Source organism: Malus domestica, chromosome 17 (assembly GCF_042453785.1).
Source record: "Malus domestica chromosome 17, GDT2T_hap1".
In the NCBI taxonomy this organism is placed as follows: domain Eukaryota; kingdom Viridiplantae; phylum Streptophyta; class Magnoliopsida; order Rosales; family Rosaceae; genus Malus; species Malus domestica.
The window spans coordinates 21,094,102-21,166,190 of record NC_091677.1 but is presented as its reverse complement, the minus strand read 5'-3'; the positions used below and the strand labels follow the sequence as shown (position 1 = coordinate 21,166,190).

The following is a 72,089-nucleotide window of genomic DNA, read 5'->3' as shown; positions in this document are numbered from 1 at the left end:
TTCTTCACTGGCGTAACCCAGTGTCGTACAGATTCACTTTCGGGAGATGGATATGCCTTTGGGCAACTATGATACCCCTAGTTAAGTACACTATTTTATGATTTACGAAGGTTTTATGAATTTGCCTTCAGGCGACTATGTTACCATTACTGAGCATTGTTTTATATATACATGTTTTACGAAGGTTTTATGGCATGCTAGGGTTTTCAGAAAACCTATTACATATTATTCTATATGTGTTTTCAAAATAAGGGTTAGTATGTTGAAAAGAAAATTGGTTTTACTTGGTATTATTATTATAAACTTTGGTCCACTCAAGCTTTGTTTGCGCCCCCTTCAGGACTTATAATCGAGGTGTATGATCACGACGTTGAGGCATTTCTATATTAGTAGATTCGAGCCCCCTCTCGGTGTATGACCCACTTTCTTTGTAATCTCATTATTTTATAATATTCCTTTCACACTATTCTTAATTAGTTGTATGCTCTGAACACGTTCTCGCATTTGCATATTACATTATATTTAAATTTACATATTTTATTTACGTTCGTTCTTTCTTCATAACTTGCATGCTTGTTAAAATGGCTTCGTCATGCTCAGTTGTCGGCCAGTATGTTCCCATCCTGGCGTTTGAAGGATATAGGGATCGAGGCATGTCATGAGGTGTTAAAGCTTAAAACGATTATTAGTGCTTATGAGAAAGCCTCTAGTCCAAAGGTTAATTTTGATATGTTGGCGATTTGCTTTAGTCCGTCGACACCTCATGATACACATGTGATGTTACAAGATATGATTGGTATTTCGGTGGTACCTTGTCATGAACGTTATCTCGGTTTACCTATGGTGGTGGGGAAAGATAAAAAAGAAATTATTTAGATCCTTGGAAGACCGGTTGTGGTCTAGGTGAATGGATAGGAAGGGAAAATGTTCTCGAAGGCGGGAAGGGAAGCTTTACTTAAAGTGGTATGCTAAGTTATCCCGTTGTATACTATAAGTGTGTTTCAACTCCCGTCTGGTTTGTACAAGGAATTGGAAGGAATTATAGTGAGATTTTGGTGGGCTAGAAAGGAAGGGAGTGGCATCCATTGGAAGTCTTGGAAATTGTTGTGTAAGCATAAATTTGATGGTCGTTTGGGATTTTAGGAACTTATTAGTTTTAATCAAGCGCTTGTGGGCCAACAGGGTTGGAGATTGTTGGAATTTTTGAATTCTTTGATTGCTCAGATGTTGAAGGCGAGATATTATGAGAATTCCAACTTTATGGAGGCTATAATAGGGTTGGCCCCTTCCTTCACATGGCGTTTTATTTTATAGGGTCAAGAAATTCTGAAGTTGGGCGTATGTTGGCGTATTGGTGATGGTAGGCTGGTGAGAATTTATAGAGATCCTTGGGTCCCTTGTGATCAGAATTTGTTAGTTCAATCTTCGTCATCTCTTTTGCTACATCTAAAAGTTCAAGACCTTTTGTCAGCATCAGGAGCATGGAGTGTTGAGCGAATTTATGATGCATTTGATTTTGAGGAAGCAGAGACAATCTTATCTATTTCGTTACTTGGGGATTACTTGGATCGTCGAATATGGAATTTTATGTCTAATGGTAAATATGCGGTGAAAAGTGGATATTAGGTTGCCTTGAAGTCACGTGAGGGTACTCTTGGATGTGCTATTGTTGATCCTCTAGTGTTACCATCCCATAAATTCTGGAAACACTTATGGAAACTAAAAGTATTGCCTAAAGTTTTACATTTCTTGTGGCGATTTGCACACGATATTTTGCCTTTTCATGTGGCGCTACAATATCAACGAGTTGTGGATAATGCTGTTTGCTTCCGATGTAATTCTGTTGTTGAAATGGGATTGCATGCGGTGAGGAATTGTGTGGTTAGTAGCCAATTATTTGAGTTGATGGGTATCCCAAGTTTCCTACCTGCAAAGGTGGAGATGGTATCCATGGAGTGGTTAATCCAGGTGTGAGACCTTATATCAATCTCAGATCAACAAGTAGCAGTGATGTGTATGCGGTTATTATGGAATGCATGAAACAAGACCTTGTTTAAAAATGCGGTTCCAAAAGTTGAGGCACTGAAGCATTCGGCAAGGAGCTATGTAGCTGAGTTTAATCAAGTTTGTAATGATGCTCATAGGAGTTTCTCCTTACCGATGGTTGTACATCGGAATTGGGTTCCCACCGTGGTAGGAGTTTATAAAATGAATGTGGATGATGGAGTTGGTGTGGAGGATGGAGTTCGCGATATTGGTGGAATTATTTGAAACAACACCTGTGCTTTCCAAGGTGCTCTTGCCATGCCTGCACCATCTCTGATTTCTTTGCATTTACTTAGTTAATTTCCATTTATTTTGGTAATATATGTTATTTTTCGTATTATTGTAGGTCCAATTGGTAAAGATGACAATAAATGGAAAAAATGGAACAATTTGGAGCAATTTTGGACTTGGATTGGACAGTAGACTTGGATAACATATGGGTTGACGTTTTTGGTGTTTAAATGGTGCCATATATGTGCTAAAATCTGGTGAAATTAAAGTTGAGGCTTGGAAGGCAAGGAATTACACAAGAAAGAGGAATCCTAATTGGAGAGAAACATTATCTTATCCTATCTTATCCAACATTATCTTATCTTTTCTCCAGCTGCAAGGAGGAATCCTAATCACATTCCAACATTTTCTACCTGATTTTTAGAGTCCTAAAATAACTCAAAAATGCCAAAACTCTTTCCTCCTTGGATCAGCCTTTTCCCCCTAATATATATGAAATTCCTGTAGAGATTTAGAGAAGTGTGCCGTAACCTGCAATCATTCATTGAAGTCACTGGAGTTTTCTAGGTTCTTTCTATCTTTATTTTAAGTTTCAATGTTTATTTTAGATTGTTTTTTTAGTTATGATGAACATGTGTAACTAAGTTTCCTTTTAACTAGAGGTGAATTCAAAGCCATGACCATAGGCTTTATATAAATTGATTGCATCCAATTATTGTTTCATAAAACATGAATGCGATTTACTTATCTGCTTTATAGAGAACTTATTCTTGTATATTTATAAAGGTGCACACTTAGTTTGCATGCAGGGATTTGATGCTAGAATATAAGGGAATTTCAGCTAATCATTATGAACTTATATTTGCAAGTAGTAAAAGTCATTAGTCATGATTGAGTTAAGTTAATTCCTGGCAGGAGTATCATGCTTTTCATAGTTACGGATGCTTTGTCAATGCTTATGATTTTCACAGAACTTAATGATCTTTGAGATGTATCTCTATCATGCTTTTCATAGTTAGGGAACTTGAGAAGAATAATTTGGTTGCGTCGCTGAGTCCAATTCAATGAACTTAGGAAAACTGAGAGTTAATTAGTGCTATTCATAGTTAATTTGAGGCATTGTCATTCATGGTTTATAGGAAGAATAACTGGAAATCGATTTGTATGCATATGATTCATGAGTGGAGAAGAATCATCTAGCTATCCTCTCACCCATATTTCATTCACAACTTAATTTACTTGTTGACATTTACTTTTGTTTTAATTAAATTCGTCCAAAATCTTCCCCTCATTGTTTTAATGTTAGTTTAATTTAGTTTTCAGTTTTATAAGTTTAATTGTGTTGATTAGCATCCCTTCTAATCCCTGGAATAGAACGATCCCTACTTACTCGTACTACGATTGCATAATTTATAGGGTTTAATTTGTGTGTTAGTTTCTACCACATCAGAATTTTCTTTGGACCTTGGTTGTTTGCTGGTAGTGGTTGAATCAGATTCTCTTCAGGTTGTCCATCTACTCATTCCTGGTAGTGTTTCTTCTGAATCTTGGAGCCATTGAATCAAGATTGCGACTTGTCCCCAGTGAAGTCGCCAATTTATGTTGGGGATTCTTTTAGGTGGGGGTGGACTTGGGCTTTGAAAACATCATCTTAGCCCCCTTGGTTTGGATTCATACCAAGTCCTGGAATATCTCGAAAGAGTTAGCTTTTCTTAGGAAATACCTTGGTAACATCAACGACTCAAAGATAGCATGATTGATCAAGATAATGACTTACTAAAGTGAAACGTGGTGTGGAAGCTAGAAGATTATCGATTTACATGAGAGAGAAAGGATTTGCATAGCTGCATGGCATTATTTACTGGATAATTTGGGCTTTTCTAGGGTGATAGTGGGACTTCTAATGGCTGGAATGCTTAATGGAAGGTTGTCCAAATTACTAGGATTGCATGGATGATGATGCTAGAGGCTTAAAGTATGTTTCTCGACTAAATAAGACTCTCTGGACTTATTTTCTAGGTGGTTCTCTCTTCCTACATTTTTTTACCTTTTTCTATGTGTTCTCTCCTCATGTGTCCCCTTCAATCTCTCTGCTAACTCATGTGTGTTCCCCCTCTAATGGTTTCTCCCTCCTTATGTAAGTGAAGGGTTCTTCTCTAGGCTATAAGGGAATCTCCCTTTGTGGCTTGGTCTTCCCCTTCCTTTCTCTTTAGCCCTCATATTATTCCCTTTTTGGTGGAAGATAGCTGCACTGTTGAGACTTGTAATCGGCTTCTTCCCGAGGTACGACTTTCCCAGGTTGACTTTCTGTAAGCGCTACTTCTGGTAGCACATTTCAAGCGTTGGCTGTCTGTGCAAGCTGGGAAGGGAAAGTTAGCATTAAATGCCAACTTGCTGGGTTTAGCATGCATTTAATTCAGGAATCTAGTTTAGTCCTAACTAAGGGGGTTGACTTGCTAGGAAAAGGGGTAAACTAGGCTAGTTCTCTCTCAATGTTGTCTACATGAAATGCAAAGGGTAGGGGCTTGGATCTTTAGACCCCTCAAGCAGCCCAAAGTCATCTATAACCCTGATTCAACGTAGGCCCAATAACCTTATGTAACCATCCACACCACAATCTACTTAACAAGCCCTAAATATATGATTTGGGCTTAGCATGCATAATGACTAGCATGAGTGATATGATATAAAATAGCACACAAAATTAAACCTTTTTTTTTATAGTTGTATGTGTAAGTAGGGATCGTTCTAGGCCGGGGATTAGGAGGGATGCTAATGTACACAAATTTAACTCAAAAACACAAAACTAGACTCTAGTGACTCAAAACAGACCAGATTGACTCCAAACATCACAAAACAAACAAATTGACTCAAAACAGGAACTAAAGGGTATTTGGACGAATTCTAAACTAAACTTGACTCAAAATACTAGCGGGGGGGGGGGGTGTTTTGACGAATTTAAGACTAAAACTAAGTAACTTGCAGAAAACAAACTAATTGATACGAAATTGGGTGAATGAAGGGGGTGAAAGGCTAGCTAGAGGGTCCTTCTCGACACACGACACATATATGCATACAAATCGATTTCCAGTTATTCTTCCTATAAACCATGAATGACAATGCCCCAAGTTAATCGTGAACTGCACAAATTAACCATCAGATTTTCCTAAATTCATTGAATTAGACTCAACGACGCAACCAAATTATTCTTATCAAGTTCCCTACATGAACTGCATACATATCTGAGATCATTAAGTTCTGTGAAAATCATAAGCATTGACATGGTATTCGTAACTATGAACTGCATGATACTTCTGCCAGGAATTTACTTAACGCGATTGTGACTAGCAACCTCCACTACTTGTAAACAAAAGTTCATAACTATTAGGTGAAAGTCCCTTATATTCTAGCATCAAATCCCTACATGTAAACTAAGTAGGCCTCTTTAATAAACATACAAGAATAAGTTATCATCAAACAGATAAGCAAATTGCATTCACGATTTATGAAACAATAACTGGATGTAATCAATTCATATCACACATATGTTCATGGCTTTGAATTCACCTCTGGCTAAAACAAATTGAGTTCCACATGTTTGCAATTAAACAAAGACAATTAAAGTTAAACATTGAAAACAAAAGATAGAATACACCTAGAAACGCTCTAACAATCCAAAAGTCTTAAATGGCAAGCACAACTCCAAGCTTTTTCTTCTCCTTCCTTGCAAAGCTACGACACAAGTGTGTTTTTCTGATTATAGGCTCTTGTGTGTGTGGTACCCTGAATGGTGCGGCAAAAGTGTATATATAGGGCTAGGGCACGACACCATGGTTGTAGAGGAAAATGATTAGTTGTTAGCATTGTTTTAGGACTCCTAGAAATCAGATAAGAGGTGGTTTAATATGAAAAGGAGTCCCTCTTGCAGCTGGAAATAAGGTTGGATAAGATTAGGATAGGATAAGATAAGATTAGGTTAGTTTGGATAATGTTGGATAAGATAAGGTTGGTTAAGATAATGTTCCTTCCTTTTAGCTGATTCCTTATCTTCTAAGTTTTGATTTAATTCTTCCAAATTTGTAGCACATTTTTAGCCTCTTTAAACTTCAGAAATGTCCATCCATTATGCTCCATACGCATGCTATCGATTCCAAGTCCAAAACTGCTCCAAAATGCTCGAAATTTCTCTTTCTTGCCACTTTTGCCATTTGAACCTACAAACACACGAAAATGGCTTAAAACACTCTAAAAAGTAGAAACTAACTACATACATCCAAGGAAACAATCTAACTAAGTCGCATAAATATGCTCCCATCAAATTCCCCCACACTTAGCTTTTGCTAGTCCTCGAGCAAAACAAAACAAACAAAACATAACCTAAACCTTCCAACGTTTGCCTTAGGGATTTCCAATCAAACATGACATGTTAAAAGTCACTACTCCCACAGATTTTAGCTATCCTTACCCTCAAGCTCATACTTAATCGCATTCACCACTCACTAGCTCACATTTAATCAATTAAAATAGTGTTTTGAATGTAGTAACATGCCTTAGAGAATTCACTCAATTTCTCACCATATATACTCTCTATTTTCACACAAATTTTCTGAATACACTCCCTATACTAGGTATATGTGAGAAGATTGATGTAAACATGTAGACTAGCACTCACATATGTTATAATCAAAGAAGGCACTTTCTGGAATTATTAATGCAAGTATATATGATCTCATGAACGGAATCCCACTACTTAGAAGCAAGAACCAGGGATTCCATATGCTCGTACCAATTTCAAACTCCACATATTGAACAAATAACACTCAAGATAGAAGTTGAAGGGTTGTAACAGGGCTAAGGTATTGGCTAACAAAGAATGGTCAAGGATAAACAAAGGTTCTTAAAGTGATAGTAAGCAAAGTAATGAAATCAACACTTAGAATTCAACTTTTGAGGGCAGCAACTAACTTTAAACACAAGGGAAAGATTCTTACAACACTTAGGGCCGAATTCACATTTTTGGACCCTTCTTCAACAACCAACACTTGTGAGCTCATTCTCACTTCTTTCTTAGCTCTTTTCCTTTCTTTTTCTCAACTCTTTCTTTTTTTTTCTTTTTCACATTTTTTTTTCTTTCCCCCGTACCTTTTTCTTTCTTTGGCACACTAAACGTACAACCTTATAGATTTCCAACGAAGAACCTTCCCCCACACTTGTTTTTTTGCATAATGTTGATCAAAAGGAATTCCCTCTAAGTCATGCTCCACTATTCTTTAAGAACAAGGGTATGGATAGTCCTATTCTAGGCTAGGTAAGGATAATGCAGGCTAACAAAGAAAATAGGCTAAATAAGGCTCAAGGGGGTTAAACCTACAATACATATGCAAGGGATAAGGCTTTTTGGCTCTGGTGGTAACTAAACACTTCATCTTGTTATTTGTTATGCAATCAATTTTAAGCTTTGAATGAAACGGGCATGAGTTCTAGTATTTAGAACTAAAATGATGAAAAAGCATTCTAAGTAGCAACCAAGCAAAGAAATAATGAGATCACGCAACGACTTTAGAAAACAAAAACATCACAGATTAATAACACTCCAAATAAAGTAAAGGCTCAAGTCTCTCAGGGTTATAGCGTTAGTTTGAGTTTCTTCCTTCACGCATGTTACAAAAATTGATTTTTTTCCTCTGTCATTACATGTGAATTCGGTAATGACAACTACAACCAAGTATTAACCAAAGAGCATATGAAACTTCCACCCATGTTTGTGATTTTCTTTAATAGTCATGCAATTAAAAACCAAATCCTCATCATTGTGTTGGAAGGTACCCCAAGACACAAACACACACAAACGACTCTAAAAACGACTCTTTTTGGGTTTTTCAAAACTTTTTCTAATTTTTTTTCAAACTTTCTTATTTTTCTTTCAAAACACATTAAAACACTTCAAAACACAATAAAAACACTTCAAAACAGTGAGTAACAACTCTAGAAGTGCTAGGTGGTGTAATCCAACAAACATTCGTGAAAAACACTTTGTTTAACCCCCCCCCCCACTTAAACCAAACATTGTCCTCAATGTTTCAAACATAGACTCACACGCAAGCAATCAAACAACATAACTAACAAACATGACAATTATGGCAAAGTAAAAGGAATAAAGAGTAGGGTTAAAGAACGCAAATCTGGTTTTGGAGCCAGAGATTACTAGGTCTTCTTTATTTGAACGCATGGGTTGCCTTCCAAGAAGCGCTTGCTTTAATGTCTTCCAGCCGGACGATACCTCCATTTAAGCTTCACTAGGGCCAACGGCATGGAGGGATACATCTTCCATGACATGCTCCTTACAACTTCCATGTATTGGATCTATGAACGGAAGGGGATAGTGATCCTTCCTGATTGTGGCGTTGAGCTTCCTAAAGTCAATGTAAACTTTCCCACCAGCTTGGATTCGATTGGGCACCTGAACCAGAGAAGGTAACAACCTATTAGTTGAAATGGGAATTTAAATTAGGATTTAAGGCTTACCAATGTACTGCGATGAAGACTCAAAAGTAGCAGCACTGTCAACAATTTCAGAGGTGGTTCTCTCGACTTGATTAGGTATTTTGAGGGCAGTGGCGTGTCCTTTGTGATCCACTTCAATTCCCTCTTCGATGGTGGTTCGAAATACATCCTTCTTGCTAGATGCTGAACGTTCCTGCCTTATATTTTTATTCACATCAATGGCACAACAAGAACGAACATTATTAGAATTCTTAACAGATTCAGAAACATTAAATTTAATCACATCGAAATCAAACTCCATAGTTAACGCTCCCTTGGCCACATCAATCTTGGTTTGGGATGTTTTCATGAACAGTCATCCAAGTAAGATTGGCAATGGTGGAGAGTGAGCTGAATCCTTCATCTCAAGCACATAAAAATCTGCCGGAAAAATCAAATGGTCTACCTGCACCAAAACATCTTCCAAAACTCCTTTCGGATATGCATTAGATTTATCAGCCAATTGAATAACGATACCATCATTTTTAAGCTCTCCTAGATTCATAGATGCATAAACAGAATATGGCATGACATTAATGGAAGCACCTAAATCTAGCATAGCATGTTCAAACCTTGTATTACCAATAACACAAGGGATAGTGAAACTACCTGGATCTTTGGATTTAGGTGGCAGCTTTCATTGCAAAACTGCAGAGACGTTTTCACTTACATGTACCACCTCTCTATCTGGAATCCACATCTTTGTTGTGCAAAGCTTCTTCAAAAACTTTGCGTACTTTGGAACTTGCTTTATAGCATTAAGAAACGGGATATTGACTTGCACCTTCCTGAAAGTCTCTAGTATGTCTTTTTCATTCTCTTCTTTCCTAGATTGCATAAACCTGCCAGGGAAAGGCACATTTGGTGGAATAGAGTTAGAAAGAATAGAATTCGACCCAAACTTACCTGAATTGGATGGCTTGGGGGTCTTAGGGGGCTACGGCAAGGGTTGTTCTACTTTTGTCGTGGCCTTGTCTTCTTCCTCCTCAAGCAGCAGCTTCTCGTCCTCCTTGTGGCTTGATTTGGATGTTTTTGGGTTGGTTCCAACCTCCTTGCCACTTCTTAACGTGATTGCCTTGGCGGTTTCAAATCCTTAGATTAACAATGATTGAACTAGGCAGTTTACCTTGTTCTCTAAACTGTCCCATGAATTCTGTAACTTGCCCTATTTGATTCTTCAATTCACCCACATCTTTGGCTTGATTTTTTAATCCCTGCGTCAACGAAGTTAGTATTTGAAGAATTTTATCATTATCCATTGACGAACCTGGGTTTGCTTGGGAAGATTGTGGTGAAGGCTGCATAGGTCTTGAATAGAACTCCTCAGGTTGCTGCCAATATCCTTCTTGTTGAACTTGTTGAGGTTCCATCCTCAAAAAATTTAAATGATCTCTCTCATCTGGGTTGTAAGTGTTGGAAAACAAGTCGTTCCTTGATTGATTATGGCCTTGATAACCCCAAGCAATGACACCATCCCAACCTCTATTCTCAATTAATTGAGGATGTTGATTAGTTTGATATCCTTGCCTAGAGGACACACCAAATGTAGCCACCCTTTGCATTGCAGTCCTTTCGATATACTGTGACAAAAGAGAAGTAAGATTCGTCATTTGAGCTTGAAGATTAGCAATTGCCATGTCTTGCTTCTCTAGTCCCTAAAATCAAAGAAATAAAACTAAATCAAATATCAAAATAAAAATAAACAAAAAACAGAGGGATTAGCAATTTTACTAATCCCTGACAACGGAGCCAAAATTTGATGTGATATAAAATAACACACAAACTTAAACCCTCTTTTTGATAGTTGTAGTATGTGTAAGTAGGGATCGTTCTAGGCCAGGGATTATGAGGGATGCTAATCTACACAAATTTAACTCAAAAACACAAAACTGGACTCTAGTGACTCAAAACAGACCATATTGACTCCAAACAGCATAAAACAAACAAATTGACTCAAAACAGGAACTAAAGGGTGATTTGGACGAATTCTAAACTAATTGATATGAAATTGGGTGAATGAAGGGGTGAAAGGCTAGCTAAAGGGTCTTTCTCCACACATGATACATATGCATACAAATCGATTTCCAGTTATTCTTCCTATAAACCATGAATGACAATGCCCCACGTTAACCGTGAACTGCACAAATTAACCATAAGATTTTCCTAAATTCATTGAATTGGACTCAGCGACGCAACCAAATTATTCTTATCAAATTCCCTACATGAACTGCATACATATCAAAGATCATTAAGTTCTGTGAAAATCATAAACATTGATATGGCATTCGTAACTATGAACTGCATGATACTCCTGCCAGGAATTTACTTAACGCGATCGTGACTAGCAACCTCCACTACTTGTAAACAAAAGTTCATAAATATTAGGTGAAATTCCCTTATATTCTAGCATCAAATCCCTGCATGCAAACTAAGTAGGCCTCCTTAATAAACATACAAGAATAAGTTATCAATCAAACAGATAAGCATATTGCATTCACGATTTATGAAACAATAACTGGATGTAATCAATTCATATCACACATATGTTCATGGCTTTGAATTCACCTCTAGCTAAAACGAATTTAGTTCCACATGTTTGCAATTAAACAAAGACAATTAAAGTTAAACATTGAAAACAAAAGATAGAATACACCTAGAAACGCTCCAACAATCCAAAGGTCTTGAATGGCAAGTATGGCTCCAAGCTTCTTCTTCTCCTTCCTTGCAAAGTTGCGGCATAAGTATGGTTTTTCTCATTTTAGGCTCTTGTGTGTGTGTGGTACCCTGAATGGTGCGGCAAATGTGTATATATAAGACTACGGCACGGCACCAAGATATTATTGTGCATAATTATTATGAATGCTTTAAAGTACGAAGGTGAACGCAGGATGCATAGATAAGTTCAGGTGAGTATATGTTGTGAAATGTGGGATGCATAATTATGATTACATTTTATTTGGAACAATTGAGTTATGGCATGACTATATTATGTTTTAAGCAACTCTGACTTATCAGCTAGCATTGATTGATGAGATATAGATAAGTCGTATAGGTCATTATAGGTGACTCCGACTTATGAGCTAGCATTGATTGATGAGATATGGATAAGTTGTACAGGTCGCTACATGTGACTTTGACTTATGTGTTAGCATTGATTGATGAGATGTGGTTGTAGTCGTACAGGTTACCATAGGTGACTCCGACTGGCATGCTAGTATGGTTTATTAAGCACTTGATTATTTATATTGCTAATGAGATGATGTGTCGTGATATACTTCTGGATTTAATGTTAGTATACTTTTGATTTCATACTTATCCGTAGTATGATTTTTTGGAAGCTAAACAGGTGTTACGGTGAGGGATGATATCGTTTAGAAGGTCTCTAGTTAATGCTTTAGTTTCTGGCCCACTCACTCTTGTTTTTATCCCTCCAGGTTTAGTAGCAGAGCTTTCGTATCGACGAGGATTCGGCTAGTATGATTTTCAATCCACTCTACTGTACTTTACTTATGCTCTGAAATCACATGTGAAATGGGTTCATTTCCGTTCATGGCGCACTCTTATATTTAGGCACTTTTAGGTTTAAATTTATTCACCTTTTCCACATCATCACACTTTATGGCTTCGTCACCTTCCAGATGTCGGCCAACATAGCTCGATTCGGAGTCTTAGTGGACATTCTTTGTCACGGTGTGTCAACCACCACCACCACCACCATACTCCTCTTTTTTTTCTGTTGTTGTCAGCTACATTAAGAGATTTATTTTTATTTTTTATTTGCTTAGAATAAGAAAAAAAACTTCAATTGAATTACATTCCCCAGATTTTTGTGGTGTTGTTCCCCAGTTTATTCTTATGTTAAAAAATTAATAACATAAAAAATAAAATTTCCAGGCACTTGCATAATAACACGTAGTGGACCACTTGTGTTATGGGCAAAAGGAAAATTTTCTCCAAGATGACATAAGTTCAAGAAATTGGATGGAGAGCTACATTTATTGAAAACTGTGGGAAATTTAATTTGGTAATTGAAAACTGTTGTAGAACAGTGGATGTTTACTCAAAGAATTAAATAATGGGTCCTTCCTTTGTTTGCTGAAGCTTGCTTCATACGATTCCTATTTTCTATATAAATACAAACCCCACACAAATCCAAAGTAGTAAGAAGTTCACGGAAGAGGAAGAGAGAAAAGAGAGGAAGAGGAGAGGAGATAATAGAGAGAGTTATTTTTGTACTCCTATTATTCTAAAATTATAATGAAAGCACCACTGCTGCCCCAATGACATACTTCAATCATACTAACTGTAGAGGAACCTTGTAAATTTTGTGTCTTGTTTCATTTATTCCACTACACACACCGTCGATTTTACAACACATTATCAACACGAGCTGTTCTCATGCCAGTGGAAAGAAACGAGAAATAATGGCTTTACCTTAGATCTGTGGAGTTGACAGAAGGCCCACTGCCGATCTCATCTCCCTCCCGATGCCCACCAGTAACACCATTTCCGGCCACACCTCCGTCGCTGGGTTCATCCTCGCTCTCAGCCACCACTACATTCTCATAAAAAGGGACCGCGATTTCATCTACATGAGTAAGCTCGACATCGAGCTCCTGCGATCCAATGAGGCACTGATGGACTGGAACTGCTACCTATTGCAATCCAGTGTTAGGGGTGATGGGTTGCGACTTCTCCTTCTGCTAAGAGCAAGGATGATGGTATAAAACTTCTCTTCGATCTTTCTTGGCTTTAGTTTTTGTTTCTCTATGTTTTGCAGAAGTTGCAGATCCATGAAGATGAGATCATAGAGCTGTTATGGCAGAACAGCCAAGTCGTGAGGCAAAGCCAAAACCAGAGGTCTTCAGTTAATACTAAAAGATGAGTGTTTTGAATAAGGTTGAGGCAAAAGTATGATGCTAACATGCACTAAAAGTTGATGGAATATGCATGGCACCATAAGGACAATAATAATAAAATAAAATAAAGAGGAGATGGTGCATCATCAGGTGATAAGGAAAGAGAACTGATGAGCTTGAAAAAAAAAAAGTAAAAAGCAAAGGAATTGTGCAGCATGTGAGAAAAGGTTTTGAAGCTTGGTGCCGATAGAAAAAAAATATAATTAATTAATTAGCAGATAAAGGGGACAAAAGGAAGTGGCAAAATAAAAGGTTATGATACTTTTTATTTATGTGGATGGTGTTGACTTAAAATACTTTCACAAGTTCTATTTACTTTAAAGCAATTCATTTATCATGGACAGTTTTACCGCCTATTGCTTTAAGTTTTGATTTACGTGAATGATGCTAAATTAAAACCCTTGTCACATGCTTTATTTACTTAAATGCAATTTATTCACTATGGCTGGAATTACCGCCTATTACTTTAATTTATTTATTGTACTTCTCTTTTGTTACAATGAGTATATAACAAGGACCCGAAGTTCCTTGAATAGATCAGAACCTGCAGTTTCTTGATCCTCATCAAATAAAAATGATTGGACCTGAAGTTCCATCATACAAAAAGATCGGGCATGAAGTCCCTTGATCCTCAAGATCAGGACATGAAATTCCTTGATGAGTACTGTAAGTTTGAAGTGCCGCAATGCCTCAACTTAATTGTAATAAAAGTCATAAGAGTCTTAGTCTACAGACTATTAAATCAGGACCAGAAGTTCCTTATGTCCATATTTAAAATGGTTTAGCAGAAGCATTTATTAAGGGGGTGAAATTGATTATCAACGCTCTGCTTATGAAAACGAAATTGCTAGTTTTTACATGGGTACATGCTATTTTGCATGATGCATTATTAATTCGGTTGAGATATGTTACCAACCATCAATACTTCTCAGTACAACTCATGTTTGGAAACTAGCCAAACATTATACATTTACGAGTTTTTGGTTATGTTATCTATATGCGTATTGCACTGCCACAACGTATTGAATGAGGCATCATCGTGGATTGGGCATTGTTGTTCAACACCATCTATCATTCAATATTTAGAACCCTTGACTGGGGATATGTTTACCATGGGATTTGCAGATTGTCATTTTGATAAGACAATTTTCCCGCCGTTAGGGGGAGAAAATAACATCGTTCCAAAATAACGATGAGAAAATATCATTCCAGAAGAATGATGAGAAAAGACTGTTCCAGAAAAATGAAGAGAATTTGTCTTATTTTGATTCACGAAGCAATCAATATGAAAATGAAGTAAGAATAATTGAATGATGAAATGATGTGTCAATCAAATGCCAGATGCATTTAATAATGCAACGAAAGTGATAAAATCACATGTACTTGCTGCAAATGTGCCTACAAGAATTGATTTCCCAGTTGGACAAAATAATGTGGCAGTAAAAAATGATTTATCTGTTGCACGCCTAAAGACTGGCAGACCTTCAGACTCAAAAGGTTTAGTCATTCGAAAGAAGAAGAATATGGCACTATTGAACTATTGCATTCCCGAAGCATAACTGTTGCATGCCAGAAGCATGACAGTCGCCGCATGGATACACGTCCCAGAAAGGACAATCTGCGGACATGGGAATGTTGATGTCTCATGCATGAAGCATGATAGACGTATAGGTTCTAAATGACTCAACTCCCGGAAGTGGAGATTAAAATCCAAGCTCTATAACGCTCAAGAAGAGGTTATGATCCGCATTCTCTAAACTATGACTGTCTTGGAAGAGACAATGTAATTCCTTTGAAGAGGTAATGGATATCCAAAGAAATGAAAAGCTTTTATGCATGCGCATGGACATGAGAATATGGGAACACAGATTGATGATAACCAATGGTAATTTTGGTTTTACGAGTAGCTACTAAATTCATCAATGAGCTCTGTTGATATTGAGTCCCGTTCTTTTTTGTCAACCAAATTATTGGCCAAAATGGAGAAAGGCAATTCCATTACAATTTTGTAAGAACGTGGAAAAATGGACCTATATACTTAAATTCAATACAAATAGCCAAAATATGTTGAACCAATGAGGTTACATATAGGCATTTCTAATACAGTGAAATACACTCACATGATATGACACAAGGTATTGAAACCTGAAATTATACTCCTATAAACGAGTTCATATGAATGGAGAATTATATAAGAAGGGTTGTGAGTCACCCACATCATATCTCCATAAGTAAATCTTTTAATTATACATGGGAGCAAGTTGCTCTGTATAAATTCCAAAGGAAAATGTGTCATGAATTGTAGAAAATCCCTAAAGGATTCAAATTGCTTGAAGCCATGGAAGGGTAAAACATAAATTATGTACTCAACAATGGATGGTATAAAATGCCTTAGTGAGTACTATCATTATGATATTGTTGCAACATACTAAAATCTCTTGATATTATTAAATTAGAACTCCTGAAGAGTTGATGATATTAAATTGGGACTCCTGAAGAGTCAAGAAAGATTATAAAGTGTTGAGAAGAATATTGTCTCGAGCTACAGATCGAACAATATGCCAACATGAATCTTATCCATGATGTTTATGATATTAAAGAACCATATGGATTGAAGATTATGAGTGAATACTCAAATGATGTCGACACTAAGAATAATCATTTATCTTCGTGAAGGTAAAGATAAATTGATATTTGGTCCAGAAGTACCACATCTTAGTGAAGTATATACTTTATTGTATTTGGGACAATACATTGAATGAAATAAAGCTTATCTATTAATATCTTCGAGAAATTACAGATATGTGCATACACATGAGTTAAAACAAACAAACAGGATAGAGCCTTCACAAAGGTTGCTCATGTGAAGCCTCAGTGCTCGGCAGTACCCCAGAAGGAGGAGGCACTGGAGATTGATCATGTGACGCCCCAATACTTGGCAAAACACCAGAAAGGAAAAGCATCAGTTGCCTTCAGAATCTAGCAACGAACCTCTGGTGATTACTTTGAATCCGAGTTTCGGATTCCTGCAGCTGGTCGAGCTTTTTTTCATGCTCATCGAGTAATTATTTGCAAGCACGTGTAACACTCTATTCTCGTGATTGAGCCCTCTGATCTCTTGTTTAATACTTGCCACCTCAACCATCAATGATTCAACTTAGCAAGTTTAAGCAAGTAGGCATTAGCCTATATTGGAAACAAAGTCTGCACACTGAACACTAAGAGCCAAGGAGTCTTGAACCAGTTCATCAGACCGTTTTGAAAGGATTTTGTTATCCTTTGCAATGAGAAATTCCTAGCTACTACTGTAGTGGTTATGTTATTCTTCATCATAGAGTCCCCAATAGTAAGAAAACCCTTAGAAGATAAGAAGGACAGGCGATGTATCACTCCTAAGACTCAAATCTAAACAAAGGTTAGATGGGTAAGCCATTTTCAGGAATGATGAAGGAAAAAAAGGGTCAAATAAAATCTCAGAAGTGTAAGAAGGGGAAAATTTCTACAAGTAGCAACTTTTTGAGCATACTCTTGAACATAATTGATGTCTCTATAAAAGAAGAGGCAACATAGCCACTTGTTCAGAGATCGAAGAGGCACCACTTTCTAAATTTCAAAAGTCAGATTTGCTTGAATAAAGTTTGTTGGCATTTTTTAGACGCAATCTCAGTTTTTTCGAATATTGTGTGCAACTTTGTCAAAGTTCTCTGACAAAGTTGAAAACACTTAAATCTTACTATTCTAATTATACCACAGTTGCTGACAAGAGTAAAGGCACAACGCCATTACTTGCTATTGAAAAATCTCTATATATGTCGACCTCCATCCTCTATGGCAAGGCAGACCTATAAGAATGTCTAACTTTTCCTCATCTCCAAGAATGCATATTCAACAAACCATCTCGAAATACTTATTTTTCTTCCTCTATGAGAATACCTCTTCAAAACAAGTCACACCAGAGCAAGAGTATCTCATATCATCAAGGTCGAAAGAAAGGGTATCTCATATCATGCTTTTTCCCTGTCCTTTTCTTTATCCTTGTTCTCACCTGCAGGGCAAGGAGAAAGAAAGCAATCAGCCGGCACTTGGAATCAACCTTCCGATCTGGAACTAATTGAACGGAATCTTTTCCTGGTTGCTTACCTTGCATTACTCTTGAGTACTCATTTTCAACTGTTGATAAGATGTTGGTTATTTACACAGAAGCTGCCAAGCATGAGGAGTCGCTGAGAAGTGAAGTTTTGAAGGACTATTCAAATGCAAGGTTTGCATTCCACTCTTGCATCAGTGAACAAATACTACAAGAGAAAATGTCACACATGCATGGGGGAAAACCAGGGAAAATACCACTTATGCAAGGGGAACAGATAAGGTAAGCGAAAATGATACATTGAAGCATGTAGAAACAAATGCAACAAACATGTGCTGATTTATCCCCAACAAAGCCAAATATCACTTGCCACGTGAAGCTCCTCATGGTCTAATTTCATTCAAGATCAAGCTTCGACGGCCCTTGAAGAAATCACAAGTCCGATTCAAGATCAAGTGTCCACCACCCTTTAATCAAATTCAGCTTCAGATAAAATAAGTAAATTCAGACCTTTGGAGGAAGTCTAGTAGAAGGCTCTCTAGCCCAGTTCAAGAACAAGCCTGTGGAAAGTCAACAAGCACAACAAATGTGGTACTACTCATCAGGGGGAGCATCAAAAAACAAATCAAGATTTTAACAAGTCAATCGAAAACTTGTGGCCATCCAAGGGGGAGTGTTGTAGAACAGTGGATGTCCACTAAAAGAATTAAATAATGGGTCATTCCATTGTCTGCTGAAGCTTGCTTCATACGACTCCTATTTTCTATATAAATACAAACCCCACACAAATCCAAAGTAGTAAGAAGTTCACAGAAGAGGAAGAGAGAAAAGAGAGGAAGATGAGAGGAGACAATAGACAGAGTTATTTTTGTACTCCTATTATTCTAAAATTATAATGAAAGCACCATTGCTGCCCCGATGACGTACTCCAGTCATACTGACTGTAGAGGAACCTCGTAAATTTTTTGTCTTGTTTCATTTATTCCACTGCACACACTGTCGATTTTACAACAAAAACAACTTTTTAAAAATAATTACTGAGAACATAATCTTCTCAAGATTTTGATCTAAATGATCACTTATGGGTTCAACGTTTTCGGTGCAATTAGTGCTTTTACAGGACCAAAAAGGGTCTAAGTTTCAAACCTTATGAAACTAAACAAAGAATTAGGCACTATTTATGAAATTGGACTAATAAGTAGACACTCTTTATGAAACTGGACCAATAAGTAGACACTATTTATGAAACTTGACCAATAAGTAGACACGATTTATGAAACAAAACCAAGAATTATGCACTATTTTTAAAACTAAATCAATAGGTGGAAACTGTTTATGAAACTGGGCTATACACTATTTATGAAATTTGACCAAGAACTAGACACTATTTATGAAACTTGACCAAGAACTAGACATTATTTATGAAACATGACCAAGAAGTAGGTACTATTTATGAAAGTGGATCAATAACTAGACACTATTTATGAAGCTGGACCAAGAAGGAGACACAATTTATGAAATTGTACCAATTACTATGCACTATTTATGAAACTGGACCCAATAACTAGGCACTATTTATGAAACATGATCAAGAACTAGGCACTATTTATAAAACTGGACCAATGAATAGTGTAATACTGTTCAGTTTTATAAATAGTGTTCAGTTTCCATAAATAATGTTTAGTTTCATAAACAGTGTTGTGATGGACGCACAGGTCCCACAGGTCAGGTCTTGTTTTCTATATATATATATATATATATATATATATATATATATATTAAAATTGTGTCATTTTCATTAAAATTTAAGTTCTTTTGTCATTTTTATTAAAATTTAAGGTTTTTTCATTAATATTTAATTTTTGTCATTAAATAAAGTTATTGCATACTTTTTAATTAAAATAAACTTAGTACAAACACTTTTCATGAAAGTTTCCTAAATTTGATTATTTAATTATCAATAATTATCTCTTCTGTGATGACCCATCCCTAGTTCTCACTGCAATTTCTTTTTCGTTGATGTAATTTGACGATTTTACCCTTTTTGGACAAAAGTGGAATCTGTCATGGACGTAGTTTTCGGCTTTCAGTTTCTTTTTCCTGGTTTCGTACTTACAAAGTACTCGTCATTACGAATGCATGAGCGCGTGTTAGACTCAAATCGAATCTGTAACGAAAAAGTTAATCTCCGTTAAAGTACGTTAACCACATGTATTTTTATACATACGCGTACAAATTTACAGTGTTAAAAACACTGTCAAAGAAGCAGATATTGTACATTAAAAATTGTACAAAATCCATCCCTTCACTAATTGGTGGATCTGGTCCCCCTATCTTCAACAACCAATAAAATTATTCGATTTGATTTTTCCACCAATCCCTTACCACCATTCCTTTTTCCCTAATTTTCTTCTTCACCAATCAATTGCTTTCCCTCTCTCACTCATGCCTAATCAGAAAACAAGTTCCATTTCTGTTCCACCAATCAGAAACTGAGCAAACCTCTCTCTCTCTCTCTCTCTTATCCCTCTTTCCTCGAAGACCCTCTTTCACACTCTCACTCTGCAACTCTCTCAAACAGACACCAAAACACACAAATATGGCTTGAAAACCACACCTTCGAACTCGTCTCATCTCCACGAACACAGCCGTACCCCCCAGATCACGATTTGGACGAGTTTTGACTTACCAACTCGGAAGGTCTGACTCAGCTCAGTTTTTCCCCAACGAGTTACGGGCAAGTTACAAGTTTTTAGGAAGTCTAAAGGCCTCAACTCAACTCCTCAAGGTCTTTGGTGAAGGTTTGAAGAAGAGACAACCTCGAAACACAAGGTTTTAAGAAGTTGGACTTTAACCTGAGCCTTTCGAGCCATTTTCAGGCCACCTTTGTCCACTTTTTGGCCTTCCAAAAATGTACAATCGTGTTCTACTCTTCATAAGCTTCATTTCCATTTAAATTTTGTGAAAAATGGTTGAGAAAGGAGCAAGTTATGAAGCTTTGAAAGTTTACCCAGAAATCGACGAAATATCCAAATTCCGACAAGTGCAGAAGGCGGCGGACGACGGTGACCAGCAAGAACCATCGAAGAAGACGACGGAATATCCTAACGGTGTCAGGTAACACTGTTACCATTTAATAGAAAATTTTTAACAGCCATTAAGGCCTCCGTCAGTCTTTGCTTGCGCATGGTGGAGCGTAGGGCCGTGCCTTAGGCAGCGTGTTTGGCCTCCAATTAGCTTTCTATCAATTTATGTATGTCCGTGACGTTGAGTAGATCGATTTCATATATTTAAACCCTATGTTTGAGAAAACTATGAGGGTTCTATTTAAGTTCCGTATATGTGTTATTAAACTAATTGAATTAGTAATTTCACGTATAGGGGAAATGTATCCCGAGGACTTATCAAGTCAAACAAGGCTCGGAGGCTTTGTTCCTACTATGTATCTGTGAGTGGGCACTTTGTTTATATATATATATATACACACACCTTCTAGTCTCCACAAATGCCTTTAAATCGATTTATGCATTTTATGCCATGATTTATTTAATTTCGAAAATGCTGTTATGTGGTTGAGATTTACATATTGCCATGGCATATTCAAATGCATTTTACTTGCTCATAAATGATGTTGCACTATTATGAGATGCTAAAACAATCCTACAGGATACGTAGGTAAGTTATTATATTGTTGCAATGATAGAATCATTATGGCATGCATATATTCATGTAGTGCTCATCATTGCTGCACTCGGTGTTAGTGCTCCCGCCCTGGGCCAGGGCCAGTCATTCACTTGATGTTCACCTCCACACCGCACGCTCGCCTTGGATCCAAGTAGGTGCTAGCCCTGTCGTACAGGTCGCATTAGGCGACTCGAACTCGTAGGTGATCGCGCATAGCACTAGCCTTCACGTGATCGTAGCACTAGAGCGTATATTATTACACCTAGCCCTGTCATATAGGTCACATTAGGTGACTCTGACTCATGTGTTAGCATAGATTGATGAGCAATAGGTGCAATCGTACAGGTCACATTAGGTGACTCCGACTGGCATACTCACTTAGATTGTGGAGCACATGCCTATATTTATATTGCCGTTGAGATATTCTGATGTTGCATATTTCTGGTTTTACTGTTGGCATGCATTTGATTTCATACTTATACGTAGTATGATTTTCTGGAAACTATACATGTTTTACCGCCAAGGGTTAGTTTGTTCCGAAAATAAATGGATTTTGAAAACCTTTGTTTTTGTGCCCACTCACCCTTCTGTTTTTCACCCCTCCATGTTTTCGTAGCTGAGCTTACGTATCGCAAGGACCTATGGCAAATCTCGGTATAAGTGGTTATCTTCAATGGTATAACCCTCACCCTATTTACTGTACTATTCTTATTCTCTGACGTCGCATGTGAAATGGGTTCAATCCCGCACACTAGCGCACTCTTTTTATTAGGCACTTTTAGGTTTAATTTTATTCACATTTTTCACATCACTACACTTTATGGCTTCGTCACTTTCCAGGTATCGGCCAGCACAGCTCGATTCGGAGTCCTAGTGGACATTCCGGGTCAAGGTGTGTCATCTTCAATGATAAGATTTATTATAAAAATAAAATTTCTTCTTAATTATCTCTTTAATTATTACTCTTTGTTAGTTCTTGTTCTTCCTCTTGCTTTGAACCTCATTTATAGATTTTATTTTTAATTTTTATAATCAATCTATATCACAGGTTAATTGAAAATCTACCTACATGACATATTTTTTTTTATAATCAATCTGTCATAGATTAATATGTCTTGCTTGTAGGTTTATTATGTTTTTTTCTTCAGGTATCATATCTCGCTTATAGGTATAATATACATCCATATATTTGTTAGTTTAGAGTGTAATGTTTTGCAGATAGATTTGTATGTTAGCTTTTGTTTATAAGATATTAATTAGATTTTTGGAGTTGGAAAATACTAGAAGATTTTAAGTGATTTTTAATACTTTTAGAAAATATAAATGAGTATAAAAGCAATATAAACATGTAATTTGATAACTCTACTCACTCTTAAAAATAATCTATATTTTTGGAAAAGCCTCTAGTTTCTATTAGTTTATTATTATATTTTTTATATATATACATTATCCATATCTGCATCTATCTATATATATAAAGGAAAAATAATAAAAAGAGCTTGAAAACTTTGAGTTTTAACGATAAGGACAAAATAAAGGGTAAAGTGAATAGTATCAGGATTGACTTTTTAGTGTAAAAATGTGATTTTTAGTTAAAATGAACAGTACGGGAAGCTTTTCGTTAAAGTTCCCTCTAGGAGTCTATATATAAAGCCCGGAGGAAAAAAGGTGACTCATTTATAAGTTCGAAGATATCCCTCTTTAATTAAGATTTAAATTAAAACAATATTTAAAAAAAAAAATCTAAACTAACAGAATAAAACTAGGGTTTTTTATTAGCATCCCACTAATTGTTGAATACACCACCACTTAATATTTATTGTTAAATGGTTTATATAAAATGACTATTTAAACCTTAAAAAGTAAAGAAAAACAATTATTTTCTTCCTACGCCTCAAATCATTTAAAAAATCCTAACCACCGGTAAATTATATATAATTTTATATACACCTCCACTCACAATGTCTTGTGATTATGTTTATATATATGTGTCGACCCTAAAAACTACCAATCCTACGTGGCGCGCAGGCCGAGTAATTTATAAGCTAACTACGTCCTTCGGTGAATGTGGGGCGTGCCAACTCGTCGGCCGAGCTCGGCTGAGGAGTAAATTTGTTGATGTTGCGTTGGGTGCACAGCTGACTTCTGCGTCTTGCGATTGCGGCCGAGAAAGGAACACGTCTCGGCCTCTTGGGCTCTCGAACCTGAAGACAAGGTTACTATTCTTACGAAGTTCACGAATCGTCGTCGTCGGATTCGGTCACAGTGATGTTATTTGTCATAGTAAACTCTCGCCGAATCGACACCAAAGTGTAAGGGCACAAATACTCAAAGCGAATATAAGTCTTAATAGTGAACGTGGTTCGGCCGTCTGAATGTAGAACTCTAAATCCCACTTGGGAGTATCCAATCATAAAATAACTCGGCGTGCAATGCGCCGAGCTCAATAAACTATAACACCTCATTTCGCCAAGAAGACTAATGAGATGACCTTAATCAATAAGGATTCGGAAATCCTTCTCGACCAAGACTTGGATAGGTAACCAACCGTCCTCGCCGCAGTGCTGTTGATGCCAACAGAAGATACTGCGAGACCGGCTGATTCTACGATGACAGAGCTATTTATGCCAACTTAAGATATCACCAGTTGCTTTCACAGTGCTGTTGATGCCAACGGAAGATGTATTAGCGAAAAGAGAAAATAAAAATCTCAGTTGTTGAAAGAGTTTGCGCAAGGCAGTTGTGTGTTGAATTGGAGGTCTTCTTAATGATGCAAGACCCCTGTATTTATAATAGCAGAACACTAGGATTGTCGTCGTAAATAACGGGAATATTCTCTCGAGTATGCATGATCCCTTAACCTTAGAAACCAACCGAGACTTAAACTTCTCGAATTATCCCAAATGGATCCCGTGGCCTTGGTGATTTCCTAGAAACCAACCGAGACTAAACCTCTCGAATTATCCCAAATATTCATCAAGCTTTGGTCGAATCCTACAATACCAATATTTCTGAACTTAGTAAAAAATGCAACCAGGTTCAATCCACGTGCAGCCCCGTGCTTAAGCAAGATAAGCACTCATTTTATATTGATCAGAACGTAGACATTTAACCAAATGTCCTTCATCCATATTATTTCACTTCCAAACAAATGCAAACCATGCACTATCAGAAAGTCAAACTGATCACATCTCCTATTTCTGCATGTTGTCTTATCCTTAGATTTCGATAAGTAGCATTTTCCGTGTTGATCAGCAACGCAAGCCAACCAAGCTATACAGTCCTTGTATAATGCAACTTCTCTTATTTATTTGACTTTCAAGCTGCAACTATAAGATAATTACCATTTTAATAAATTCCTAACCAAATGATAATATCAAATAGGGCTTCTTCCATCGAATGACTCAAAGTATACGGGCCGAGTTCGTGCAAAATCACAACCTCTTAATATTCAGAATCATCCGTCGATCTCGAATTCTGCACATTCAATGGTCTCGATTACTCGGGCTGATGACATAAAATCGGGTACAAACAATATGTTAAAGATTCTGCAGCATAAGAGATGAAGTACTCTAAAATATTCATATCTTCTTTGAGATAGTGTGGTATTGTTTTTTTTTCTTTTGCTAAAAATTTTCAGGTATGTATGCTGTCTATTTTTTAGGATGGTTTGTGGTGCAATTTTGCAGAATAGAGAATCTACACGGACACAGCAATAGCACAATCAACTAGTCCTTTCATGATTTTTTATTTCAGAAAAGCTAGCAAAGTAGCCATTTCTGAGTTTAAAATCAAATTCACATCTAAAGCCTAATTCCCCTAAATTGACAAAAACCTTGAAGCAGTAGAACCATGCGCACTGTTTGTGTGCTAAAGGCAAAGGTTTTAAATTTATTTTTTTGGACAAGATGAAGACTTGTAGATTTTGGTGTGGGGTGTATGAAATGTGTGGGGTGTGAGGGTAGTTTTGGTTAGTAAGTGGGGTGTAATAGGATATTTTTAAGTTTAAAAAGTAAGTGTGGGGTGTTTTAGGTATGTGGGGGTGTATTCAACAATACATGGGGTGCTAATAAAACAACCCTAAAACTACCATCTAGTTGGCAATTTTTTTCTTTCAATGATACTGAGACCGATGAAGAAACTACTCACAAAACTACTTGTTTATTTACTGTAATTCTCCCATGTGGGGAATTTGATAAAGGTTAAATATGTGAAAAGATTGCATCTTTATGTGTATGCAGGGGTTTTGGAATGATCTTCTGCAGAAGAATCTGAGTAGGTAATGGCTGGGGTGGAGGGACTCCGTTACGCTGTTTTCGAATAGGGTGATCCTGGTTACCAGAAATTCAATGTATATTGTTTTGTGCCATTTCTTTATTTGTGTAGTCTGTTGTATGATTGATGAGTATAAAGTGCTGCTTTTCGACCTGTTAATATAAACGGAATTTATATGCTTGCGACGTTCGAGTTGTGGTTTGCAGTTTTTTAGGGTTTGTGGAAAAGAAGCTTGACAGGAGACTTTTGGACCTTGGGCAATCCCCATTGTCCAAAGAGGTTTGGGAGATGATCAGCACCCGTCAGGGTACGGTTATGATTCCTTTATTTCTAAATTAGTTAATGAAATCTTGCTATATGTTAAAAAAAAATAAAAAATTCAAAATCCAACAACTACATGAATTGTCATGTGATTGTTGGTTGCAGCAAATTGGGCCCTCAAAACGGGCTGGCTGGATTTACCCCAGCCCAATGGCCATTAGGGTTCTTTTTAGCTCGGTGGGCCCGTTTCTTTTTTGGCTCAGCCTTCCATTGGAGATGGTTTTTTTTTCTCATTTCGGATTATAACATAGGTCATAGCCCTATGCCCTGATCCATTAGAGATGGCCTAACCTTCTGCTTGTGGACTCTGAAGCAAATAAGCTTAAACCGTTTACGATCGCAATGTGACTCTCGATTTTTTTTCTTTTCCATCATTTTCTGTTGCTTGCAAATTATTTGATGACTATTTGTGAGTAGTTCTTCTGGTGTTCTTTTGAGACTATCATTTATCCATTCATCTGTTTTCTCTCCTTAGATATTGCAATATCCTCAGCATTATTCAGCAGATTGAAATATTTTAGAAGCTCCTTTGGTCCGTTAATAGTTCAGAGGATCTTGCATCAAAAAGCCTGAGCTATGGAGAACTCCGAAGAGACAGCTGTGAGGTTGGTTTATATATAATTCTTTGTTTCCTTATATAAAATTTATGTCGAACAATAGGACTTGGAAGCTATTGGTCTAAATGGCATTTCTCTTCCCAATGTTATACGAAGTTCGAATCTTCGAATCCACCATCTTAGTCTGGTGGAACCTCTACCAACTTGGAAAATCCACTATGCGGTATATTGAAAGAGGTTCCAAGTTTGAATCCCCGACCCCCTCGCTCAAGAGATAACAAAAACATTATTTACACAAAGACGGATGTACAACTCTTTGCTTCTACTCAAAGAAAAATTGTAAAAATTTAAGCACGTAATTTGCCGAAAATTACTTATGGGCATCATATTCCAACAGCAATTCATGGGCATGGAAGCTAAGTTCCCGCTCACAGCCCAAGTAGCAAGGGGCACCAAGCAAGTAAGAAGTGTAGAACAATTAACTCAAAAGACAATGTAAGAAAATCAGCTAATCAAAAGCAATACCAACACAAAAAGCTTTCCTCGTTCAATCTATCCCGACAGATCATTTTCCTTGCAACTCACTGTTTCTTATGAAGGAGAACAATTTATGCAAAGCACTTTGAAGAAGGAACTGGGTCTAAACGTACAGATCTCTGAATAAGAACAAACTATTTTTGCTCCTTCGGTCAAGTAGAGGCCACTTCTTTGTCTTCAGTTGAAAAAGGAATTGGTTTCGTTGGGGCTGGCAAGCGGCCAATGCTATCAACTTTATCCTTCTGTTTTGGGGGAGGTCTAGCTGCTTTCGGCAATAACCTGCCTTTCTTTTCAAACCACTCAGGTTTAAGCAATGCTCGAAAGCCCAACTTGTTGTAATACACTCTTCTAACAGACCCACCTGCAGCTTCAACAGCTTCCTTTGCCCTTACGGTGACACGTGATACCTGCAAACCTCTCTCGTAAGTCCATTTTTGAGTTGCATGCAACAAAAAGAGGAATGAAACCCAAAGTCTGACCCATATGCATTTACTCCATATCCATGTGAATAATAAATAATTAGCGTACAAAAGTATCTGCCACCACTAAATAGTAATGGACTGATAGTTCATTTGTAAACTAATTTCAAAATTCTATGCCAAATTAATTATTGCCCAATTAATTATTGTAATTTCACAATTCTATACCCTGAGAACATTTCAAGCCATCACAAAATTTCCACTAATGAACATGATCACCATTTTCCAGTCAGATCATGGTTCTGCCTTATCAGAATCAAATTTGAACAGTTTTTTTATTGATAAAATTTGACCGAGATCAAAGGTTATGTTACTAAACACTACAAAGAACAACACAAATTACAACGACATCAGCAAACCATTGAACTAGCAGTAATCTATATATCATATTTAACTGACATCGCCACTTCTTGGTTCAAAAAACAAAATTGAAGTGGTGAGAGACTCTCATGCCAGTGATGATAGCATCATATCATCCAGCTACGAAGAGCAAATACACTTTTGAGGTAAAAGCAGAAATTTTAAATCTAGAAACAGTGAAGAGGAAGCAAGAAGTACAGGAGTACCCGCATAATACACAAGTCCATGTCAGGTGTAATGCCCAGATGAATACATACCTCTAGATGAATTGGCCATTGGATCTGTTCAGCACCACGTCCCATCAATCGCACTCCATCTTTAATCTGCTTCCCTATTGCCCCTGTATCCTATTGTAATAATAATTACCCGACTGAACAAAAGTTGATGCAGGAAATAGTGCAATTGACTGTACCTTGAGCGTTTTCATTGTAATCAACTCAGACGAATCAATCTTTCCTGCGTTTATAAGTGTAGCAATTTTTCCTAATCCTACAGGCTGCCACAACGACATGTACGCAGATCAGAAAATGAATGGAAATAAAGTTAATGTTTAACAGCCCTCAGAAATATAAACAAAGCTTAAATAGATTAAAAGTCAAAAGGAATGATAAAATCAGTTTGCTATGTAACCAAAAATATAGACCGAAAAAAAATAATCTAAAACAAAAACATCCGGAGCATAATGGTTTTCAAGCATTGAGGAATCCGTATGCATGTATGTATGTACGTATAAAAGTAACTACTACTCAAGCATTGAGGCAAGACATACAATTACACCAAAGGGTACTAACAACAAGTACTTTTCTATAGCAAATATCAAACTTAGAGCATAAGCACTGGAAATTATCAAATGAGCGTGCGAGTCATTCGTTGTACCAACAGAGAAACAAGTAGCAACATAATGACAATTAATATTGACTTCAGTACCAGCTAACCATGAGCCCCTATGGAAGTTACTTCCTTACTATCTGTATCAGGAGGGATATAAGCTTCTCGCAGAGTTAAAATAAGACCCCCCCGGTGATCTGCATAATTCACGGGGTTGCATAAATTTAGTATTTCAGTATTTATTATAGACTTATTGGCTTTTACAAATTGATGTTGTCTGTGTCAGCACACATGCGCACGCATTGTATAGACAGAGTACATGACTAATAAGCAACATATTCCTGTAAACTAAATCAATCTCAATTGAGCGGTTATGTTTATGCATCTGCTACTGCTTCTGAATATAACAAGTAGAAGAAACAAAGTATTCAAATTTTCCAATAACTTCGGCGCAACTCGACCAATAGAAATGCACAATACAAACATAGAAGAAATTAAAGAGGATAGGGTACCTGAAAAGTGAGACTAAATGGGTTGTTAAAGCCACGCTTGGGCAAACGACGACGCAGCGGAGTCTGACCACCTTCGAAGCCCAGCTTCCCAGAGCCTCGAGCCTTCTGACCCTTGTGGCCTCGACCGGCAGTCTTGCCTTTACCAGAGCCAATCCCACGGCCTTTCCTCGTCTTCTGCTTCCTGGGCACCTTGCCTCTCAGATCGTTCAAGCTCAGCAGACTGTAGGCTCTCACTCCCTGAAATCCAAACCCTTTGCCATTGCTAAAGCTAGGGTTAGGGTTTAGGCATGGGAGGAAATGTAGGGATTGAGATGGGATGGGTGAGGGTGTGGGGAGGGTGAAAGGGGGCTTGGTGCGAATTGAGGAGGTGAAAATGGTGGTGGAGAGAAGGGATGGGAGTCGTCTTCTCAGCATAATTTCGATTTGCAGTTGTAGTATTACTGAATCATTACCAGAGGGATGAGGATTAGTCAAGTGGAGGCAGCGGCGGCGGAGGCCTTGGTTTGTCAAGAAACTGCGAAAAGCTTTAACCGCTTGAAACGTTGTCGTTGCAAATTGCAATGGTTTTGTCGAAAGCTTTAATGAAAAGGGCTTGAAAACTTTGAGTTTTAATGATAAGGACAAAATAAAGGGTAAAGTGAATAGTACCAGGATTAACTTTTTAGTGTAAAAATGTGGTTTTTCGTTAAAGTGAACAGTATCGGGTGCTTTTCGTTAAAGTTCCCTTAATAAATTTCTATCTTTTCGACAAAACCATTTCAATTTAACCAAAATAAAAGTCATATCATGTTATATTGGGCATCTATCCAATCCAACGGCGGAGAATGGCCGGATTAGGAAATTCTGGATCAGAATACCAACAACAAATAAATGAAAACATAAAAGGCATTTCTTTTTCTTTCACTTTCTTTGTTGTTGGTGTTCCCTTTTTCTTTTTTTTTTGTTGGTCAAACAATGGATTTTGTTAAATTAAATGTTAGATTAGCCACCGACGGAATTTGAACTTACGCCGTCATGCAAAAACTCAACTCATTTTTACCATTATGGTAAAGAGCCACTTGCTCGTTGACAGTGTTCAATTGTTGTAGTTTTCTAGTGGCAAATTAGAATACAAGCAACAAAGCTTTCGACTTTTTTATTAAATCAGAGCGCATATTAGAATTTGACGAGGTCTCAAATCTCAATAGTGATTCCTTTAGTATTGGTAAAATGAAAAATCACTTTATCTCTACTTAAGTGTACCTTAAACTATATGAGTTATCCATTCATTCCGATCATAACACCAAATAAAGCATTAAGATCAAATTAGATCAAATAACTCATTAAATCTACGTGATATGTTTACTTACTTGAATTGTAACAAGCAATGATTCAAAAAAGGCAACAAGAATTGTGTATTGGATCAACTTTCAAGTTTTATCCATGTACAAGTGGAACATGTAAACTTATCATTTTCTTCTTCTTGTGAGATTGCCTTCCGGAGGTGCAGAACCCCCCGTACACCCACGGGTAACTTAAGCAAATTATCCAACTCATATGTAACTGTAGACATCGAAATTTCGGTAAAATAAATGTTGATCAATAATTAAAATTTCAATGTTTTTGTGTCACATAAATTTTACACATAGCATGTGAATAAACGAAAAATCAAAATAAATCGAAAAAGTCATCAAACAGGACACGTGTCAACACCTGGCAGAAATGATTTATTTCATCTAATTATTTAAATCCAAAAAATCAAGTTTTGGAATTCTATAAATAGGAGGCCAAGGCATTCATTTTGGGACACCAATTGATAACCAATTCACCTCATACCACAACCTTGAAGCTTTGAAACTCAAAAGCTCCCAAGCAAATCCCGAAAGATCAAGAGAGCTCTCTTCGTTCTTCGTCAAATCCTCATTCAACATCAAGCCCCAACGGCCTTTGAAGAACTTCCACTGATTCAAGACCAAGCCTCGACGGCCCTTGAAGAAAGTGTCCATCGTTCATCATTCGTTCATCCATAGATCAAGCCCCGACGGCCCTTTGGATCCACGATGTCAACAAATCTGCACAACTGTTTATCCCAAGATCAAGCCCCGACGGCCCTTTGGACCAACAACATCAAATCCACCCATTGCAAAGATAGAATCAGAGGCTAAATTTGTAGAAGAGATTGTAACCCCTAAATCATCAATACAAATATTATTTTGTACACGTGTTTCTTGTCTCGTTCATCGCAGGAAATTCCGTGTTTACAAATTTGGCACGCCCAGTGGGACCATCTCTACCTCTCATCTCTATCTTTGAATCAGCAAAAAGCACAAATGGCATCAAAGAAGGCTCAAGTTGTTCTCGCAGCCAATGCAAGGAACAAGAACGTTATCACCGTAGGCGGTGTTACTTCGGGCGTCATAACTCGAAGCAAGGCAAGAGCTCTTTCTGCCGCATCTTCCACCCCTGCATCAACTCCGCCGAAGGAACAAGAGCACCTTAGGCATGAACCTTTGATCACCCTGGCTTCGCTAAAGGCGCCAAAGAAGGAAAGCCCAAGGAAGTACTCTGGTTTCATGCTTTCCGATGCCGACACAAGTGGCAACTCAGCCATGCAAGTCATGACTACTGGAGCGACTTCAATCGATGAGCAGTTGGCTCATATGAATGAAGCAATTGCAAGGCTAACACGGATTGTGGAAGAAAAAGACCAGCAAATCGCCGCACTCGTCAACCAACTAGATGTAAAGCCCAACGTGAAAATCGAGCAAGGGGATGGTTCAGTAAAGAAGGAAAACGACGAGGATGAAGAGCCTTCGGTGGAGAAAATCGATGTGAAGCCGGAGCCAGGCCAAGCAGAGGCACTCGTGGGACCTCTCTCTATCCAACAACTGCAAGAGATGATCGCCAGCACCATCAAGGCACAGTACGAAGGAAGTTCACATGACTCCGTACTATACTCAAAACCCTACTCCAAGAAAATTGACACTTTGAAGATGCCAAGGGGTTATCAGCCACCAAAGTTTATGCAGTTCGATGGAAAGGGAAACCCGAAGCAACACGTCGCCCATTTCATTGAGACTTGCAACAACGTGGGGACAGAAGGGGATTACCTCGCTAAGCAGTTTGTACGCTCGCTAAAAGGAAATGCCTTTGAGTGGTACACGGACCTAGAGCCTGAGTCCATCAACAGTTGGGAGCAATTAGAAAAGGAATTCCTCAACCGCTTCTACAGCACTCGCCGCACTGTGAGCATGCTAGAGCTGACAAACACAAAGCAATTGAGGGATGAGCCAGTCGTGGACTACATCAACCGATGGCGCAATCTAAGCCTCGACTGCAAGGACAGGCTCTCAGAGATCTCTTCAATCGAGATGTGCGTCCAAGGCATGCAATGGGGGTTACACTATATCCTTCAAGGCATCAAACCACGGACATTTGAAGAGTTAGCCACCCGTGCCCACGACATGGAGCTAAGTATTGCCCATCACGGGAAGAAAGAACCGATCACCGACTTTAAGAAGGATAAGGTGTTCTCCTCAAATGTAGACAAGACTGGGAAGAAACCCCCCAATGAAGCGTTCACCGTCAGCACTGCTGCCGTCAAGACCGCCTCCGCGCCTATCAAGATCTCCTCCAAAACCAAAGCAAAGGAGATAAAGAAAAGTGAGCCTCCTCGCACCCAAGAAAGGTACAAAAGTACCTTGAGGGAATTGGAGCAGAAGGTATACCCTTTTCCTGACTCAGACATGGATGCAATGTTAGACGACTTGCTAGAAAAGAAGGTAATCGAGCTACCCGAATGCAAGCGGCCTGAAGAAATGAATCGCATAAACGATCCTAAATACTGCAAGTACCATAAAAATCGTGAGCCATCCTGTGGGTAAATGCTTTGTCCTCAAAGAGCTCATCATGAAGCTAGTACAACAAGGGCGAATCGAGCTCGACCTCGAAGACACAGCCGCGACACATACTACTACAATTGCATTTGGATCTTTCGATCCCGTGCCTCTCCAAGCAGTACCTGACCATTCCTATCAATGCTCAAGTTGCACGATACCTTTTGCGCAACCATCGCTGAGGGCAAACGAACAAGATGCACATACCGATGATGATGAAGGATGGACATTGGTGACCTACAAAAAAACAAGGAAACCAAAACCACAAGCCACAAGACAAAAGGTGGAACAAGTGAGAAAGTACCATCGCCGCAACAGTAGGAAGCCCAAAAGAAACGTAAAAGTTGATAAGCCAATGTATGCTGGGGACCCTATGGAGCAAGAGCCACGCATTCCTATCTCATTGCACGAGTACTTCCCGAATGACTTCTTCCAACAGTGCACTATCGCTGCATGCCACATGGTCGAAGTAGAAATAGAAGAACCTTCAAAAGGCAAAGATATCACCACTGAGCGAGAAAAAACTCTCACTCTCGAAGAAGGTCTGCCAACACACTTTAGCATTGAGGAAGCGCTACGATTACCAAAGAAGATGCGAATAGCATTAGCAGCGGTCTTGGAAAGTCCCAATGACCACGAAGTGCAAGAAAGCAAGAACGAAGGCTTGAAGCTTCGACCACATGAATGTGCCACATGCTGTGCCATTGAGGACGCAATCCATTTCACCGACGAAGACTTGCTACTAGGATCCAAGCCTCACAACCGTCCTCTCTTCGTCTCTGGGTACGTAAGGGAGCACAAAGTCAACTGCATGCTTGTGGATGGTGGATCAGCCATAAACATCATGCCAAAGTCAACAATGACTACAATCGGCATCAAGGCGGATGAATTGTCCCTAAGTCGTCTATTAATCCAAGGTTTTAATCAAGGAGGACAAAGAGCGATGGGCATGATCCGAGTAGAGATGACTATTGGTGAACTCAAGTCAAGCACGATATTCCACGTGATTGATGCAAGAACTTCCTACGGCTTGCTCTTAGGAGGGCCTTGGATCCATGCAAATGGAGTAGTACCGTCCACCCTTCACCAATGCTTAAAATTCTACCGAGAAGGAGCGAAGGTGATCTATGGCGACACCAAACCATTCACCGAAGCTGAATCACATTTCGCAAACGCCAAGTTCTACATGGATGAAGACATGGTGCTCGAAGCTCTTCCAAAAGAGATCAAATCCACGGGTAAAGCAACACCTAAAAAGCAGGAGTGGCAAGCCATGCCCAAGAAGCAAGAAGAAGAAGCCATGTCGTCTTCAAGCAAGAACGATGATGAGCTTGCTAAACCTGCAACAACCAAAGGGAGTAGGACGCCCTCAAATGTACTAAACACACCCGTTTTTCGATACATCCCGATGTCAAGAAGAAAGAATGGTTAATCCCCATTCGAAACTGAAGCAAGTAAAGCCGATGCACAACGGTACGTGGATAATGTAAAGTTGCTCAAGATGAATGCAGTTCTACCTCTGACACAGCTAAGCAACGCTAAGGTTGCAAGATTACCACAAGGCTTCGTAAAAGCTCTACCAAAGAGAGCGGAACCAAGTTTTCTCCCAACCAAGAGGACTGAAGAAGGTTTTGATCCGAACGCCTACAAACTCATGTCAAAAGCTGGGTACGACTTCGCTTCTTCTTCGAATCCTGGAAGAAAGGTTTCAAACACCGTCAACAATAAAGAACGTGACCTCACCGAGACTCAAAAGAAGTTGAAGAAGCATGGTTACGGAGTTAACAACAACAAAGCTGGACTTGGCTTCACACCAAATGCACCCGTGAAGATTTCAAGCCAAGCGAAAAATGCTAGCACTCAACATATTAGTGTGAGCATTGAACAAGATCAAGAGGAGCCTAAATCCACCCCTCGAACGCCAGTCTTCGATAGGATGAATCGTTCAAGACCCAGAACGTCAGCCCTTGATCACATTGGTGGTCAAAACCGAACCTCCGTCTTCAAGAGGCTTAACAGGCCAACCTCCCGAAGCTCTATTTTTGAAAGGTTGTCAAAACCTAATAAACAAAGCAACATGGCTAGCTCTCCTCCTCGTCAATCAGCTTTGGAAAGACTTGAAGACAACATGAAGTTTTCTGGAAATAGGGAAACAACGTCAAATGAAGAAAAGCTCGACAGGCTAGTAGAAAAAGGCGATATTCGAAGCTCAATTCCTTCAAGGATGAAGCGTCAAGCAATCTTGGAGGTTGACGCAAATGGACCACTGATAGTAAGAAGGCGCACCATCATCCATACTGGACAATCTGCATACCAACAAACCCAAGAGGACGACACTAAAGAGGAAGTCCAAGATGTCTTCCACATCACGATCCAAGAAGGCAAAGAAGACGAGACCCCTGAAGAAGATGTCACTGCTGCACCACCACAACTTGAGGATGGGGGGCAAGCCACGGTTGACGATCTTAGGGAGCTTAACTTGGGCACAAAAGAGGAGCAAAAACCTATCTTTGTAAGTGCACTGCTAAGAACAGACGAGATAGATGAGTACTACCAACTGCTATCAGAGTACAAAGACGTCTTTGCCTGGACTTACAAAGAAATGCCCGGCCTTGACCCTGTCATCGCTGTGCATCATCTTGCAGTCAAGCCTGGAACACGACCAATAAAGCAAACTCAAAGGCGATATCGATCCGAGCTCATTCCACAAATCGAGGCAGAGATTGACAAGCTAATCGAAGCAGGATTCATTCGAGAGGTGCAATACCCCAAGTGGATCTCCAACATCGTCATCGTCCTTAAGAAATCTGGACAAATACGTGTTTGCGTAGACTTTTGGGACCTCAACGACGCTTGTCCAAAGGACGACTTCCCCTTGCCAATCATCGAAATCATGGTGGACGCAACCACTGGCCACGAGGCATTGTCATTCATGGACGGCTCTTCTGGATACAATCAAATTCGTATGGCTCTCGAATACGAGGAACTAACAGCATTCCGTACTCCAAAAGGTATCTACTGTTACAAGGTGATGCCCTTTGGTCTAAAGAACGCTGGAGCTACATATCAACGCGCAATGCAGAAAATCTTCAATGACATGCTACACAAGAATGTAGAATGTTATGTGGACGATGTGGTGGTCAAAACAAAGAAAAGATCAGATCACTTGAAGGATTTACGAGTAGTGTTTGAAAGGCTGCGAAAATACAACCTCAAGATGAACCCCTTAAAATGTGCGTTTGGCGTCACCTCCGGAAAGTTCCTCGGCTTCATTGTCAAGCACCGTGGTATTGAAGTGGACCAATAAAAAATCAAGGCCATTCAAAGCATGCCTGAGCCAAGAAACCTGCACGAGCTGAAAAGTCTACAAGGACGGCTAGCCTTCATCAGACGCTTCATCTCTAACCTTGCAGGGCGTTGTCAACCGTTCAACCGACTCATGAAGAAGGATGTTCCGTTTGTATGGGACGAAGCATGCCACAATGCTTTTGAAAGCATAAAAAAGTATTTGTCAAGTCCACCTGTCTTGGGGGAGCCTGTGCCCGGGAAACCACTCATATTGTACATCGCCGCTCAGGAAAGTTCAGTTGGAGCACTCTTGGCGCAAGAGAATGAATCCCAGAAAGAATGAGCGCTTTACTACCTCAGCCGAACCCTCACCGGCGCCGAGTTGAACTACTCCCCAATAGAAAAGATGTGCCTTGCCTTGGTGTTCGCCATCCAGAAACTCAGGCATTACATGCATGCTTACACCATCCACTTGGTTGCAAAAGCTGACCCGGTCAAATACGTCATGTCCAAACCCGTCTTGACAGGGCGACTCGCTAAATGGGCGCTGCTTCTTAACCAATATGAGATCATCTACGTCCCAGCTAAAGCCGTAAAGGGACAAGCGCTGGCAGACTTTCTTGCCGATCACCCAATCCCAGCTGATTGGAAAATCTCAGACGACTTGCCTGGCGAGGAAGTGTTCTACATCGACATCTTCCCGACATGGACGATGTTCTTCAACGGATCTGCACGAGCATACGAAGCAGGGGCAGGAGTAGTATTCATGTCGCCGCAAAGGCATATATTACCTTATTCCTTTCAACTAAGCGAATTATGCTCCAATAATGTCGCTGAGTACCAAGCACTGATCATCGGACTCCAAATGGCGATCAATATGGGAATCACAGCCCTTGAGATATTTGGCGACTCCAAGCTCATAATCAATAAACTCTTAACTGAATATGAGGTGAAGAAAGATGATCTCATCCCATACTTCCGGCTGGCAACTCAACTACTACAAGAGTTTGAGACTGTGACACTAAAGCATGTGCCAAGAAAAGAAAATCAAATGGCAGACGCTTTTGCCAACCTAGCCTCAAGCATGACATTAGGAGAAGACGAAGTGGCAGACGTGCCAGTCTGCCAAAGATGGGTGATCCCCCTCGTCACTGAAATGCTACTAGATGATACAAATGTCATCTCAGTACTTCCAGTCGATGTTGAAAAGTGGAGACAACCGCTGATCGATTACTTAAAGCATGGAAAACTTCCAAATGATCCTAAACACCGCTCTGAAATACGTCGACGAGCACCTTGCTTCCTCTATTACAAAGAAACACTCTACCGACGCTCTTTCGAATGAGTACTTCTGAGATGCCTAGGTGAGGAAGAAGTTAATCAAGCCATGGAAGAAGCACACTCGGGCGTATGCGGGGCGCATCAATCTGGACCAAAGCTACATTTCCAGCTCAAAAGAATGGGTTACTACTGGCCAACTATGGTGAAGGACTGCCTGGAACATGCCAAAAGGTGCCAAGCCTGCCAATTCCACGCCAACTTCATACACCAACCACCTGAGCCATTACACCCTACAACCGTTTCATGGCCATTCGATGCATGGGGATTGGACGTCGTAGGACCAATTACTCCGAAATCATCTGCAGGAGAAGCTTACATCCTAGCTGCAACAGATTACTTCTCTAAATGGGCTGAAGCCATACCACTAAGGGAAGTAAAGAAGGAAACTGTCGTCCGTTTCATCAAGGAGCACATCATCCACCGATATGGGGTGCCTCGCTACATCATCACTGACAACGGAAAGCAATTCTCCAACCGACTCGTGGATGAGCTATGTGAGAAATACAAGTTCAAGCAGCATAAGTCTTCCATGTATCATGCCCCGGCCAACGGTCTTGCAGAAGCATTCAACAAAACATTGTGCAATCTCTTAAAGAAAGTGATCGGCCGAACAAAGAGAGACTGGCACGAAAGAATAAGCGAAGCACTTTGGGCATATCGGACGACACATAGGACTCCTACCCAGGCTACGTCTTATTCTCTTGTATATGGTGTGGAAGTTGTTCTACCGCTCGAAATTCAAATCCCCTTATTGAGAATGGCTATACAAGAAGGCTTGACTGAGAAGGAGAATGCAAAGTTGCGCCTTCAAGAGTTGGAAGCACTCGACGAAAGAAGGCTCGAAGCTCAACAACACTTGGAATGCTACCAAGCACGGCTATCCAAGGCATTCAACAAGAAGGTCCGCCCAAGGTCTTTCCAAACTGGAGATCTCGTCCTCGCATTGTGTAGGCCTATCATCACAACTCACAAGACGAAAAGCAAGTTCACATCAAAGTGGGATGGACCATACGTAATACAAGAGGTTTACACCAACGGCGCCTACTTAATCATGGCAGAAGACGGCTTAAAGATTGGCCCTATCAATGGAAGATTCTTGAAGCGCTACTACCCCTAAAAGGCCACAACCAAAGCTCCTGGCCCGCAAGAGCATAAACTGTGTACGGCAAAATCATCAAAAAAAAAAAATTGCATTTGAACTACGTTTTGACTTGATCTCTTCCTTGGAGGGGTACATAGGCAGCTCGAACATTAAATTTCGAGTTCAGTCACATCAAAATAAAAAAAATGTTTTATTAATGAAAGTCAATTTCATTACAAAAAAAAAATACATATGTGATTACTATGTATTTAAAATAATAATAATAATAATAATAATAATAATAATAATAATAATAATGATAATAAATAAGTGTTTCATTGATGAAGGTCAATGTTATTACAAATTTATTTTATTAAAAAAAAAAAAAATAAAAAAAAAATAAATAAATAAATACAGATTCCTTTTATATACATATATATATATATATATATATGACCTCTATCCAGCCAGCCCATCAAAAGGAGGTCATCCAAACCCAAGTGGCAATGACCAGGCCCAAGCCTATTGTCCAAATCCAGGCCACAGCCCACGCTAGGCCATGTCCCTCCAAAAGACACAGGCTTCGATCTAAGTCCAGTCGGATCTCCCATCACACCACCATCTAACAGATCCTGCACCGCAGCCATCTTCTTCCCGTGCTCATCCTTTCACCATCTCAGAGATCCTTCTTCAACGCCGTGAGAATAATGGCCGCAGCAGCTCAACGCCCTGCAGCAACCTTCTTCCTCCTCCTGCATTGACGAAACTACCCTCCTAAACGTTTTCAAATCCCAACAGAGCCACCTCAACTTCTTCTTCCAGCACCTGGACCTGCCCCAGACACTGGCCTTCACCCGCACCCTCCTCCTTCAATCCTCCGCCGGCGCCACTATATTTTTTCTCCGGCGTCGGCAAGTCCGGCTTCGTCGCCCACAAGATCTCCTAGATCCTCGTCTCCCTCGGCATCCGCTCCGGCTTTCTCTCCCCTCTCGACGCCCTCCACGACGACATCGACGCCCTCTCCAAAATTGACTTTTTGGTCCTCTTCAGCAAGTCCGGCACCACCAAGGAGCTCCTCCGCCTCGTCCACTGCGCCAAGGCCAAAGGCGCCTTTCTCATCTCTGTCACCTCCGTTGACGGCAATGCCCTTGCCTCCCTCTGGGACATGAACGTGCATTTGCCAGTGGAGCGAGAACTCTGCCCCTTCGATTTGGCTCCGGTCACCTCCACCGCCATCCAAATGGTCTTCGGCGACACCGTCGCGATCGCGCTCATGGGCGCCAAAAGTCTCACCAAAGAACAATACGCCGCCAATCTCCTGCATCCACACTTCACCCGAACCCCACCTACTAGACATGGTGCGCACACCCAAAGCAAGCGGACCTCATTCTCCAGCCCCTATTATGCACACCAAGTGTTCGATCAAATTCCACCTGCAATTCCAAGAGTCGCGACCTTTGAGATCACTTCCTCTCCCTCTCAAACCTGTTTAGGCATTCCGTGTGAATCATTCTCGGGTGTAGATTTGCATGGTTGATGTGAAACAAGTTCTGGAACGCGATGCACCAAGCTCTCTAATCGATCAGCTTGGTGACGCATTACTGGAACTAAATGCACACAATGATACTTCTGAAGACCAGGTTCAGTGGGAAGAAATTGAAGAGCATTTCCGCAACCTTGAGAGAACATTGAGGAAGAATTTTGAAGAGCTTGAAGCCAAGGAGAAGAAATTTGCGGAGCAGGAAGCTGAAACATGTGCTTCACTTGCGGAGAGAGAGGCAGCTGTTATTGCTAAAGAGCAAGACCTTTTGGATTGAGTGCAGGAGCTAAAAGATGCAGTTGTTGCTGCTATTTTTTTTTAGGCACAAGTCATTCACCAGCCAACAACTTCAAAACCTGTGGATGATGGGATAACCAAAGCAACAAGCCAAAGCAATTGCTGATGAGTGGAAGCAGAGGCATTCTGGCAACTCCTCGCTACTTTTGGGATTGCTTCTGAGTTTGATAAAGACGAAATCTGCAAGTTTGTTCTTACAGTTGCTCACTGCAGGCAGACACTTAAGCTCTGCCGCTCTCTTGGTTTAACACACAAAATGCCAGGACTTGTTGAATCAATGGTCAGCGATGGGAAGAAAATTGATGATGTACGCTTTATTCATGTCTTCCAGCTTACTGAAGGATGATGTTAATGCAAAAGAGCTTGTTGCACTGAAAGCCGTAATAAGGTACGTTCAAGAGTTCAAGCTTGAGGCTGATTACCCCCTTTGATCCACTACAGAAAAGGGTTCATCAATTAGAGCGATCCAAAGCTGATAAGAAGAGAAGTAATGAATTTAAACGTCAACAGCAAAAGAAGCAAAAAAAAAAATCAGTGGAAGATGGCGAGGCGGGCAGGAAGAAGCTCAGGCTCTCCGGGGATCAGTCAGCTATCTCTACTCTTCCACCTTCTCTCTCTCTCCTCCGCGTCGCTGTCTCTTCAGGTCACTCCGAGGTAGTGCAGCTGATGTTTGATGCTGATGAATTGACAAGTGTGATAAACAGCACGGATGAAGACGGGCGGCGGTTGACCTGCCCGTCATTATGCTGCCAGTAAGGGATGGTTTGAGGTGGCTCAGAGTTTGATCTCCCGTGGTCAATGATGAACAGGCTGCTGCTTCACCTTCGTTTTTGCTCCCCGCCGTCGGTTTCCGAGTTGGGCTTGATGCTCGAATCACCCACGCTTCTCCAGGACGTCAAGCTCCAGCTACTTCTGCACCTCCGCCATGGCTGCTGCCTTTGAATGTGATTGACAAAACCAAAGTTTGTCAACTCACATCTGCTTGCCTTTGTTGCTGCCTGTGAATGTGATTAACAAAACCAAAGTTTGTCAACTCACACCCAAAGGCCTTCTCTCCGTCCGTGACAAACAACAATGACGAAGAACTTCAATAAACCGCCGTCAAACGACTAGCCGGTCATGAAGCCTCGACTGCAGCTCACTGTCCGTCGAGTTCCATCTCTACAAAGCACCATATATAAAGAAAAAAAAAAAAAAAAAAAAAAAAAAGGGTTTTCAAATGGTGGCCAGTCACCGAAAGCAAAGAAAAGAAGTGATTGACAAGCACCATCCAAAGGAAATGATAAAAAGCAAGAAAGACAGGTCATGGTGTATGCTACTATTAGCAAGTATGAAAAAGTAAATAGGTGGTGGAGACAGAATAATTGAAAGGAAGAAAGCAGGGGGAAGACGACGAATTTCCGTCTAAAAAATAGGGAGTAAAAGAATAGTGTGCATCAGGCACCATCTAAATAAAAAAAAAAAAATAAATAAAAAAAAAAGGGGTAACACATCTTAGTCAGATATATGTTTTAGCACAACATACTGAATAAAATAAAGCATGTCCATTGATATCTCTAAGAAATTACAATTGCGTAAAAAAAAAATAAAAAAAAATAAAAAATAAAAAAGGAAGCCTTCACAAATGTCACTTATGTGAAGCCTCAGTACTTGAAGCCTTAGTACTCGGCGACTTATGTGAAGCCTCAGTACTTGAAACCTTAATACTCGGCGACTTATGTGAAGCCTCAGTACTTGAAGCCTTAGTACTCGGCGGAACGCTAGAAGAGGGAGGCATTGGGGATGGATTATTCGGAGCCTCAATACCTAGTCGAACTTTAGATGACGAAGGCAAAAGGTCCCTCTGGAATACATCCACAAATCTCTGATTGTCACTTAGAATCCGACCTTCGGAGTCCAGCAACTGATCAAGCTTCATCTTCATGCTCGTCGAATAATTATTTGCAAGCACATGCAACTCTCTATTCTCATACTTCAGCTGTCTGATCACTTGATTAAGAACTAGCACCTCGGCTGTCAATGATTCAACCTGGCGAGTTCGAACAAGTAAGCGTTGGCCCATGTTGGAAACAGAGTTCGCACACTGGACACTGAGAGCCTGGGACTCTCGAACAGTTAATTCATCGGACCGTTGTGAAAGTATCCTATTATCTTTAGGAGTGATAAGGTTTCTAGCTACAACTGTAGCCGTTGCTGCATCCCTCATTACAGAGTCTTCAACTGTAAGAGGGCCATTAGAAGATGAGAAGGACAGGCGCCATATATGACCCTGACGCGGTGCACCTGCGTCACTGCTAAGACTCAAATCTAAACAAATGTTAGATGGGTTAGCCATTTTCAAAAAGATGGTAAAAGAAAACGGTTGAAGTGAGTAAAAAATCTCAGAAATACAGCAAGGACGATTTTCAAAGGCGAGCAATCTTCAAAGCGTGCAGGTCGAAAATGATTGACACCTCTTTAAAAAGAAGAGGCAACACAACCACTTGTTCAAAAAAAAAAAAATTAAAGAAACGCCACTCTTCGAATTTCAAAACCCGGATTTTCCTGCGTAAAATCCGTCAACACTTTTCAGACGCAGTTTTAGCTTTCGGCTATCACGTGTAACTTTGCCAGAGATCACTGACAAGGTTGAAAACGTGTGGAGTCCATCATACTCACCTACCCGACTGTTGGCCGACAAAGCATGGGAGACAAGGCACATCCACCCTGCCACTTGCTGTTGGGAGCTCACCATATAATTCGACCACCAACCTCTATGGCAAGAGACACATCCAGCCTGACTCTTCTTCCTTGCCGAAGGCATCTGCAACCAAAACTCAGTTTTCTTCCTCCCTGGAAACGCTTTTTCAGCCAAATCACATCAAAGCAAAGGTATCTCATATCACTGGGGTTGAAAGCAAGAGTATCTCATAGCATGCTTTCACCCTATCATTTTCTTTGTCCTCCCTCTTCATTACGATGACAAGGATAAAGAAAGCAATATGTCGGAACCTCCACTCAAGCTCCTGGTAAGGAACCGACTGCTTGGAATCTTTCCTGATTGCTCACCTAGCATTGCTCTCGAAGTACCCATTATCTCAACATCTTATGCTTCTAGAGAAGATACCACATCTGCCAGGAGAACAGAAGAGGCGAATGAAAATGATGCATCGAAGCATGTGGAGACAAGCTCAACAAACACATGTGTTGATCATCCGCTACTTCTTCAAAAGCAAAAGTATCTTATATCATCGGGGTCGAAAGCAAAGGTATCTCATATCATGTTTTTTCCCTATCATTTCCTTTGCCTTTGTTCTTGCCTGCAGAACAAGGAGAAAGGAAGCAATCAGTCGGAACCTGAAATTAAATGTCCGATCAGGAACTGATTGCCAGGAACCTTTGCCTGGTTGCTTACCTAGCGTTGCTCTCGAGTACTCATCTTCAACTGTTGACGGATCTCGAATTTCCTCAGCAAATATTTCAAAACAGTTGATATGGTGTTGGCTCTTTACATTGAAGCTGCAAAGCACGGATGAGTGGCTGAAAAGTGATGCTTTGAAGGACCATTTAAAGGCAAAAGGTTGCCACCACTTCTGCTAGGCGAAAGAACTTCCTGCGGGTAATTTAAGAACTAATGGCCTGTGGAAAGTCAATAAGCGCAACGGTCTGTGGAAAGTCAACAATTGGAGGAAACCAAAAAAAATCCTCCAACCCAGTTCAAGAATAAGCCTGTGGAAAGTCAACAATTGGAGGAAACCAGAAAGTCCTCCGATCCAGTTCAAGATCAAAGATGTGGAAAGTCAACAATTGGAGGAAACCAGAAAATCCTCTGAACCAGTTCAAGATCAAAGCTGTGGAAAGTCAACAAGCGCAACAAAATACGTGCCGATTCACCCACTACCAAAGCGAAAGATCATCTACCACATGAAGCTCCTTGTGGTCCAATTTCAACCTTCAAGATCAAGCCTCAACGGCTTTTGAAGAAATTTCAAACAAAGTTCAAGATCAAGCCCCAACGGCCCTTGAAGAAATCACCAACCCAGTTCAAGATCAAGCCTCAACGGCCCTTGGATCAACATCTGCAGTAAGGGACTTCAAAACGCATCTTCTACACGTGACAAGTACATGTATACGACGCGCCTTGAAGTGGGGGCATTTGTAGACATCGAAATTTCGGTAAAATAAATGTTGATCAATAATTAAAATTTCAATGTTTATGTGTCACATAAATTTTACACATAGCATGTGAATAAACGAAAAATCAAAATAAATCGAAAAAGTCATCAAACGGGACACGTGTCAACACCTGGCAGAAATGATTTATTTCATCTAATTATTTAAATCCAAAAAATCAAGTTTTGGAATTCTATAAATAGGAGGCCAAGGCATTCATTTTGGGACACCAATTGATAACCAATTCACCTCATACCACAACCTTGAAGCTTTGAAACTCAAAAGCTCCCAAGAAAATCCCGAAGGATCAAGAGAGCTCTCTTCGTTCTTCGTCAAATCCTCATTCAACATCAAGCCCCAACGGTCTTTGAAGAACTTCCACTGATTCAAGACCAAGCCTCGACGGCCCTTGAAGAAAGTGTCCATCGTTCATCATTCGTTCATCCATAGATCAAGCCCCGACGGCCCTTTGGATCCACGACGTCAACAAATCTGCACAACTGTTTATCCCAAGATCAAGCCCTGACGGCCCTTTGGACCAACAACATCAAATCCACCCATTGCAAAGATAGAATCAGAGGCTAAATTTGTAGAAGAGATTGTAACCCCTAAATCATCAATACAAATATTATTTTGTACACGTGTTTCTTGTCTCGTTCATAGCAGGAAATTCCGTGTTTACAGTAACTTCCAAATTTAATCCCTCCTTAATGGATGAGGTTTAAATTTTAATTCTAACCCGTAATTAAGTTACTCTGCCTGTTGAGTTGAGAGTAAAAACTTAAGAGTAAATTGTAGCAATGGTTTTTCAACTTTTATCTAATTAGAACAATTGTCTCTTAACTAAAAATATATTACCATTGATTCCTCAACTCATAAAAACGTGCAACTATGGTCATAAATGAGTTACATGAGGCTAGATCAAAGGGCAAATATGAAAAGAGAGATTATATTTACACCTCAAATTACCTCTCCCACATTTTTTTAATTTTTTAATATTTTCTACACACCACTAACACTTGATAGAAAAAATATTAAAAAATTAAAAGGATGTGGAAGAAGTAATTTAGGGTGTGTGAATATAATCTCTCATATGAAAAATCAAATAAAAAAATTGTAACAATGGTCTTCCAACTTTTTAATTCAACTGGAAAAATAATCCCTCAACTTTAACTCAACTGAAGCAACAGTCCTTCAACTTTAACCCAATTGTAGCAATGATCCTTCAAACATAATTATTTTTGACAAAATTTTGACAAGGTTGATGAAAATAACCATAACTACACAGCTTGATGAGTTGAATGACCAATAATAATGAATTTTTAGTTGATGAACCATTATTACAATTTCCTTATAAACTTACACCCAAAATAGGTTAGAAAAAGAATTTTAACTATTAGAGGGATGAGTTTAATCTCACTATGGGATAGCAATAATGTGATTCAAATTCATCTTTAGCGAAAATCAAACCTAAAACCTCTCATTTACAAGTGAAAAGGAATACTAGACCGTAATACTAAGTGTTTCTTAATTTTAACAAATATTAACATACAAAAAACAAGGGTTTCTCTCTCCCGCAGAGAGAGGAAAGAAATAATATTGCCAAAACGAATCCTGATCATACATGAAAGTAATTTGGATCAAATTAACCTTTCAAAATTTTATTTCGACAAATGCCAACAAAGGCGAATAGCTTGGAAGCCGTGAGTAGCCACGCGATTCAAAAAATTACAGCCAACAGGCAGCAGAGGCACCCTCTCATTTTGCATGGAACCTGCTGCTAATTGAGTCGTAACCCGGTACATGTACAACTGCCACAAAAACACGAGGGGTTAATTTCCTCACCCTTGAATCAATGCCAGTAACAGCAACGACGAGATCAGTGTCTAAGTGGAAATTACCATTGCCATATGTTGCCAGTGTTAGAGGTGAAGAGATAATCTTCTGCGCGATTGTAGTAATGTCTTTCAACGTCACTCCTTCCACTGTCTTCAAGAAGTGCTCCACAGGTTTCCTGCAACGGTAAATAGTAATGTATGTTTTAGCAAGTCACAACAAATACTGCAAAAGCTTACCAAATAGAAAAAACAGAACAGTTATTGAATTACCTCTCTCCGTATGTCAAAACCTGCCTTCCTATATCCTCAGATGCAATCATCTGCAAAATGGAAAAGGAAAATGAAATTGAAAACCCATTAAGAATGACCGAACCTCAACAACAAAAATCTTAAATTACGAACAAACTAGTGCATCAGAAAACCACTGCAGCATAATCATGTGTGTGAGAGAGAGAGGGCATACTCTAGATTCTAGATTCATTAAAACTGCAGCCTTTGTCGACTCCTTGGCACGTTTGAGCTGTACATCCGTAACTGCAAACAAGAAAGGCAGTAATGAGAAACATAAATCAGAAATCGTTCATTCAGAAACAAGACAAAAATGAGAAATACAAAGAGCAAACCTTGTCCAGGTGTTGCAATTGTAAGTAATTCCTGTGCTGCTATATCAACTGCTTTCGATGCAAATTCAGAGCCCTACATTCAAAAATAGCAACAAAAGAAATCATTTTCAAATATAAGATTCATGCATTAATTATTTACCAAACAACATGATCAAGCCAATTGGCGATTCATATTATTTGATAAAAGGCAGACACAAAACCATCCTGATACGTGTTGTTCAACAGAGAAAAACCATCTTCATAAAACTAGCTTAATGAAATTAGTTCCAATTGCCAAAATTGAAATTATAAACTCATGGTAAATGCACTTGACAAACAGCATGGGTTGTTCCAACAGAAAATATCAATTGCCAGACTTCAATTTATAATGTGAAAGCAGGTAGATGCCATATCGATAAATCTATCTTCTGTCCTAGTCATACACACCCACATGCACAGACACTACCCCAGAAATCAACATTAACTACAATAATAGAAAACTCAAGGTTGAGCCTTACAGTGCTAGCACAAATACCAAACAACCCAGAATCATTGAATATGCTGTTGAATGCAGAAAAGGATTGGATCTGTGGATACTGATTCAAGACGCGGAGATCTGTTGTCAAACAAACATAATGATTGTTATATAAAAAATGTCCAACCAAACAAGAATAATAGTCAAGCACTCTAGTTAATTAGCTACAAACTAGAAGCCTAGATAAAACTTACATAGCCTTGAGTGCATCCCCTTTCCAGGGCCCCCAGCAGAGAAAGAGCCACCACCTCCCATCAGCAACTGCAAATACATAATTGTTATCGTCAACCATCTATACATGACATTTGAGTCTTCATTATGATGACGTATCAATAAGTAATAACCAGATGATTCTACAAATATCTGTAAAATATGTTAAACATTCCAAGAGTAAATGTGGAACCTGGAGAACTGTCAAAAGGACGGCTTGCTTCTCTTGCCGCCAGCCACCGGGAACCTCAAATGCAAGAGCTACGTGTGTTTCCTAGATGATGAGTATCGCAGATAGCATGTTAGCAACAAAACTAAATAATTTATGTGACAATTTCCTACATTTGTGTATCAGACAATGAGGAAAGTATGAAGGAAAGGAGAAACAACACTTGAATGGACAGAAATACGAACCGGTGTATCAGCTTGACAACGGAACTCTCCTCCAACATATTTGGATAGTGGCTCCTCGAAGCGAGGCACACTCGGTAGGTCAGAGAGAAGTGGTTCTGCAATGGATACAATCTCCTGATGATCAACCCCAGATGCTGCAAGAACTATACGAGGAGCAGTATAATTTTCCTGAGATTCCCACGTCAGCAACCAGTCAGTAGCCACACCAGATCAGACATTAATAGGAAATAAGGATAGAACAATGTTAAAAAGAAAAGTAAACAAGAAAACCAAGTTATTTGAATAAATAAGAACTGCACTGCATGCAGTATTGAATTTTAGGTAAGGGTTAGTTCGCAAGAGTACACAGTATTAATAGGTTTAAAATCTTACAGCAATGAACTGCTCCAAGATGCTGCCATTCAATCTGTTTAGTGATGATTCAGAAGCCAATAGAGGATTAGCCAATGCACCAGAATAACCAGCAGAATGAATCGCCTCCAAGAGTAGGCCCTGCGGATTCTTAGAAAGTTCTCCAATCTCTGCCTGCACCTTATTGAGCTGTATAAAAATCAAGTGTACTGAAATAAGAACGACTGAACAACTAACGAAATTGACAACAAATCGCCAAGACTTTTCCTCTGTGAATCCTCCCTAATTCAATCAAACTTCTCTCCTTCAAGTGCCCAAACTAATTCTCAGTAGAGGAATATGTCAAAAAGTTCTGCTGTTTTTTTTATTTTTTTATTTCTACAAATCGGAAATACAAAATTAAACACAAGACAACCTTCTACCACCCCAACTCCTCCGATCTTATAAATACTATAACTAACTATAAATGGTATATAAATGCAACAGAATTTGTCCAATGAATCCCAAAAAGGATGTCTAATAACTTTGACAGAATATTTAAGGACTAGAAATTTTACCTCTTCATTGACTTCCCATTCCAAGAAGGCAGGGTTCCTCAAAGAGTCAACAAGTAGTTCCACCATCTGGGGAACATAGGTCTTGATAGCATCAAAAGTATATCCCATTTGCTCCCTAGAGGCACTGGCTCCTATGTGACCACCGATTGCTTCCACTTCTCTCACAATGCGTAAGTGGCTCCGGTTGGTTGTACTCTTAAAAGCCAATCGTTCTAGCAAGTGTGAGGCACCACTGGATACTGGTGTCTCATATATGGAACCAGAATCCACATATATTCCAATGGACGCTGCAGGACTCTGAATACTCAACATAAAAAGAGCCAAAAATTAACCGACAAGATTGAATGGTAAAATGAGAAAGCTGTACAAGAAAAGAATAGTTTAGCCACATTGTATTACATACCGTTGAAGTTTCTGAAGCTATTTTGACACCATTAGAAAGAGTTGTAATCTGGGTCTTGCTTGGTTCAACATAATCAGGTACTGGAGGAGGAAGGTTAACACCTGGGAGTTGGGTTTCCAAAGGAGGAAGGGCACTTGAGCTCTCCCCCGTCAGCCAGCTAAAGAGACCCCCAGATGAAGGCTTCGATACAGCTGCACTTGTTGCAAACCGGGTGGCCCCCAAAGTTCCACGGCCCTACTCAAACATATTCACATCACGGAACAGTCAATGACATGTAAAAAATCAAGAACAATGACATTTCGCATCCAGCAACTATCCTAAATTGCTCCTCACAAATTTCAATCAGAAACACTAATTCTAAGATATTCATCAATCATGTTACAGATACACAATATCATCTATGCCTAACACAAACCAAATAATAGAAACTCCAATCCCTTTAAATTTTCTCAAATAAATAGATAAGTATATCGATTGGAATTAGATTTCTCATTTAATTAGGAAAACTACACATAATTTACGAAGACCATAAACTAATTTCCAATTTATTTCTCCAATTAAAAATAAAAATCCTCACTCGCCTCTACAAATGAAATCTAATCAGATTAAAATGCTATACATCCGCATCAATCAATAAAACAATACCCAAAATTGGTCAAACAATCGTCGAAAAATCCAGAAAATGAAAACCCAGAAAGGATAAACGCAGATCTCACAACATGAATTCCATTCGGTTTACAATGCATAGGAAACGGAGCAGAAAATTAGGGTTTGGTAGGAGAGAGATTGGGACTGACCTTGAGGGACCTGAGTCGGGAGGCTGCTTTGTACATGGCGATGGAAGCTCAAGATTGATTGCAGCCCTAGAAAACCGATTGGGGACTTTTGCAGCCTCTGTTCCTCTTTAAAGGTTTGAGCTTTTTCTGGGAGAACAAGAGAGAGAGAGAGTGGCTGTTGAAATAAAAGAATTGCAGTTTCGGAGATATGAACTTGGATACATTTAGTGTTGGGCTTCATTTACTGGGCCGGTGAAGTTCCAAGAAGAAGGATTTTGTGACATGAGAGTATGTTATACCAAAGCCTTGTTGTGCGGGTTTATTTTGGGTCAACTCTCTTTTGAGTTAGGCCATTATAGATCCTTCCAACTTTTGTGATGTACAATTGATTTTGATCAAGTCCGGGTATGAATTAATCAGGATGGTGCTATTCACACATATTTTTCGTATCTGTCAAAGATTTATTTTAATTTTCGACCATCAGATCGAATGAATTCTAAAAAATCAAAAAACAAAAATTAACAAAGAGTGTACATAAGGTAAAAATGAGTGTGTAAATAGCACCACCCTTAACAATATACATAAAGAGAACGTTTACGAATAAGGAATAGAAATATATATCATTTTCATTGCGCTTATTAACAACCAAATGATAAATAAGTAAGTTGGTTTTCACATTGATTTTGGTATGACGTACCCCAAAATCAGGTATGGGATAATTGGATAGTTGATTATCTTAATTCTTATGCGCATTCATTCTCATACTGATCTATGACCTCTCTAATACCAAGTAAGTAAACATGCTACAATAATGTGTTGACATTATTATCACCAACGAGGCATGTTATTGGTGCATTTTCAACAATCTCAATGTCATGCACCTTTGTGTGTCAACCCGTCTATATATGTTGGCATAAAAATTTAAAAGTGCTTATGTGTTGTACAAGTGCTTTCTAGAGAAGTCATTGGAAACAAGATTTTCACCCCTTCTCGGACCTCGTTCCTCATGCTTGACACAAAACCCAAAACTAAAGTTCCCCTTGTCGTCGGCCTAACATTTTTTGGGGTCGACGGCAACCCCTCTTATTTGCAATTTCTTAGCTCTTGTCATTGTTATGAGCGAGCGTCTCATATTTGTATGATGTGCCCATTTTGTGGTTTTTTTCTTGTTTCTATTCTTCCCCCACCTTTTTCACTTAGCCTTGCCATACTCACCCCATCTCCTTCTACTCCCAACCACATGTTTTTCCTCTTTGCCTTATTTTACCTCTCAAATCTCATGCCATATATTTTTCAATTTCTGCTTCCACTCTACCTCAAATTGCAGCTAGTGCTCATCCCCACCCTAACCACCACATTTGTGGACTTCAAGTCTACAGTGGTTGGTCAAGTGGATTAAAGGTCATTTTCGACCATTTCTCTAATCAATTAAGAATGACATGGGTTGGCTTGAGTACGAAGTCTAACCCCATTCTCAATAGGTCTCTTGTCGAGGCTTGTTCTTTGCCTCTTCCTTGGTTGTTGATGGTGGAAATGGTTCTTGTGACATAGGAATAGTAGGGTTCCTAGAGTTTGTTCTTCTGTTTTGTGGCTATATTTTATTTGTGCTTAACTTTGTAATCAGACCTTTTTATGTACCCTTGTTTATGATAGTGGATTAAAATGGTTTTAGGATCCTAGTAAATGTATAGAACCCACTACATAGATAATCTATCTAAATACAATGCATTTAGTTCATAACTTTTGAAATAAGGTCATACATCTCTGCTCCCAGTTATGTACATTTCTCAAAACACATATTCATAAACACTAAAAAACATTCATCATAATTCAAACAAATATTAAAATACTTTCACAATACTTTATAAGTTCATAGCTTTTGGAATAAGGTCATACCTCTTGGCTCTCAGTTATGTACATCTGGACCTGTTCATGGATTGGCTGCCTATTCGTTGTTAACCACTGAAGAATTCTTGGGACAGCTACCGGATCAGTCATCTTGCAATAACGTAGTGGCTTCTCAAGTTTAGCAATTTTTTCGTATGTCCACACATGCACTTATACTGAATTAGTGCTCATCATAATCACAACAATTTGACCCTCATTAGTACTCTATCAAACCAACAAATTGTACCTAAAAAGCATAATCAAACCCTTTGCAGCCCCATCCGGATCTTTGCCTCTTCTTACTTCCCCTGGATTATTCCTCTTCATCCTCCTCATCTCTTTCTGCATCACCATCCCTTGTTCCTCTCCCTCTCATAATAGTAGTAAAACAGAGGTTGTCCTGTAGTTGTTTGATATCGCATTCTATGAATAAGTATTGAACCTATCCATATCCTCTATGAGGTCTAAGTACTATAGGTTCACACCCACATTACTCGTTAGCCATATCAACATACCCTCGGCGAAGTAAACCAGCCTCATCTTTAACGCATCATCCTCATCCTCGCATTGTTTAAACGCCATTTGAAGCTCGACACATGTCACTAAAACCTTTTTTGTAGCTTTCTTGGGGGCGGTCTTCACTTTACCTTTACCCTTCACAACCTTACCCTTACCCTTACCCTTGTTACTTTCTCCAACAAAACCAAACTTCTGAGGAAAATACTTAGTCAACACCTAATGTTGGAAGGCTTAACCTCTAGATCATAGGTTTCGTCACAATGAAGCCCCATAATGAGGCAAAAGTCCTTATTTATGAACCGGGTGACCTCACATCCTATTAAATATGTGTGTCCCTTTAGGTCATTCACCCCCTGATTTTCCACTCAACGGATCGACAATTCATGCACCAGTTGCCCACTAAAGGCTAATCTGTCGACACTCTCTAAGTGTCCAAAGCATGAGGCCTTAAATTCAGCAAGTTGTGCATCATTAAACTTGTGATGCAAGACTCCTAAGACATGACTAGCTTTAGAAAGGTTGTTAACCCTTCCTCTATAAGATTCTTCTTCATGATTTTTTGTGAGTTCAACCCCCTGATTTGCCATCTCATGTACACATAACAATACAACCATTCATCACAACCACAAAGCCACTCATTTGATGTAATAGCTTTTAGAATACTTATTGTATTAAACTATTATATGTTTAATGAAGGGCAAAGCTTATTGTTAATCACTATTTATTGTATCATGTGTTTAAGCAATAAGGGAATCCAAGGAATGTATTTGATCTAAGAGAGAAGTGATTTAAGTAAGTTAGATTAACGAGACATTTCTCTTATGTTCATTCCTAAAACGTTCCTAGTCATAGGATTGTCAATTGGGCATTGACAATCCGCTAAGGTTAGTATGTGTTATGTCAACTCAAGCATGAGTATGACTAGTCTCAAGTCATTTAGTGTTGGACACTAAGACAAACACATAGGTGCTTGAAAGAGTAATCGAGTACACTGAACAACGATCAAAAGAGAGTTCGAACATACATGTCATGTAAGAACTCGTAAGTTGCAATATGCAAAGTAGTCATTTGACTTGAGGCATCATAGATGTCTAATGGTTAGGTCATTGATCTTTGATCATGTCAAAGGCATTCCATTGAGAGTGTCCATGGCATTGTTGGGGTCAAGCTATCTAGTCATGTAAGCATATGAATGCACAACAAGGGATCTCTAACCTTCCATGGTAGAAGGAGAATACTCTAAGATATGATTCGAGAGTCTTTGGCCAAAACATATGAATATGACTTAGGAAGTTTGTTCCAAATCATATTCAATTGAATCATATAGAGAAGTATCACATTGGATAGTAGACATGAAATAAACTATCACTCAAACAATGTGATTAAGAGTATTGTATTAGAGAATGACCGTATTACATTGTAGTTGTAACTGGATAGGTTCTCCAACCACTTCTACTTAGCTTGGGTAACCATGACATGCTGCTAGGTGTCACTCATGGTTTGTGGAAGCCCTGAAGATTAGCAAAAACTAATCTTAATCAAAGGGAGAATTGAAATGTAGTTTCAATTCATAATCGATCGTTAAGAGTAACAATCGCCCACTGCCTCGCTAATTAGAACCTAATGGATCGTACATCGAGTAAGGATGAAAGTGAAGAAATGTAAATGAGATGGATAAGCAATTAAATGGTTTAATTGAGAATAGTCAAGATTAATTAATTAGTTAATTAATTTTACGAAAGGTTCGTATTGGGCTTTTAAGTTAGTTTTGGGCTTCGGGGTCTAAAAGGGTTCGGTCCACTAGGCCCATTATGTTTAAGTTGTATAACAACTAAAACAAATATGGGCAAATAGCCCAATCACTTAAGATGCCCGGCCATAGCAAGGGTAGTGGGAAGTTTTGCTTAATTGCAAGTTTGCCACTCACCTAAGAAAAGAGATATAAAAGCATCTTTATAGCTTTTACCTCATTAGGGTTTTTCTTGAGGCAAAGAGGTGAAACACTTTCTCTCTTTTTCTCAACAAGAAGGCCGGCCACTTAGAGAGGAGATAGCTAGCAATCTTTTCTTCTCTAAGTCATCCATTTCATCTTCACACCTCATCCTTGGTGTGGAGACTTAGAGACACCAAACCTTTGGTGTTTTTGGAGATCATTTCCTCACATCCTCAAGGAGCAAAGGAGCATAAAAAAGGAAGGAAATCACAAGGAAGATCCAAGGAGCTAGGAGGTTACTTGAAGGCCCTCCACTTGGGTGAATCCCTTGTGTAAACAAGGATGAACTTCAAGGGTAATGAATCTCTAAAACCTTCTCTCTTTAATGTTGTTAAAGAGTCTCTTGGTTCACCATTCACTAGGCTTTGAAAGTCATGGGTTTTAGAATTGTTTTTTAATGCATGCCTACTTTAATGTGTTAATAGTTTGCATATGTGTTCAAATATTCTCACATGTTCTTAGCTAGGACAAAAATTTTCCTTCAATCCCGATAACAACCAAATACAATAATGTTTATCATTGGCACAACTTGTCAACAAGTTCTCATATCTATACATCTACTTGGCACAGCCTGTCAACAAATTCTCATAGTTATACATCTACTATGAACTTACTTTCATGAGTTAAGCAATAACAAATGAATTCATAAAATTAACAAAGATTCATTGATAAAAATCATTCCAAAGTGAACAATATAAATTTAACAAAACAAACTGAAGCACGTATATCTTGTACACATGCGGAATATCCTGCAATTTAAAATTCAATATATGCTTGATTGACTAGTCAGCGTCACCAGTCAACTAAGATTAGATTTGTTAGTTTAGCAAAACTGAGAATAAACAACTATACCTGGTTTACTAACTTAACTCTAGTTAACAAGGGATTAGTTCATTGTACATTTAAATTTTATTAAACTTAGTTGACAACGCTTATCTTTTTGCAAACCCTAGAGTCAATGTGTAACATGCAAATTAACAAGATATGTGAGCAAGAATAACAATAATCAACACAAGGAGTTTTTGGCCGAAAAAACCCACCACTGGGTTAAAAAACCGGGGACTCAACAATGAGTCCAATCCATTAGTGTAAACAAAGGTTCATAAAAAGATTCACACAAAGCTCAATTCCTAGAACCCTATCTATAAAGCATCTTTACCTTTATGCAACCGTGCTTTACACGAGATGAACTCCTACGGTCTTCATGAAGTGGCAGCTCCTCCTAAGCTCATCACCTTGTGGCACCGAGAACCAACATAATGAATGCAAATGATATGACAATGATGGTTATGTAAATTTGGATTCAATGACCAGTCAATTTCTCCAGTCAAACATTTGAAAGAGGAAACTGATGTGAATCCTAAAAACAGGTCTATATAAGGATGTGAAACTTAATGCAAGACCATGAAAACAATGCAAACCTATTTCTTAATGATTGGTGTTTAATGCAAGAAGAAGGTTTGGCAGTTAAGGTTTCATAAATCGAGAAGAGGCAAACTCAAGGCCTTTAAGGAAAATCTCTCACTCTAGAATAATTCCAAATCCCCAAAAACCAATCTGAAACCCTAGGGAACAAATATACCCAAGGAAATCAGATTTTCCATCAGCCAACTTGTCCCAATGACACTTGTCGGCTGCAAAAGAAATCTAGGCATATCAATGGCCAGAAACTGACTACCAGCAGAAAGGTGTTAGGTAGCCCATGTGGGTTGTCTTAATTTGTGTGCAAAGACATCTGGAAGTTAGCGCACATAATTGATTAGACAATCAAACTAGACAAAATGCAACACAAATATAGATATGAAATGCACATGCATGAACAAACCTTTTGAGGTGAAAAGTGCCACATCTTGAACATTTACTCCAACAGCAACAACTCATAATCAAAGTATATCCTAAAGCTAGATTGAGCATGTGTGAGCTTTAATTACAATATTTGACAAGGAAAGCCAAACCTAAAAGTCTTGACTTCACAATCTCCTCCTTTGGCTTTCCTTGACAAAATACTCCAAGCTTAAAACTAATTTCACACAAAACCCACTTAAGAGAACATTAATTAATAGAAGAAGACCAAGTGATAACTCCTGCAAAAAAACAACTCTTGACAAGAACAAGTGAAATTTATAATTGGTAAAAGGCTTGCTAAGGAAGAAACAAAAATTTTGACTCCCCCTTTTTGTCATGACAATACAAATATAAGGTGGAATATCACACGCAAAAACCAAATAGGCAAGAAAATAGAAGCACAACGGATCAAAACAAGTAAAAATCATATCAGCATGCTTAAGTAAGCACATGTAAATGAACCAACTCCTCTAAAAATGATGCATGCAAAAGAAAGGAACTCCCCCATGAGTGATGCTCTTGATATAATCAAACTCCCCCATAATCATAGACATGGCTTGAAACAAGCACAACAGACAAACCTTTAAAAGGTTACAGTTTTCAGACAAGGGACAGTGACTTAGCAGAAAAGAAAGATGTCCATTCGAAAGAACTTTTGAGCAAAAAACAAGACACAATGGTCTCAAACAATAGAAGCCAACATATTAAAATGATGGAGATCAAAATGATAGTTGTAATCTTTGCGCCAATATAAGATAGCTAAACCATAAGCCATAAAGAGAACAATTACATAATGATTTGAATATCAATGCTTCCAATAGATATTGATAAGACAAGTGTTTGACAAAAACAATATGCTATGCAATTCTCAAAATGCAACTCTTCAAGGGCATACAAAGACAATAAGACACAGATGAACACTTGCTCATGATGCAACTGTGATGTGTCTATATAAGGGAATAGGATTTGTGATAACCATCTTGAAATCATAAAACCAAATCACTTAATCTCAAAAACATTTTTAAAGTTAACCAAACTTTTAATAATCCATTGACTTTAAGAAACAACACTTCCTACATAATATGAACATATTACAAGGCTCACAAAAAGCAAGGCACATGCCTTGGAAGAAAAGTTAACTTTGGTGAAGAACTTTGAATGAGGCATCAATTTAAGAAAAGCCAAGGTCATTTGAATGAAGGTGAAATTTTAATGAATCACCATTTGATTTTTCAAACATTTTGAGATATGACCTGCTGAGGGGATCTTGAAGCATTACACATGACATTGCATGGAAGGCCAAAATAAGGGATTTTCCCATTTTTGATGATATACTATTTTCTTTTGAAGATACCCATTTGCTTACAATACTCTCCCAATTGAACTTGTTTTAATATGGGGAGAGGACAAAAAGAAGATAAGAATTGACACTTGGTTTAGATTATAGAGTGAGTAAAGTCACTACCACTCAATTAGGACCAAAGCAACATTAAATTCAAGAACACCTCAAGATTTGAATGAGTAGAAAAATGATTTTGCAGAGGCCATTTGAGAGAATAGGGAGAACCTTTGACATCATAGTGAATAATTATCCAAGGTTAATCCACATAATAATAAAAATGTATCACAGTTAAGAGATGCAAACAGAGAGCAAAAAATGAAATGATCTGATGAGATAACTGTCTACACAAAAACGTGCACAGACTAGACAAAATATTCAACTATTGGAAGTAAGGCTATAGAACCTATTTAATTCATGTCACAGAGACCAATAAACCTTCAAAGATGCTTATACCTTTAATTATCTAGGGCTTTAGTGAAGATGTCAGTTAGCTGTCTTTCCAGTTGGCATAAAGGTTAAGGTACGGATTTTACCTTCCACAAGATCTTTAATGAAATGATGCTTTATATCTATATGTTTTGTTCTAGAATGTTGTACAGAATTCTTAGAGATATCAATAGCACTCATGTTATCACAATAAACAAGAAAGTGGATTGAGAGATACCGTAGTCGCTGAGCATTTGTTTCATCCACATCAGTTGAGTGTAACAACTCCCGACAACCACATATTCTGCCTCGATAGTAGACAAAGAGACATAATTTTGCTTCTTGCTATGCCAAGCAACCAAATTGTTCCCAACACATAAAGCTCATCCTGAAGTACTATTTTGATCATTAATGCAACCAGCCCAGTCAACATCACTATACCCAACTAGGTTTGTGTTGGTGTTATGAGTATATTGAATTCCATAATCAGTGGTGCCACACACATACTTGATAACCCTCTTGACTATTAGTAAATGAGACTCATTCGGACAACTTTGAAAGCGAGCACACACCCCAACTGTAAAGGAAATATCCGGTCTACTTGCAGTAAAATAAAGTAGGCTTCCAATCATGCTTCCATACAAAGTTTGGTCAACATCCTTGCCATTTGAGTCCTTGTGAATTTTGGCACACATACTTATTGGTGATTTTGTAGCTTTTGATCATTCAAGAGCAAATTTCTGCACTAGATTCTTGGCATACTTGGCTTGAGAGATGAAAATGCCATCCTTTTCTTGTTTGACTTGAAGTCTAAGAAAGTAGTTTAGTTCACCAACAAGGTTCATTTAAAACTCCTTTGTCATCATATCAATGAACTACTTCATAAGAGAATTAGAGGTGGATCTTACAACAATATCATGCATATTTATATTTGAGCAATCATAACATGAGATTTCACTTTCTTCACAAAAAGTGCATTGTCAACTAAGCAACGTGTGCAACCATGAGCAAGAAGATGAGAAGATAATCTGTCATATCATGCACGTGGGGCTTGTTTAAGACCATAAAGGGCCTTTCTCAGTTTGTAAACCCTATTTGGTCTGTGAGGATCTTCAAAGCCCTTTGGTTATCCCATATAGATCTCTTCATTAAGATATCCATTAGGGAATGCGGTTTTGACATCCATTTGAAATAGCTTGAACTTTAAACGACATGTAATAGCACAAAGAAGTCCGACATATTCAAGACGAGCAACATGAGTGAAGGTTTCATCAAAATCAGCACCTTTAAGTTGAAAGTATCCTTGAGCAATAAGTCTGGCTTTATTTCTGATCACATTTCTTGACTCATCAAACTTGTTCTGGTAAATCCATTTAGTGCCAATAACATTAGTATTTGATAGATGATCAATAAGGGACCAAACTTCCTTCCTTTCAAATTGATTCAGCTTTTCCTGCATGGCCAAAATCCATTCCTTATCGGTTAAGGCATCTTTAGTATTTTTGGGCTCAATTTGGGACACATAGCACACATTGGTAACTTCATCAGCAATTTACCTTTGAGTTATAACACCTTTATCAACATGACCCACTATTTCATTATCTCGATAACTTCTGGCCCACTTTGGCTTGTCTTTGAACATGGTATAGGAATCTTGCTTAGAATTAGATACACTCTCTGGTGTCACTTTTTGATAACTGATATGACTTAACAGAAACATCAGGTTTATCCTTTAAGGGACGAGAAAACAAATCAATAGTGTCAGCATTAGGAGCAGGTAGAATGATAGAGTCATTGACTTTGACATTTATGGATTCCATAATGGTATTAGTTCAAAGATTGTAAACTTTTATAGGTTATGCTTGTGTTGGAGTATCCTAGAAAGATTTTTTCATCACTTTTTGAGTCAAACTTGGCTAGGTGTTCTCGATGTCTCAGAATATAGCAAACACTACCAAAAACTCCAAAGTATTTCACTATTGGCTTTTTACCTCTCTAGAGTTCATATGGAGTCACATCAGTTCCTAGCCTAAGGAACACACGACTTGAGATGTAGCATGTGGAGGTCATAGCTTCGGCCCAAAAGTGCTTTGCTAGATTCTTGCTATTTAACATCACCTTAGTCATCTCAATCAGAACACGATTTTTTCTTTCAACAAATACATTTTGTTGATGAGTGATAGGAGTAGCAAATTCATGTTTGATGCCATGAGTGGAACAAAATTAATCAAATTGAGCATTCTCAAGTTCAGTACCATGATCAGTTCTGATTCTCACTAAAGAAGGATGGCCGAACTGAGATTCAATCATCATTATTTGACAAAGAAATGGTGGAAGATCACACAGACCAGTCAAATTTGTTGCAAATAAGCATGATAAGAACAACAAGGGCATAATAGATACTTAATTTGAAATAGAACATGTGGATATGTCCAAGCACAATGTAGCAGCAATGAGACTATAAACAAATAAGCACGAAAAGATGCATGCGTTGTGATTGAACTCCCCTATAATGAAAACTCCCCCATAAATGATGCTTGCAATATGAACATGCTCTTGAACAAGATTATCACAAAATTTGAGATTTGCCCCAATAGACGACCAACAACATAACCACTAGATGAAAATGAACTACATTGTAGCTTGAATATCTATGCTTCCAAGACATATGTAATTTGAAAAACACAAAAAGTAGACGTGCAATGCAGTTCTTAATGGAAAAATCTTCAAAGGCATACATAAACATTAATAATGAGATTAACACAAGCTCATAATCCTGTAGTGAAGTGTCAAGGTATGTCAGAAAGGATTTTGGATAGCCATCTTAAAGTCATATAACCAAGCATTAAATCTCAAAAGCATTTTCAAAGTTAACCAAGTTTTTAATAATCCATTGACCTTAAGAGACAAACACTTCTTACATAACATGGACAATGGACAAGGCTCGCAAAAAGCAAGGCATAAGACTTGAAAGAAAGCCAACTTTGGTGAGGAACTTTGAGTAAGGCACCAATTTGAGAAGTGCCGATGTCATTTGAATGAAGGTGAATTTTTTATGAATTATCATTGATATTTGAGAGAATTGCATACATGACCTACGAAGGGGGATCTTGAGGGATTACTTATGACATTGCATGGAAGGCTAAATGAAGGGATTTTCCCATTTGATAATATATACTTTCCTTTGAAGGTCCTTTCATAAAACACTCTCCCATTTGAATTTTTTATTTTTTATTTTTTGGGAGAGGACAAAAAGAAGAGAATTGGCATATGATCCAGATTATAGAGTAAGTAAAGTCACTACCACTCAATTAGGACCAAAGCAACATTAAATTCAAGAACACCACTAGATTTGGATGATTGGAAAATGATTTTTCAGAGGCCATCAAGATAATAGGGAGAACCTTTGACCTCACAACGAATAATTAACCAAGGATAATCCAAAAAATATCATGAATGTATGACATTTAAGATAAACATATAGAGAGACAAAATGTAGGTATCTGATGAGCATGTTGACAAGACAGACACAACCTGGAAGCGTATCTATTCAAATAATTCAGTTCATAGCAGAAAGACTAATAGACTATCAAAGATCTTTGTACGTTTGATTATGTAGGGCTTTAGTGAATATGTTAGTTAGTTGTTTTTCAACTGGTACAAAGTTTAGTGTAAGAACCTTAGCTTCCACTAGATCTTTAATGAAGTGATGCCTAATGTCAATATGTTTGGTTCTCGAATGTTGGACAAAGTTCTTAGAGATATCAATTGCACTCATGTTATCACAATAAACAAGAACAGTGGATTGAGATATACTGTAGTCAGTGAGCATTTGTTTCATCCACATCAGTTGAGTGCTACAACTCCCAGCAACCACATATTCTGCATTGGTAGTAGATAAAAAGATACAATTTTGCTTCTTGTTATGCCAAGCAACCAAATTGTTCCCAACATAGGAAACTCCTTCTTAGGTACTCTTTCGATCATTAATGCACCCAGCCCAATCAGCATCACTGTACCCAACCATAATTGTGTTGGTGTCATGAGTATATTAAAGTCCATAATCAGTGGTTCCACTCACATACTTGATAACCTTCTTAACTGCTTGTAAGTGAGACTCCTTGGGGCAGCTTTGAATCCATGCACATACCCCAACAGAAAATATGATGTCTGGTCGACTAGAAGTCAAGTAGAGTAAGCTTCCAATCATACTTATATATAGTGTCTGATCAACATTCTTGCCACTTGAGTCTTTGTGAATTTTAGCACATGTGCTCATGGGAGATTTAGCAACTTTTGAATTTTCAAGGCCATACTTTTTCACCAAGTTCTTGACATACTTTGTTTGGGAAATGAAGATGCCATCCTTTTCGTGTTTCACTTGAAGTCCAAGGAAGTAGTCTAATTTACCAACCAAGCTCATCTCAAATTCACTGGTCATCATATCGATAAATTGTTTCACAAGAGAATCAAAAGTAGACCCGACAACTATGTCATCCCCATACACTTAAGCAATCACAACATGAGATTTAACCTTCTTAACAGACAAAGTTTTATCAACAAAGCCACGAGTATAACCATGAGTAAGAAGATGGGAAGATAACCTATCATACCAAGCACGTGGGGCTTGTTTAAGACCGTAGAGGGCTTTCTCCTAAACCCTATAATCATTTTGATCATTCAATTACCAATTAAGCAAACAACCTCTTGGGCTTTCTCTTAATTTCCTGGTGGATTCCAGATTTGTTCTTCGAGGGATTACGTTGGTAACCCTTTGATTACTTCGTTCTGCGTCAATTGGTACTAGAGCGGGTTTCTCTCATCTTGGCATCGTTGATTACCGTATCTATCCATGGGTGATCGTAATTGTGAACCTGCCCCAATTACTCGAGTGGACTTGGATGCGGAGGCAGAATAGATTGCAAACTTAACTACACAATTTGGAGAGCTTCGTGAGATGTTGTTCCAAGCCCTCGATCTAAATAACCAAAGAGTTTCCGGAGGCAAATAATTCGTAAGCTCTTACGCCCTGTCTTTAAGACAGCGAATCGAAGTCCGAGGAACAAGCTATGGAACCACCCCAGCTAACAATCCAAATCATCAAAACCACAACAACAATGAAAAAGATTACGAGGGAGAAGAAGTTGGCCATCCAAGGTCGTTTCAGCTTCCAAAACAGCGTTTAAGGTTTCGTAATAAAAATCGAACTCTTCGTTTTTCGTTCGATTAATGTTTAATTAATGTTGTTTTAATTATTAGAAGTCCTTTGAGTTGTTTCAAATGTTTGTAATCTTTATTTCAATCATCTGAATGTATCGATGACAATCAGTCAAGAATGAATCAAACACAACCCTTTGGGATTTCTCTCAATTTTCTAGTGGATTCTAGACTTTGTTTTATAAGGGATTACGTTGATAAACCTTTCATCGCTTTGTGCTACGACATTAGAGTACATAATTATGTATAAGTTTTGGGATGACAAGACTTGAATTATGTTGTTATTTGTCCATTTGGATAAGAACGATGGCTTGCTTATGTTTGTTTTGGTTGACGTTTAGGTTGCTTTCATAGTTTAAATTTATCTGTGCATAGTTGAAACATTAAACCGGTCTAGACTTTCTGTTTTTTTTTTTTTTTTTTTTTTTATAAGAGGTAAAATTCATTACCAACAACTTGCTTACATGCTTACATAAACATAGGCTCAAAAACATAAAAACACAAAACAAAAGATGGACCTCCAAAATAATAACCACAAAAGCCCAACCCATGGGTTAAGCTACCAATAGAAAACACAATACAAACCCTAGCCACCTAATTCCCATGCCGCCACTGAAGCACTTCCCGACTACCATTAACCAACTTCCCTACAAACGCCAGAGAAGAAACCAAACCAAGGCCCAAAAATAAACTAAGAAGCAGAAGTGTTGTCCTCAATCGAACTCCACAAGGAACCAATCTGCCCCCACCAAGGGAAGAAAACTAGGAAGGAAACTAGTGGCACTAGTGGCAACAGTGTCGAGACCGACACACAAATGGAAGGTGGTGATGTAAACACCCGAGCCTGAGATTTACTCACCTTCTGATGATAAAGCCGTGAAAAATGGCAGAATGAAGTAATGGTAGATCGAATCAAAGGTGGAATTGAGAGGGGGTGAAGCCAAGTGGGAGAGAAAGAAGAAGAAACGTTTAGACACATAGAGGGGGAAAGACTGGGGAGAAGAAGAAAAGGGAAATCGAAAAAGGATATTTTCTGATCGGGGCAAAGCACAATTCAAATTGGAGTATAGGGATTGGGAAACAGAGAATAGACATAAGGGAAACAAATGAGAAAAGCAAAGGGAAATGGGCTGCCACCGACCTTGGCCAAAGCTAAGGCCGGCAGCTAAACAAGTTCTCAACTTTGTTTTGTTTAACTTAAGTAAACGTTGATTCTGACCAAAAGAAGAAGAATAGTATTTGGTTTAATTTTTGAAAAATCTTTGAAAAATAAGTGTTATGGAATTGAGCTTATTAAAATTGGACAACTCAAGTCCAACCAATTCTTGTGAAGGTTGAGAAGATCTGCTAACCCATCAAACCCACCAAATTGCAAATAGTAAGTGGTCAACTCTTAATTACAACGAGACTTTTGGAAGAAAAAAAAAATTAAACATGAGGTCTATCAAACTTGTTACCATTTTTTTTTCAGTAAAAGGGGTTACTTTATTATCAAAGCACAACAATAGAAGGCCTATATACAATAATAGAACAAGCAAAATAATGGACCTTCAAAGTAACCCAGAGCCCAAAAACGTAGTTTTGAGTCCAAAACAAAACAACATTAAAACAAACCCTAACAACTTTCTTCTACATCAGCCACTATAAGCATCGCACCACAGGATGAGCACAAGCCATCACTTGTCAAACGACCAACCAAACAACACTTCAAGAGATGGAAAGAAAGTAGATTTCAACCTCCATCAGAGAACATCTCGTAGGTAGCTACTACTAGGTTAAGAAAACCAAAGAAGCTCGTAGAATTACCACTAGTAACACTGCCAAAAAAGGCAGATAGAGAGAAGGTGGTGGGATGGCCACCTGAGCTGGTGTGAACACTAGAACTCTACACATCTTCTCATAGGAGGACTGCCCCAAATTGCAATAAAAAGGGATTGTAGATTTGCTCCGAGAAGACAGAAGAGGGGCATGCAGATGAAGGTATGGATGAAGGACATACAAATGGATGGGTGGATGGATGATAGATATGTAGATGGATGGATAGGGAAAAGGAAAATCAGATCTGAGGGTAGCAAGATCAGAGGCAATTAGGGTGGAAAGACAAAGAAGAACATGAAGGAAAGCAGGGAAAAAGCAACAAAAAGTAAAAAAGAGAAAGCAAAGAGGAAAATAAAGGATTGCCAGACCCTCAATGGAAATAGGGATGGCGGGTTGAAATCTTAGTTTTGTTGCTACTCTCACTCACAAAGAGAAACTTGTTACCATCTTTGGTAATAAATGTTAGTGCGGTTAGTCGGAGAAAATATTACTGCTCCATTCTACATCAAATTTGAACCGTGATATAGAAGAGAGAGCACACTATTGTAGTAAACTTGGCTAAATCTATATCTATGTTCGGTTTTGTATTGCGTTAATTTGGTTTTATTAGGCCTTGGGCCCTCTTATGTACCAAAAGAAAATTGCTAAATTTAGTGGCCCAACTAGGCCTGGCAAACGGATCGTGTTTGCCATGTTCGTGTCAGTTTCGTGTAACACCTGTTATCTTAATGGGTCATGTCGTGTTACACCTATTATCTTAACGGGTTCTTGATAGGTTGGGTTGTTTTACCCAATAATAGGTAAAATGACCTGACTTGTAAATATATATTTTTTTCTAAATTTGCACATACCACATTGTCACATAAATATTACTTCAAAACATAAAAACACATTTGTGGCTATGTACTACATACTCCAAAATAAGAGATTAATAAAAAAGCCTTAATACACTACTACAAAATATCAAATGTGCAAGGATATGCAAAATGAAGGAGTTTTTCTTTTCAAGGTTGTGAAGCCTTTCTTAGAAGTTAAGATCTTGCCAATGAAACTCAAAGCTTGCATGTTGCACTTTTTACAAAATCGTTCAATTTTCATCGGTCATCATGGGAAAATGGTATTGGAGCTTTGACTTGATCTATTGTTTTCAAGAGTTATATTGATGGTGTTTTCAATAAGGCTTTCCATTAGGATGACATGCAAGTTTTAATAATGTTCTCTCTTCTCCATATAAAACCATGAAAGTGGCAACATAAGCTAGCAATGAATTTATAAAGGTTTCCCTGATTCCCGCTTCTCCTCAACCTAACCTTCTACATCATCCATGTTGGGCCCCTCCCCCGCCAAATATTGTTAAGATCAACTACGACGCCTCGTGGTATAAGGCTTCTTTGTGTTAGGGTCTTGGAGTGGTGGTTAGAGATGAATTTCGGAGGTTAATCATAGGTAAATGAGCCAAAGGTATGGCTACCAGCCCCTTGGAAACTAAGGCTAAATGTGCCATTCTTGCCATGGAACTGGTAGTTCAAAATAACTTCTCCAAGGTGATTTTTGAATTTGATTTCGCGACACTGGTTCAAAGCATTATTAGTTGCTCCCGTCACTCTCGATAAGCCATTTTCCCTATCCTCAACTAGATTCATAATTTTATTCACCGGTTCCAATTCTTCCATTGGTCTTGGATCCCTCGCCAAGCGAATTCTGCAGCCGACTGGGTTTCATCGCACTGTAAAAAAGGGATGTGTCCAAAAGTCTGAGTGACCAAACCCCCATCTACTCTCATCCATATTTTCTCTAACAGCAGTCTATCATGTCCACATTAGGCTTTTGGTCTAGGTGTTCAGGGAAAGTGACTGAAGCTTCGGTTCAAGTCTTGTTATCCTTCCTTGTTCATGTGGTGGGCGATCTGCCCTAGTTTGTCTTTCCTTATTGTATGTTTTCTAGCCCTGGTTTGCTACCTTGACCTTGTATTTGCTCTGGAGCTTTGTCTCCCTTTCAATGAATTTCATGTTGACAAAAAAAAATATTGGAGTCATATTTCTGATTGCGAATTTGCAATCGTAGAATTCCAGTTTGTAATACTCAATGAGACGTTGTCTTCTCCTTCCCAGGGATAGGAAATGAAACGGTTGGGCACTGGCAATTTTGACACGAAACGATAAGAAATTAACAGGGTTTCGAGTCGACACGATAACTAATCGGGTAACTCAATAAGCACCTATTAAGATACGTGCGTAGCCCGTTACACGGTAAGAAAAATATTAATTTAATAATTTTATACCACAAAAAAACCATATATTTTAATTTAAATTTAGAAAATTAATGACCATTAGATTAGTTGAGATTTAATCTCGATGGTCCAATATTTTTCTCAGCCTTAAATTAGATTCTCTCTCTCTCTCTCTCTCTGTGTCTCTCTCTCTTATTCTCGAATGCTCGAATCAAAGCAAAGTTCTAATGTGGAAAGTAAGGATGGGCAAACGGGTCAAAGGCGGGTAATCACGATTCGGGCTAGGTTTGGGGCGGTACAAATTTACTAGAGAAGAAACGGGGCAGGGCAGGACAGGGCAGATGTAATTAAGGGGTGAGGTAAGTACAAAACTCAAGAAGGTTGGGGCCCTAGACTAGCCCATTTCTAATATGGAATCAATGGTGTGGATTGTTAGTTGGCCTGTTTCTAAGCTAAACAGATGAGATCACTGGCTCTGGCCTCAATCCCCTGGGTGAGTATGTCTCATTTGTCTCTATGCTATTGTCGTTGACAAATCCAAGTAGCACGTTGAGGTTCCTCACCCATAGCAAATCTTTCTATGCCTTTCTTTCTTCCTTATATGATCCCTGTGAGCATTTAATTTCCAAAACCCCCAAATTTTCTCCCCACCACCGCTTGCAAAATCCATTTCTTAAATCCCCATAAACCCATTTCTAAAAATGATAAATCCCCACGAACTTATTTCTTAAATCCCATCCAATTCTCCTCTGATTCGGTGTGGGTAATTTGGTCATTCCCTTAAAACTCTACCGATCTGCACTCGGAAAAGAATCAGTTGCCGACCTAGCATGCAGTGGTGGGTTTGTTGTAGAGATTAGTGTAGCACCAGCCAACCTAGCATTCGATGTCGGAGAAGCTAAGATATGGGAACAGATCGATGCAGAACCAGAGATTGTTGCAGCGAATATTTAGATGTAACCCTAAATTTGGATTTGGATTCATGGACCCGTAAGAACCAGACCATTTCAAATGGGTCGAGTTAGGTCCGGTTTCAATGTCGAAATTTCAATTACCCACTCCGATCCGCCTCGTTTCTTTTTCGAGCAGGTCCAGTCCTGTTCCTCTAATTTTGGACCAGCTCGACCCGTGCCCACCCCCAACAAAGGAAAGAGACTGAAGATAATACTCTCGGTAAAGTCATACCCGAGCCATCAACCACCAAATAGAGAGCCAACAACCATCTGTCAAACGAAGTGATAGATTGACGATCAATGCAATAGTTCAGCCCATATGCGAACCAAACCGCAGAAGTCCACGGGCAGAGAAAAATCATGTGCTCAGCAGTTTCAGGCTCATTCTTACAAATCGGACAAAAAGGATTAATTCGAACCTGACGGCGATAGAAACCCTCTATGGTCGGGAGACAATTGTTAAGCAATCCTTCAGAAAAAGAACTTGATTTTAGGGTGTGTTTCAATTCCCTAAATGAGTTTCCACAAGGCAGGTTTCACACACATGGCTTAACCAGCATTATGGTAGACAAGGGCAGGTTGCCCAAGGTGATTGCATAACCAAAGGCATAACCCGATTTAACAAAATAGTCACCATTGAGGGACCATGGCTAAATCAGACGATCGTGGTAAGAAAGATCACCAAGAATGATACTCTTAATAGCCGCAGATTCCCCAGGAGGAAGGATATTGTGTATAGCCCCCACATTCCAAGATTGATCAAACGTTGAAATAATATCTCTTGCCACTGTGGCCATGTTGTCCGGGACAGGACAAGTCGGGTGAAGTAGACTGTCTAAAGTACTAGTAAGCCATTTGTCTTGTCAGATGCAGACACGTCTCTCATCACTGATTTGCCATCTGGCCTATTTGATAATAAGAGCCTGACCTTGCAAGAGACTGCTTCAGGCTCAAGATCCACAATTTCCCTTGGAGGCATTCAAAACGTCCCCTAAAGGAAAGTACCGACCTCATAAAATATGGGCCTAGAAAGCAGTATGTGCGGCCATGAGTCGCCAAAATTGCTTAGTTAAGAAGGTAGTATTGTAGTCTAGAAGGCTCCGAAAACCAAGACGACTCACATACTTTAAGGAAAAAATAGTTGGCCAGTTTTGCCAGTGAATCTTACGCTCATTCTCCATTTGACCCCACTAAAAAGGGGCCAGAAAAGGCATCAATATCATGGCAGAAGGTGGCCGGGAATAAGAAGTAGTTCATGGGATAAGTAGGAATGGTCATGGCAACAACTTTAATCAAAACTTCATGACTTGCCAAAGATAATGACGCCGATTTCCAACTCTGAATCTTGTGAGGAATTCGCTTTTTAACAAAAAAGAATTTCTTTTTTAGATCGCCATAACACAGTAGGCAAGCCAAGATATTTCCCCGGGTCTGAGGTTTGAGGAATATTGAATAAAGTACATGCATCATTGGTGACAGTTTGGGGAGTATTTGCCAAGAAGAAAATGGAAGATTTTAGAAGACTTATAGTTTGGCCAGACGCCACGCAATACAAATCCAAAATTCTCAGAAGAGCATTGTAATTATCCTGATTAGCCTTAATGAAGAAAAGCGAGTCATCTGTGAAAAACAGGTGGGAGAGCATCAGGTAAGAAGGGGCGAGAGAAATAATATACAAAGCACCAACCTTGCAAAGATTAGAAATCAGGGATGAAAGAGCCTTGGTGATGAAGATAAATAAGTAGGAAGATAACGGGTCACCCTGACTCAGACCTCTAAAAGGAATAAACTTTTCCCTATACTTGCTGTTGATAGTGACAGAAAATGAGACCGTTTTCACGCAAGTCATAACCATAGAAACCCATCTTGTCTGAAATCCCAATCGGAGCATTGCTCCAGAAAGTCCCGTTCTACTCGATCGTAGGCTTTGTTCATATTAACTTTAAAACTCAACTCAAAATCCTGGTATGATTTTTGCTTCAGATAATGGAAAGCCTAATGAGCAACAAGAATATTGTCTTGAATTTGACGTTCAAGATGAAAGCATTCTGGTGGTGAGAAATGAGGCCTGGGAGATGGGTTTTTAAATGATTTGCCATCAACTTAGAGAAGATCTTGTACGCAAAGTTGCATATGTTGATGGGACGAAATTGTGAGATGGACTAAGGCACTTCCACCTTGGGAATAAGGACAATATTGGAGTGGTTCATCCCCTAAAAGAGATTACCATTGGAGGAAAATTCAGAGATAATATTATTAACAATTTCCCAACAAGTGTGGTAAAAATTTCAATGGAAACCATTAGGACCCACTACTAGACATGGCATTCGTGTCGTGTTTTCCGTGTTCATGTTGTTTTCGTGTCATACCCTATATCTTAACGGGTTGTGTCGTGTAACACCCGTTAAAATAAATGGGTAAAATGACCCGACCCGAAATCAACCCAATAATATTAATAGGTAATATGACCCGACCCATTACTCGTTCATGAAAATATATTTTAAACCAATAAATAATCAAATGAAAAATATAATTCAAATGTCATTTTGGTTTAAAATAGAAATGACGTACTCAAAGCACTTAATAGTTATATAAAAGCTTTGTCATTACTATACATATATGCAATATGAGTAATCAGTACTAAGTACCTAAGTACTCTAACATATGCTTCGTTCCACACACACACACACACACATATATATATATATATATATGTATATATGTATGTATATGATGTCAGTGGAGAGTATAAGCATACTAAAAGTATAAACATTGATTACCCACATGTTTCTTTAACAATACACATATATCCATACATATATATGCAGTAGAAAACTACTAATATATAATGGATAAATCGACTTCACTTAATCAATACATATCATACAAAACCTGCGTTTCAGCTTTTATACCAAACTAGGGTTTAGATATCTGCATGTAAAACTAGTTATTGTATCAAATAAGTATTTGCATGGAAAAGCTTGCATAGACATCTGCATGTAAAACTAGTTATTGTATCAAGTAAGTATTTGCATGGAAAAGCTTGCATAGACATCTGCATATAAAACTAGTTTTCCCTAACAAAATTCATTGAAATAACCATGAAAGGAAACAAGTTCTGGGAATAATTACCAGAGCCTTACAAGTTGCAAGTCAACGGGATTTGGAATCATAAACCCACATGTTCTTCGCTAACCCCGATCTCCCTTTTCGTATCCTC

General features: G+C 38.8%; 2 protein-coding genes and 1 long non-coding RNA gene across 3 annotated transcripts; 1 reads left to right on the top strand and 2 right to left on the bottom strand.

Moving 5' to 3' along the window:
* The first annotated feature begins 24,874 nt into the window (after positions 1-24,874).
* On the top strand, positions 24,875-25,961 carry LOC139193810 (uncharacterized). Its single transcript, XR_011578304.1, has 2 exons — positions 24,875-25,035; positions 25,752-25,961. It is a non-coding gene; the product is annotated as an uncharacterized lncRNA (long non-coding RNA).
* Positions 25,962-27,022: 1,061 nt separating this feature from the next.
* Positions 27,023-30,144, bottom strand: LOC103451545 (uncharacterized). The gene is made up of 4 exons (XM_008390957.4): positions 29,380-30,144; positions 28,452-28,535; positions 28,297-28,386; positions 27,023-27,607 (listed from the first exon to the last, which is right to left on the bottom strand). Exons 1-4 carry the CDS (start codon positions 29,791-29,793, stop codon positions 27,353-27,355), a joined length of 843 nt encoding a protein of 280 aa, XP_008389179.1. The 5' UTR covers positions 29,794-30,144; the 3' UTR covers positions 27,023-27,352.
* Positions 30,145-46,457: 16,313 nt separating this feature from the next.
* LOC114822565 (mitochondrial-processing peptidase subunit alpha-like) lies at positions 46,458-50,983 on the bottom strand. Its single transcript, XM_029097136.2, has 13 exons — positions 50,661-50,983; positions 49,864-50,097; positions 49,461-49,757; positions 48,925-49,092; positions 48,553-48,720; positions 48,332-48,412; positions 48,123-48,189; positions 47,912-48,009; positions 47,415-47,487; positions 47,255-47,325; positions 47,062-47,111; positions 46,855-46,967; positions 46,458-46,764 (listed from the first exon to the last, which is right to left on the bottom strand). Exons 1-13 carry the CDS (start codon positions 50,694-50,696, stop codon positions 46,712-46,714), a joined length of 1,509 nt encoding a protein of 502 aa, XP_028952969.1. The 5' UTR covers positions 50,697-50,983; the 3' UTR covers positions 46,458-46,711.
* Between the last annotated feature and the right edge of the window lie 21,106 nt (positions 50,984-72,089).

Bases quoted from the DNA above. Each gene is read 5' to 3' on its own strand.
- LOC114822565 (XM_029097136.2), bottom strand. From the start codon at position 50,696: ATGTACAAAGCAGCCTCCCGACTCAGGTCCCTCAAG. The intron at 48,010-48,122 runs GTAAGTTTTATC...GTTTGACAACAG, and splicing joins GGGGATGCACTCAAGGCTAT to ATCTCCGCGTCTTGAATCAG. The intron at 47,112-47,254 runs GTATGCCCTCTC...TCCATTTTGCAG, and splicing joins TAATGAATCTAGAATCTAGA to ATGATTGCATCTGAGGATAT.
- LOC103451545 (XM_008390957.4), bottom strand. From the start codon at position 29,793: ATGCTGAGAAGACGACTCCCATCCCTTCTCTCCACCACCATTTTCACC. The intron at 28,536-29,379 runs GTACCCTATCCT...TCGTTGTGGCAG, and splicing joins CATTTAGTCTCACTTTTCAG to CCTGTAGGATTAGGAAAAAT. The intron at 28,387-28,451 runs GTACAGTCAATT...TTATTACAATAG, and splicing joins TTACAATGAAAACGCTCAAG to GATACAGGGGCAATAGGGAA.